Source organism: Antechinus flavipes, chromosome 3, assembly GCF_016432865.1.
Source record: "Antechinus flavipes isolate AdamAnt ecotype Samford, QLD, Australia chromosome 3, AdamAnt_v2, whole genome shotgun sequence".
NCBI classification, from domain to species: Eukaryota; Metazoa; Chordata; class Mammalia; order Dasyuromorphia; family Dasyuridae; genus Antechinus; species Antechinus flavipes.
The window spans coordinates 571023316-571093835 of record NC_067400.1 but is presented as its reverse complement, the minus strand read 5'-3'; the positions used below and the strand labels follow the sequence as shown (position 1 = coordinate 571093835).

Genomic DNA, 70520 nt, shown 5'->3' with positions numbered 1-70520 from the left:
CTTTGGAAAGCTCTAATCATTAAGAGTGTTATGTGGCTAAATGAATTATGGGAGGACCTGTTTCCATTAGCTGTCACATTAGTTCATGTACCATGAGTTCCTACGAAACATGCCCAGCCTTTTCTCCTTTTAATTTTTCCCTTTGTCTCCTCTCCCTTCCCTTTCCCCTGTACTCTCTCCTATACTACATTTCATCTTGGTGGGTTTATTTGGGGGCTATGGACCATGAACTCTCAAATCAAGATCTGGGATCTGACAGAATGAACCAATATGGCCAATTTCTCTGATCACTTTCATCACTAGTATCCCCTTCTCAGAGAATGATTATTATTAATTTCTGAGACAGATCCAGCAAATTCTGGGATCTTTCAAACTCATAAATTTCAAAACATTGCAACTGATAATAATCCTAAAATAAAGTTATTGATCTTTGGTGATAGGATACTTGACCCTTGGGGGGCACTAATGTTCAATTCTATAGATGCAAACAGTAGGTAGAATTGCTTCATTTCAGAGAGCACAGTGACCTTACCATTTGGATGACCAAGTTCATCACTTCAAAATGGATAAGAGCCTCAAGTTTTATAAACTATAGGTCCTATACCCTCCAGAAAAGTTGAAGTCTTGTCTCTGTAGTGGGTATCATTAGGGATGGAAGATAGGAAAGGGAAAAAAAGACTGTGAAAGGAGAGAAGAGAAGTTTGGGAAAGGACATACATCTTTTCACTCTTGTCTAAATGGTGGCCAGTGATGACGGTCTTAAAAGTATGGGTCGCCCTGCCCCAAGTCACCATGGGCACCAGAGGAATACACACCCAGGTGCCAGTACTTTCAGTGAAGATTTATGGGATTGCTATGATGAAATATTGTCCTGGAAGCCCCACAGAAAGGATTTGGGGACCCAGCTCTTTTCTTTCTTTAAATAGGGATGATTTGGGACTCTCAGATCCAACTACATCCAGTTTGTGTTAGTTCTTGAGGGAGACTGAGCAGATATTTAGCAAATAAAGGCATTTGTCCTCAAGTAATAATAATAATAATAATAATAACTATAATTGGATACTATTGTTCTATAAGAAATGATGAACAGGCTAGTTTCAGAAAAGCCTAGAAAGATGTATATGAACTGATGGTGAGTGGAGAGAGTAGAACTGGAAGAACATTGTACATTGTACAGCAAGATTATGTGATAATCAACTATGATAGACTTGGTCTCCTCATCTGCAAAACAGGAATAATAATATCTATTGCATGTATCCCAGGATTGTTGAGAGGATCAAATGAGAGATGAATGTAGAACTCTATAAACTTTAAATCTGTATATAATTTATTATCCTCATCATCATTGTCTGCAGTGCTATTTAGAAGCTAAATAAGCTGATGAATTGTCACAGGAAGAGTGTTGTCCAGGACAAGAACAATGACAGTGGGGATATATTTGGCCCTCAGAGGTGACCGTTTTTAGATCTTCATGCTACATTGTAGAAAAGACCTTGATAAACTATTGAGCATCCAGACAACTGGAATGGGGAAGGGGCTTCAAAATCATAGCATGCAAAGATCATTGAAATAATTTGTGTGAGATGGCTCTCTAGGACATGGTTGGGGCAAAATACAAGAGAAAGTTAAGCGATGTAAAAATAAAAGATATCAATAAAAATTCATTTAAACAATGCAAAAAATGACGATGGTTAGCCTTGTAAAGAATAGACTCAGATGGGCTATGATAGATATCTTCCAGTGTCTGAATGATTAGTTGTCCATGGAAGAGAAATTGAATGCTTCTACTTGACTCCTGAGGCTAGAGCTACAGTATATTACCTCAAACAAGCAGTAATTTTTACATGCATATTTTCATTTTGTGACAGCACTGTGTGCTTCTATTAACATTAAACTGACTCAGAACATCTGACTGATTAGGTGAAACTGAATTGAGTTGGTTCTTCTCTTTTAGTTAATTCTCTGCCATCTGAGTAATGTATTTCATGACATATACAGTTTTTTATTGTTCTCCTTTTTGTTGTATTTTTTTTTTTTTGTTCTGTGGTTTTCAAGCGTGACTATTACTCCAAGGAAACAAAAAAGTTGAATCTCTTAAAGATCACACTTCGACATCTGATAGAAACATTGCAATGGCTCTTGGTGTTGAGGAAGTAAACCAAGTCAAGGTTCACATAATGAAATGAGATCAGATCTACCAAAGCAGAAGATGTGATTGAAAATAAAAACCCAGTGCCAAGAATGACCAACTATTTTTGCAAAATAAGCAAATAATCCTCAGAAAAGAATTTTCTGAGGGACTTGACAGCTAGAGAGATTATTGATTATAGTACAATATAGACTTTTTAAAATTGGAAGAACATCAAAAAGACTAATTAAAAAAACCTGTTAACCCTTGCTATGATGAAAAAGCACTACTCCTAGATAAAACAACACAAAGACTGAAATACCAAAAATTGGAAAAGGATAATTTTTACTGCTAAAAACTCACTTTTTTATTCAAGATTCTACCAAAACCATTTCTGTGCTCATATGAGCCTAAAAAACCTAGGTATTTTCATTAGACTGTTAAACATCCAGCAAAAAAGTGTTAGGGGAAATATTTTTTTAAATTTCCAGTAGGCCTAGAATTATTGTCCCCATCATTGAGGAAATGATGAACTCTCATAAGCATATTGAAATACTACAGCAGAATTATTTCATCACTATAGAAATTCCTAAGTGAAAATGAAATATTGAAACATAATAATACACTGTGCCATATATTATGAAATGTTAAGAAATATATCCAAGAGATGGAATTAAACATGTCTCAATAGACATAAAATTAATTTGATTTAAATCCCATTAAAACCAATGGGCCATAATCAAGACTAGTTAGAAAAATAGACTATTTGTCAGAAGTACACTTAAAAACCAATGTTCCTTCAAGTTGAAGAGTTAAAAAATAAATGTCAAAACACTACTACATCATGTAAAATAAGTGACTGAAACAAAATGAGGATAAAGGGAGAATACATTTAATTCTACTTTGGCTCAATTACTTCACATATCTCTGCAGGGAACAATAAATAGTTGTTGGGGGAGGGAAGATTTTTGTTCTGTGTAATTAAAAACTTCTCCAAAATTAGAGTGATTCAAAAGCATAATGGGAATCCTCAAGAGATTTTGAATCATTTCTTACTAGACATCTTCAAACAGAAGCTCAATGACTACTTAACAATTATGCTATAGAAGAGATTTCCAAAGGATATGGGTTGGATTAGATTACTTTTTTTTTTTTTTTGCTGAGGCAATTGGGGTTAAGTGACTTGCCCAGGATCACACAGCTAGAAAGAGTTAAGTGTCTGAAATCAAATTTGAACTCAAATCTTCCTGACTTCAGGACTGGTGCTCTATCCACTTAGCCACCTACCTCTCCCCCCCCCCCCCATTAGATTACTTTTTAACTCTAAGATAATAACTTGTCTTAATCCAAGCCTAAGAAGTATTATTTAAGCAGCAGTGTTAAAGAACAGACAACAGAATATTTCATGAAAAATGACCTTAAATTTCATAGGGGTCCACCATATCATTTAACATAACTCCCAATTCTTTGTTAACAAATAACTTACTTTGTAAAAACTAAATTTATAAATAATATTCAGGGTAGGCATAATCAGCCTCTTTAATTGTTGGTACCCTCCACCCCCTCCCCCAAAAAAGCAGCTTGGCTATACTTATCACTGCTCATGATTGTCACTGAGAGGTTTAAAACATTGAGGGAAAAGGCAGATAAAGAAAGTGAAGGGGGATATCAGAAAAGGTGAGGAAGGAAAAGACAAGAAAAAATGCATCCAGTGGAGAGTGAATTCCCTTCACTAATAAATATCTATGTCATTCCCTTTCAGTGGCTTTTTCAAACTTCTTTTCTCCTCAAATCCTCAATATCTCTTCCATTTCCGCATCTTGTCAGAAGATGCTCTTAAGTCCTACTTTTCTGAGAAAATATAGTTTAATAAATCCTTTCCTTACCATTCTGTTCCTCAAAACTCATAGATATCTTCCCCCATCTTCTTCTCCTTAATTCCTAATTTTTTTTTTTAACATTTTTATTTAAAGTTTTGAGTTCCAAATTCTATTTCTCCCTTTCTCCTCTGTACTCTCCCTGAGATGGTCAGCAATCAGATACAGACTACATAGGTAAAATCATTAAAAACATTTCCATACTGGTCAATTTGTACAAGAAGATATGAGATGTTTATTTATTATATTTAATAAAAGAAAAAATGAAAGAAAAAAGTGAAAAATAGCATGCTTCAATCTGTAATCAATCATTATCAGTTCTTTCTCTAAAGGCAGAGAGTATGCTACATCATCAGTCCTGTGGGATTGTCTTGGATATTAATAAGAATAGCCAAGTCATTCATAGTTCTTCATCAAACAATATTGCTGCTACTGTGTACAACATTCCCCTGGTTCTGTATAGTGGACTATACATCAGTTCATGTAAGTGTTTCCAGATTTTTCTGAGAGCATCTAATTCATTATTTCTTATAGCACAATAGAATTCCATCTCAATTATACACCACAGCTTGTTTAGCTATACCCCAGTTGATGGGCTTCCCTTTGATCTCCAGTTTGATCTACCACAAAAATATTTTTGTACAGCTACATCTTTTTTCTTCTTGGAGGATGCCTTTAAAATATACATCTAGCAGTGGCATTGCTAGTTCAGTGGATATGCACAGTTTTATAGCCCTTGGGACATATCTAATCTTTTTTTTCTGAAGAAAAGGTGACCCTTCTCTTTTCAAAACAAACTCCTCTATTTATATCCTCAATCTTAACCTCCCCCATTTTTTCTAGGAGCTTTCCCCACCAATCATTCCTTCTCTCTTTTCTCTATGTCTCTGTTAGTTTGTCTGTCTTTCCCTCTTCTGTTTCCCCTCTCATCTTTAATCTTTCCCCATCTGCAGAATCCATTACCACTGGCTATGAACTGTGTTCAGTTCTACCCTATACTTTTAAATATTTTTTCAATTTTATTTTATCTTCAGTTTCAAATTCTCTTTCCCTTCCTTTCCCCCTTCTATTCCCTTTCCCTTTCCCTTTCAAAAAGTAAAAAAAAAAAAAAAAAAGCCCATTACAAATATGTATAGTTATATAAAATAAATTCCTGCAGTAGCCCTGTAAAGAGAGAAAGGAAGTAGGAAAGAAATTGAGGGAGGAAAGGAGAAAAGATAAGAGGGAGGATAAGGAAAGTAGGAAAAAAATAGGAAGGAGGGTAAAGAAGTTAGGAAGAAAAGGAGGAGGAAGAGAGAAAAGAAGAAAAAGAACACACACTTCAATCTACACTGAATCCATTTTATCTATTTTAAAAATCTCCAAGATGATGACCCTAATATCACCTCCAGCTCTTGTGTTATATAACTTCTTCCCTTTCACTGCCAAACTCTTAGATAGAATTGTCCATCCTCGCTGGCTTCCCTTCCTTACCAGTATCCATTCACTTTTTAAACAGCCTGAATTCCAATAGCACAAGTCAAAGATAAACCAAATTCACTAGTGATCATTTTTTCCTACTTTAGTTCAGATTTTAAAATAGATTTGTATCGACACTTTTGTTTTTATAACTTCTTTTATATCCTTTCCCCTCTCCCCTTTCATACAGCTATTCATTATGATAAAGACATTTTTTAATGGAATAAGAAAAAATTAAGTAAAATCAATCAACATCTAGAAGAAAATCTGACATTACTCACAACGTTCCACATTCATGATCCTGATGTCTACAAAGAAGTAGGGGAAAATATCTTCTCATATCTCCTTTAGTGATATTTATAATTTCATACCATTCATTTTCAATTTTTTGTAATGATTGTTCTTTCAATCATTGTTGTAATCTACATTGTTGTAATCACTGTATATATTGTTTCTTGGTTCTGTTTAATGTGGTGATCTTCTTCCCAAATGCAGCCAAGTGATAAAAGTTCAGATCGTTTATTATCTCCAATACAGCCCGGTTTGCTTAGAGGTCTATCTCTCTGCTTGGTTCCAAGAGCTCTTTCAGTTTTGTCCTTCAGCCTCTGCCTCTGCTTTCTTCTGCCTCCAGCCAGCACAAAGATGGAATGAATCTCTTGTCTCCTTCACTTGGGGCTCGGCTAGCTTTCTGGTGAGTCTTTCAGACCAGCTTGTCTCAGTGGGGGAAGTGCAGGAGCCCAGCCACCTACCACAGTGGTGTGAGATGAAGATGAATCTGGTTGTCCACTGAACTCTCGACTCGTAGCTTCTTCCTCTGAAAACTCTTCTGCCACCAGCCAGCCAAGTGGAAAATATTCTTTCTTGCCTCAGAGAGAGGGCTTCTGGCGTAATTCCGCTGAAATCTCCCAAAGTGCTCTGTGTCTGCTCCAGAGTGCTCCTCTCCAATCCAGCTGAACTCTCTTCTTCGACCAGCCAGCCAAGTGGAAAATATTCTGGAATAGCTCTCTCTTCACTGGCCTTATATCTGACTCTTCGGAGAGAATGGGATTATGGGTTTTCTCCCATGGTGCTCTCTGGCCCTAAGAGTTTTAAGGGAGGTGTGAATTCACAAAGGTACAAAGTTTACTTTGTGAATCTGGCAAACTTGTGAACTCCAATGAGTAAAGGTGTAAACACAAGCATTGTACTAATTAGTTCTACTTAGTACTTTGTTTCAGGTTCTGGCCCAAAACATCTTCTTATAAGATCAGATCAACTCTAATTAGTTAGCAGTTTGTAAAGATTCCAACAGTTTAACCTCAATTTTCTTTCTTTATTCACCATATTTTTTATTTCTAATAGCATAGTAATAATTTTCCATTATATTCATGGACCCTAATTTGTTAATCATTCATTCTTTTTTTTAGTATAGCGTTTTATTGACAAAACATAAGCATGGGTACTTTTTCAACATTGACCCTTGCAAAAACTTCTGTTCCAACTTTTCCCTTCCTTCCCTCTCCCCTCTCCCCTAGATGGCAGGTAGTCCTGTACATGTTAAATATGTTAAAGTATATGTTAAATACCATATATGTACACATATTTATACAGTTGTTTTACTACACAAGAAAAATCAGAAGAAGGTAAAAATAACCTGGAAAGAAAAACAAAAATGCAAGCAAACAATAACAGAAAGAGTATAAATGCTTTGTTGTGGTCCATACTTATTTCCCAGTGTTCTTTCTCTGGGAGGAGCTGGTTCTGTTCATTACTGATCAATTGGATCCAAATCAGTTCCAAAAATTTTGCTTGGCTTTTAAAGCCTTTTATAACATGGTCTCTATATATCTTTCCAATCTTAATATCTCTCTTTTTAAACCTATATATACCATTTGATCCAATGATACTACCTTCCTTGCTGTTCTAAGACACTCTTTATTTTGGACATTTTCACCATTTTTTTTCTTATGTCTAGAATTCTCTAATCTTTATCTCTGTTTCTTGATTTTCCTGACTTCCTTTAAGTCCTAGCTTTTTTTTATGGTTGTTAACAGCTTGCAATTCTTCTGGGAATTCTTCTTCTGGCTTCCATTGACTACTTAATAGTTAGGAGATGGCTTTACCAAAGAGCTTATAATTCTTGTATCCCATGGTCTGTTCTTCTTCCCTCCAAAAGATTTTCATTTCCACTGCGTATTTGGCCAACCCATCATCTTAGATAATCTTATATCTTATGTCTTCTGTGGCATTGTGCTCTCCAGATTTTTTTTCTTTCTATTAAACCATTTTCTCCTCTCTCTGCATTGCTGGATGCATCTTCTGCACCCTTGGAGTGGGTATTCCCCAAGGTTGTCCTGAGTCTTCTTTTCTCTCAGAGACTGAATCAGCTACCATAAGTCCAGGTATCATGCCTAAGGAGATGACTCCTAAATCTGTATATCCAGAGAGTCCTAAATTTCCTCCTGAACTTCAGTCACAATCACACACTGCCTGCAGAATATTTTCTCCTGGCTATTCTGTAGATACTTCATACTCAGCATGTTCAAAGTAGAACCCATTGTTTTCCCCAATGTCTCCAGAGATTTCTATTTCTGTTAAGGGCACTACCACTCTCTGAGTCTCACAGAACCTGTGAATATAAGTTCACGATCTTGGAGTCATCTTTTACTTTTCTCTCTCCCCCCCCCAACATTTAATTGATTCTATATAACATTTCTATAATCTTTCCATTGAGCTAACACTACAGGATAAGCCCTCATCACCTGAACGATTGCAGTAGCTTTCTATTTGATATCCCTGCTTTTCATTTCTCCCCTCTAATCATTCCCTCACATAGCTGCCAAAATAACCTTCCCAAAGCATAAGTCTATTTTATCTCTGCACCCTCAAAATTCTTTAGGGAGTCCCTATTGTCTTTAGGATAAAATAAAAATTTCTTAGCCTAACATATAAGATTTTCTGCAGTCTTTCACTTATCTTTCAAGCATTATTTCACCCCACGCCCCTTCACAGACTCTAAGTCCCAGTCAAATTGGATCAATAGTTGTTGCTCTCAGTAAATCAGTATTCACATGAGGTATTCCCCAAACTCAGAATGCATTCCTTTCTCATCTCAAACTCTCAAAATCCTTGTTCTCTCCTAATCAGCTCTCCTTACCCCTCCCAGCTGTCAGTCCTCTCTTCTATCTCAATCCTCCTGGTAGTATGGTAATTTTTGTCACATGTTATATATATTCTCCCCTCCTCAGTAGATTGCAAACTTCTTGAGAAGAAGAACTATTTTATTTTTGTGTTATATCAGCAGCATAGTGCCTTTCCCAGAGAAGACACTTCAAGAACTTTTGTTGAATTTAACTGAAGTAGTTGAAGAGCTTCAGTTGAAAGAGGGATACTTATTTCACTCAATCCAAGAAGACAGAATTAGGAAAATTGAACAGAAGTTACAAAAAGACAAATATTACCTCAATTGAAGGAAAATGTCCTAAGAATCAGAGCTGTCAAAAATTGGAGTGGGTTGTCTCAGGGGGTCTCCATCACCTACATATTTAAGAAAAAGTTGCCTGATCTCTTGTCAATGATGCTCACAAGTGATTATTGCTTAGGTATTTGGGAATGGGCTATATGACTCTAACCATCTCTTCTAATGCTGAGATTCTAAGATTTAATATAGCAAATATGGCATATTAATATGAGTAGATTTTGCTAATATACATATAGATTTGAATTTTCATTTTATAAGAGTAATGTTTAACTAAATTAAGGAAACTTAAAAGCCGTTTTCTCTTCCCCTCACTCTTTATCCCTATCTCTAAATCCTTCAATCTATCAGCCACTGGCTTCCTCTCAGTTCTGGGATTACAAAAAATCCTTGGGCAATCAGCTCCAGGATTGCCAAGTGATCTTTCAGGTAATTTATTTTTTTAAAAATTCTAAACCAAAGGAAAAATTACAGTAGACTATTTCAGGTAATGAAGGATTGAAGGGGGAAGGTAGAGAGGGAGATATTCATGAATGAAGGTGATATAAAAACAAAAAAATACTAATAAAATTAATTTTTTTAAAATTCCCTTTAAAACTTTTAAAGTTGAACCTCAGTATCAACAGTCACCATATCAGGCAAAGCTAGACAATGAGAACTCTATTTAGAGTCTCTTTATACTTCATATTAGGCTATATTCTCAGCTGTCCTCTTTTATGCTTCATGATTAGAACTACCATATACCCCACATTTCTCAGGACCATCCTGATTTAAAAAAAAAAAATAAGGTTTACTTTTAATGAGACTTGGTCAAAGGAATATCCACAGTCAGCCACATCAGATGACTGTAGCATGCAAAATAAAGAGATATCTCCATTCTCCCTTGAAATTAGAGAGGCGTGATGATATCTTTTTCAGACTCAAGGATTTAATTATTCCAAATTGGAAGCAAGTTGAAGAATAAAGAGAAAATTCATCTCAGACTCAATGGGAAAAGAAAAGAGGCTCACTCACCTTAATCAGGAGATCCACTAGATTTTTTCTACAGTAGTAGAACAGGGACTCCTATTTTTTTTCTCAGCCCATCCAAAGATTATTGCTGTAGTATCAGGGAAACAGAAGGTACATCCATAAAATGTGTATTTTTATCCTAGGGCATAAGCCCCTAAAATGGAAGCTCTGTCTGCCCAGGAGACTCTCCATCACTAACAGTCCCCATAAAAACAAACCACACCCTGCCTGTCTGTTGCTGATAGAGCAATAGGGCAGGGTTTTGAGTGCCAAATAAGGCCTGTGAAATAATTTGTATAATCAACGGAAGGTAATGAAGAGCTGAAAGGTAAGTAGAAACTAGGTAGAACAACCTTTGACTGCGTGAGTTGTATAAGCTGATAATTTAGATATATAAATGGCTCTTCACAGAACAAAAGGTTCCCCATCCCTGAAATAGGGCTAAGAAGCTCCCTATATAATAAGGGAATTTTCAGAATAACTCTAAGGGAGGGAACTATAATCAAAGAACCCCTTGATTAAAATAGTCCCACATTTTCAAATGGTAATTATACATTCATTCTTCATTATACCACATCCCTTGTGCAGCATCTGCAAATTGTTGCTAATTCCTTTTCAATTCAAAACTAATGATCGACTTTCCTGGCAGTCACCAATGGTCAAATCTATTAACTAAATGACCCTCACCTCTATCTACATGTTGGTTATTGCTCTCTGCCAAACAAACCTGTTTACACTCTTGAAAAACACATTTCTACTCCCAAACCATATACATGCTAGTCATTCTATCTGTGATGGTCTCTCTTTTCTACTCTGATAAATATATCCTTCCCTTTTCTCTTTCCACATTTATTAAAATCTTGCTGCATGCTTCAGCTCCATCTTGGGCCCTTTGGGATTTCTTCCAAGAACCTTTCTTCCAAGAACCTTTTCCAGGTTCTCTTAATACCAGTATATTCCTTCAGAGATTATCTCCAACTTATTCCATCTATAGTTTATTTGTACATAATTGTTGATAGGTTGTGTCCCCCATTAGACTGTGAACTCCTTGAGAGCAAGGACTGTGTTTTGCCTTAGTTTGTATCTCCTAGCATCAATAGCTGGTACATGATAGATGGTTAATGAATGCTTGTTAATGTGATATAAAATAAATGAAATGAAGGACAATTACAGACAACATATGAAGAATGCAAAAACCATTTGGTTTTCGTTGGTTTGTTATTTCTCAGATCAACTTTGTATTTCATTAACATGGAGAGGAGCAGACTTGGTAGGCTAGCCACTTCAGACAAAATTTCATGGAGTATTCATTGATAGGTTTATAGAATCATAGGATTTAGAACTGAAAGGAAACTTATAGCCATTGAATCCAATTTATGTTTTATGTATGAAGACCTTGAAAAATTAAACACTTACCTAAAATCACAGAAGTAGAAGATAAGTAACAGTGAACAAAGTCATTTGATTCCGTATCCCATGCTCTATCCATTATATGATGCTGCTTCTCCTTATGATCTTTAGTCAATCAACTAGCATTTAGTAAGCACCTATTATGTGTTGTGTTATGTTACAAGCACTGCAGATACAAAAGAAAGGTAAAACAGTCTCTATCTTCCAGGATCTCACAGGCTAAAGCTTTGGAAGTTTAATAGAATTAAAACTTCTTTGAATGCAGGGTCCATTTTTATTTTATCTTTGGATTTTTAATCCCAGCAACAACAACGGTGACTGTTACTGAGTAGGTCCCTTACTTGAACAAAACTAAATTCAGAAAATTAATTTTATCAACTTGTGCAGGTATGATTTTTTTTAATCTTATTTTTCCAGTGTGCCAGGCTGTGTGTCAGTCTGATTTTATTTGTTGGTAAGCTATTTTGTTTTGTTGGATTCTAGTGTCATGTTCCTTAGTATGAATTTCTAGGCTTCCTGTAATCACTATTCCCTTTCAATTTTTCTCTAAAATTTTCCAAAGTTTGCTTCACTTTTCAGTGCTAAAATGGATTTTTCTTTCCTACCAAACCACCACATGGTACTGAGATTGCCACTCCAGAATATTGATTTAGAAATCCTTCTGGCTAAATATAAGTTCCTATTCTTTACTAAGGCCAAATTCAGGCTATTTTCCAAGTGGATCCCCAAATTCCCCCTTCTAGAAAGTAGGCATTTTTCCAAACAAAAAACTTTACCTGTCTTTTTATTTCATTTTAGCTCAGTGCCTAAGACAGGATACAATATGCCTTTGTAAATCATTAAGCCTAGAGAGGCATTCTGCCAGCCTGTATTTGGATTGGGTCTCCACCTAGCCAAATTCTCCAATCTTATTCAAAATCAAGAGATCAGTATTGCAATAGCTTTGCAGGCTTGACTGATAGAACTCATGCTATCATAATGTATTAAAACTACTTTATTCTGAGCAATGGAAATATATCAAGGGCTTATAATATGCATGACACTTGGGATACAAAGAAAAGCAAAAACAGTGCCTGCTCTAGAGAAACTTACAATTTAGTGGGAAAAACAACATGCAAATAACAAACAAGATATACAGACAGGATAAATTGCAATAATCTCAGAGGGAAGGCACTAGGATGCAAATCAGGAAAGGTTTCTTGATGGGATTTTGTCAGGGACTTGAAGGAAACCAGGAAAGCTAGGAGGTAGACATATGAAAGAAAAGAATGCTAGGCATGGTGAACAAATCAATGGAAGCAATAAGGGAAGCTGTTGATAAGTGTTAATCCAATTTCTATCTTTCCTTCAGCTCCATGAAGCTTTCTACTTCAGCACACATACTTCAGCATCTTTTCCTTCTTCAGCTAAATAACAATTCAAGAGATTTTGGTTCATGTTATAGAAGTTTCGCTCCATTTTATAAATTGATGCTATGTTAGTGAAATATGAGCTTTAGTGGTCTCTACTAACCTGAAAAGGCTTTAAATCTGGCTCAATTTTGTGCTTGTCCTATAAAGAACAGGTTAGCCAACTTGAGCTAGGCTCATTTCCCAATATTACAATCAAAGGATTACTCCTTTTTTCCCCCACTCATTATGACATCCAATAAAACTATTTGTAAAGTTATTATACACTAATAGCTGTGGTCTGCATTGTTGAATTAAAATGTCCACATCTGTGAAATCACATTTTTCACTGTTAATGACTCCTGCATTCCAGTTGTTTTTTAAATTGCTCTCCAGTTCACTTCTTTAGAAAATGAGAATAATCTTGGTATCTTGGTAAATGGAAGTGTGGAGACAGAAGCAAGACAGGGAAATTTTTTGTTTTTTGTTTTGTTTTTTGAGTATGTCCAAATGGGGAGAAAGGCTCATTATCAAAAGCTAAGGGTAGATTGAATTTCAGCTAGGGGCCAAAAAAGGAGCAGTAAGCAAAAAAGGAGTAAGTAATAAGAGTGGGCTGAGCCAAATTTGGATTTGTGGGTATAGTGGGGAGTAATTCCTTGAATAGAGAGACCCTTTCAAGTAAGCCAGGACTGGTAGTGTGCACAAAAGTAGCATCAGAAGTATTGAAAGACAGGCCAGTTCCAATGACCTTATGATGATGAGAGCCATCTACACTCAGAGAGAGAACTGTGGGAACTGAGGGTGGATTACAACACAAAATTTTCTCTTTTTTTGTTGTGGTTTGCTTGAATTTTTTCTTTCTTTCTTTTTCCTTTTTTATCTGATTTTTCTTGTGCAGCAAGATAATTGTATAAATATGTGTGCCTCTATTGATTTAGCATATTTTTTTTTTACCATGTTTAACATATATTGGATTACTTGCTCTCTAGGGGAGGCGGGGAGGGGGAAAATTGGAACACAAGGTTTTGCAAGGGTCAGCGTTGAAAAATTATCCATGCTTATGTTCTGAAATTTTTAAAAAATCAATTAAAAAATGCAAAAAAAAAGTATTAAAAAGAAATATCCAGTTCCTCTCTTAGAGAAGGGAGGAGGAAGGGAAGATAGAGAAGAGTGTGGGGGGGAGGGGGAAGAACCCAGCTTTGAATTGGGATGAGTACATGGAATCGTTTCAAGAAGAAGGAAACTGCAGTTTTAAAGATCTGGGCTAAGGTTGTTTGGTGACCAGGATGAGGAAAAACCTGAAAATTATAGGATTGACTGAAGGAACAGGAAACGTTTGGCATTTAGCCTGGAGAAATTAAAACACGATAGCTGCCTTCTGATGCTGAATTGCTTGGATGGGGAAGAGATGATCTGCTGCTTTCCCAATAGTACATCGAGGTCCTCGAGGGGCAGGACGTTGTATCCCTAGTCTATGGCTCGTAGGAAGTATTCTTACCGAATTGCTTGGGCCCAGAAAGCAGAAAAAGAAGCAATGGATTAAAAAAAAAAAGTCTCAGAAAGGTGGATTTGGTCTCTAAAAAAAGAGTTCCTAACGATGAAGAGTTTTCCCAAAGCGGAATGAAGGGGCTTCACAGGGAGGATTGGAGATTTAGAGCTGGAAGGGACCCATACATCTTTAAACAAAACTGGACAAGGGCTTGTCCGACACAAGGCTAGGCTTCCTGGGCAGGGAGAGCCGAGGGTGGAAGACCCGGGGGTGGGGGGTGGGGAGGAGGAGGAGGGAAGAGGGAGAGAGAAAGAGGGAAAGAGGAGTCTTTTCCGGCTCCGAGTCTGGGATTATTGGCTTGATTCTTCCCCTCCTCCAGGTGGCCCTCAAGTACTGCTCCCTCTCCCAGGGTTTCCTCCAAGGCTTCCACAAGAGCCTTTCAAAGACTGCCCCGCGATCCTCCCCTCAATAGCTCAGGGCGCATGCTTCTCTCCTTCCGCGCGGCCGTGCGCGCGCGCTCCCGGCCCCTCCCCCCGCCAGCTCCCGGACCGCGCGTGCAAGCTTCTTCCCCTCCCCCACACCCCTTGTTCGCTTCTTTCTTCTCTAGGCGAGGGGAAGGAATCGAATTCCGAATTCGCGATCGGATCAGGTGCCCCGCCCCTCTCCTCAACATTTTGCCCAGGGAGGGAGGTAGGAGTTGCCCCGGGGGCGGCCTGGGTAAGGAAGGGCGGGGAGAGCTTGTGACCCTGGATTGTAGTGGAGGGGGAGAGCCCTGCGGCGGGAGCTGGAGTCGGGATGGAAGGCATAGTTTTCGCCCAGCGGTGTGGCCATAGCCGAAACCCGCTAGACCTGGACAAAGAGCTGGAGGACCGTGGTCCCTAGCCCTGTCTGGAGGCCGGGGAGATTGGGGGGTCGGGGGAGGGAAGATGTACCCGCGGGGAGAGGGAGGGAAGAGAGAACAGCCGTAGCAGCGGGGGGCGGGGAGTGGAAAGAGAGAATAGCCGCGGGGGGAGGGAGGATTGGTTGAAAGAACTGCCACTCGTGGTGGGGGGAAGGGGCTGGGGATATTACTGCGGGAGGTGGGGATAGAATTGGGAGCAGAGCCGCCCTCGGGGGAGGGGAGAAAGAAGAGAACAGCTGGAAGGGAGGAGGAGGGCGCGCGTGGGCGGAGGTGGGCTGTGGGATAACGTGGGGGGAGAAGAGGACAGCTGGGGCGGGGGTGATTGAACCCCAGGAGAGGTGCCAGGGATGTGGGTGCCTCGGAGTAGAAGCCGGCAGGTGTGGCCTGAACCTGCCTCGGAGACGAGCGCGGAGGAGATGCCGGATTTGAATCGGGAGGATCGGGCTCGGAAATGCGGGGTGTGCTCTTTATCTGAGAGACCCAGAGCAGCCCCTCCCGAGTTGTCTGTCAGATGCGGACTGGCTGATGTCCCCAGTGGCCTTTCTAGTTCCCAGTCTCTGGATAATTTGCCAGGTTCGGGGGGGATGGGGTCGGGGGTCTGCCGCAGAGGCTCCCCACCCCCCAATAAAAAGCTCTGCCTGGATCAGCTCTGTGCTTGAATTGCAGAAAAGATAAGGCATGGAGTCCTCTGGTCGGAAAGAAAAACCCAAAGTGAAGGAGACTGTGAACCGAATAGAGAAAGCCAGGCAGAGATCAGCTCAGCAGGAACTGAAGCAGAGACAGAGGGCCGAGGTGAGCCGCCACTATTCTTGGGTGGTTGCGCTGCCCCATCCGGGCCTTTTCGCTCGGCCGTTTGGTTCTCAGCTCCTTTTACAGATGAGGAGACTGAGGCAAACAGGGTGAAGTGACCAGCCCAGGAGCTTTTGAACTCCCGAAGAAGAGTCGGAGACTGGAGACGCCGCGCTCTCCTCCCGTCGCCTGTTCTGGCGACTCCTCCTTGGTTTCCCTGCCACACGCTTCTCTTTAGCACACCTTCCACGCTGTGGCCCAAAGGCTTTTCCTGAAGAGCAGGCCTCAGTTTTACTCCCCTGCTCAGTAAATTTCTGGGGCTCCCAGCTTGTTAGCTCTAGGGTCAACCCTCAAGCCTTTGGTGACTTTTCTAGCCCTTTTACATATAATTCCCTTTCATGAATTCTAGAGTCCTGCAAACTCCTCCATCTCATACTGGAAGGCTCCCTTTCCTTTTAAAATCCCTGATTGCTTTCTCCATTTCTCTTTTTTCCCCACCCCCTTCCTTTTTGTTCTGCCTACTATCACTCTAGTCTTACCCAGAGACTGCCCCATGGAAGCAGTTTAGGAAGATGAGTGTCCCAACTCCAAGCTCTAATTCAGCTTCTGGCTATGGAAGCCCCCTCCCTGGGGGAGCCCACTGCCCTGGAGAATAGGTCCTCCACTGAGTTACTATAGACACACCATATAGATTCCACTATCAACAAGCTCTTCATTATTTTTTATCCTGGACCCAGGAAGGAAAGGCTTCCAGCCCTGCTCCGTGCAGATCAGATGCTGGGTCAGAGACTGTGTCTACTTCAGCCCTCTATTTCCACCTAAGGGCCCAGGCTGAAGCCATTAGCAGGAACTTGGGCTTCTGCCCACACATTTCTTCCCTTTTCCATTTTTGATGCTGGGAGGTTAGCACTCCAACCACAGCCCTCAAAGATGGGACTTTTCAGTGACTCCAGAGCCTGCCACTACACCAACAATGCAGCCCTTCCTTAGTACTCATAACCCAGACACTGGAATGGGAAGGTTCCTCTCCTCTGGAATAGCCATGGGTTTGGCTAGATTACCTAGAGCAGGGGCCACCATCAGTCCTTACAGTAAGAACTTCATAAAGGTTTGTAAAAATAGTTAATGTTGAATCAATACATGGATCCTTCATGTACCTTTATCACAGTCTGCTTTATATCAGAGATATTTTGTGAACTTGTCACCCCTCTACTGGAATGACCAGTGATTGTGTGGCATGGATTGGACTGCAGAGATCTTTTTGTTTGGTTTTTATTGCTGAAACAATTGGGATTAAGTGACTTGCCCGGGGTCATACAACTAGAGAGTGTTAAATGTCTGAGATCTGATTTGAACTCGGGTCCTCCTGACTTCAGGGATGGTGCTCTATCCACTGCCCCACATAGTGGTCCCATGCTGAGATCTTTTAAAGTTGTTTTTCTTTAGAATAATTTTATACATTGTTCTTGTTCTACTCACTTCACCAAGCATCAGTTCACACAAATCTAATTAGGTTTCTCTGAAATTAGCCCTTTTGTTATTTTGGGCAACAAAATAATATTCCATTACATTTGTAAAATATGATTTCTTCACCTGTTCACAAATTGTTGGCCTTTTAAAGTCACTGACTTTTGTTGGACATAAACACTTTGCCTTTTGGGAATCACCTCTGGCCAGTGACCATATGACCTATAACCAGAAATTTGATGTTCTGGGAACTAATAGGATTAACAAATATTAGAGACATACCAGGAGGTTACCAAATTTAGGTCATAGGAGAAAGAGAAATCTAGATGCGTAACAGCTTTTTGTTATTATTGTACATCAAAGTATTTTTAAAATAATTTTCATAAACAACCTTAAAGAATGATCTGCAAACTCTTAACACAAGTTTGCTTCAAAGGAAAAGAGATACTTTAATAATATCAAATAGCATTTTATTTGTTCAGTTTCTCCATCTATTTTTATCTATACTGATCAGATTTTCTTGCTGTTATTTTTATATAGTTATAGTTGCTGTGAGCCAATTTTGCTTTCTTTTTATTAATAATCCTATGGTTCAGCGAGCATGTTGTATCAGGCTAGTTTATTCAGCCTTTCCCCAGGAATCATATATTTCCAGTTTTCACTCTTATTATAAATACAACTGTTTTGAATGTGTTTGCATAAATAGTCTTTTTTTCCTTTAAATAACATCTTTAGACTATGATCCTAATGGTTCCACTGCAATTGTTGGGTCATAAGATAGAATCAGTTTTATAAATCTTCGTATGTTGCCAGATTCTCTCAAAATATAACAGTTCTGCCTTTTGCCCTTGTCCTCCCCTCCTCCCTCCACATTCAATTATGTTATTTTTAACCACTGTTGCCAGTTTTGGTACAAGGTCAGCCTTCACTTTCTGCATGTTCTTTTCCAGTGTAATTGCTGATCCTTTCTTTATCTCCTTGCCTGTGATTCCTACCTATAGAATCTCTGACCTGTACTGAACAGTGGGAACCTCCTTGTTCCAAGCCTTAGGCTCTTCATGTGTAAATCGAGAATATCATCAGTAGCCCCTACCTTACAAATGTCCATCTGCACTGTGTTCTCACCTAAAAAGTGATTTCACCTTTTTCCCTTTTGTCACAGCTGGGAAGTTTTTATCTTCCAGGCTTATTTGTAAAGAGGCCATTTCACAAAGCCCTTCCCGATATCACACTGATTACCTTACTTTTTCTCTGCCATCTTTCTCTTCCCTTCAGATTTATGCTCTCAACAGAGTAATGACGGAGCTGGAGCAGCAGCAATTTGATGAGTTCTGTAAGCAGATGCAGCCTCCAAGAGAATGAGCTCTCCCCATCATTAAGACCAGGTGGGGCCCCTGAGGCTTGGGTCATTACCTTTGTAACCAGTTCTTCCGAGGTGGCTCACTTTGGGCCATACAAATGTAAAGACAAAGATTTATGTACTTTTTAAAGTTGGATAAATCTGAATTTGCTACTTTCTATGACTGCTTCTTCACCTATCTCTGTCTTCCTCAGGTTAGCATCATTTTTCTGAACTTTTTTTTCCTCCCAATTTCAATTGTTTGAACTGGGAGTGGGGAGTGGGGAAGAAAGTCAGAATTTGTCGTGGGACTTTTTTTTTCTTTTCCAAGAAAATAAACTACAAATTCAAGGCCTGCTTGTCTAAGCCTTAGCTTGGATGGCCAAATCATCGAGGCTGAAGTTTCAGTGGGTAAAAAATATTGACATGAGCAAAGAAAACCTAGAGTATTCAGTATCCTAGAAAGAACATAATCTGTTGATGAAACTTTCCTCTTGCCTCCAGCCCTATCCATTGCTACTATTGTTGTTCATTATCTGCAGCTATTTCCAGCTGTTAGGTTTTTGGGGGTGATGAGAATGCTGCTGAATGAATTTAAATATCTGGGTCATTGGCCCAGATTTGTGTGAATCCTGATTGTAAACCTCAAAGCCAGATTTCTTCTTTTACCCTCACAAATGGACACCTAACAGATTGGCCACAAAAGGAGTGTGGGTTTTTAAAAATGCCATTTGGGAGCAGTGGCAGCAGCCCTAGAAATTAAACAGTGAGGGGAGGATCCTGATTGGCCTCTCAAGAATCAGCTAGCCACCTATCCAAAGTTTTTGGGACAGTCAGTTTAATCTCTCCTACTCTCATTTGTTTCTAACAAGTGTAACAGAAATTATTTCTACCTACACCTTTCTAGGTTTATTACCTCAGGTTTATCTATTTTCTGATATTGGGGTCCTTTTTCAAGATGTCGGAACAAGGGCTAGTCTGTTATAGAAATGGTTTGTGAGAATTTAGATAAGAAAAAAAGTCACCCTGAGATAAACAGGATGGAAATGTGTGGAAGATTCTAGTGTCCTCCAAGGAGTCCAGACTAACAAGGCTCAACTTCTCAATAAAATCACTAGAACATGTTTTGGGATGTCCTGTTACCTATTACCTACTTCCTCTATGCCCCAGTCTTACCTTTGCAGCTCTGAGAGAAGGTGGCAAGGAATAATGGGAAAGTCTCAGCTCCATTCCTTTCTGCCAAGGTTGTGCCCGGAGGAGATGTGATCTAGCATTTGCAAATTGGAACTTGGAATAAATTTTCCACATAGAAATAATGTTATAAATGATAGCTTCTGTTATATTTTATAATTCAGATTATTATAGATGGAATAGGCTTTTATAGGATCTCTTAGGAATGCAACATTACTTTTATGGGGAATGTGCCAAGTTGTGAAAAGCCGACTTGTTGAACCATGAAGCAAAATCCATTGGTAAGTTGGAGATTATCTTTGTTAGCATCTCTTCCATGGCCTGGCTTGTACCCGTGATGAGCTGGGAACTAGTGCATCTTTTTGCTGTTAGAAGTTGCTGCTCTAAAACAGAAAGAGTTAGACCTCTGCATGTGGGGCAGAACCTTCTCTACTCATCCAGGGACTCCTTCTTCCGGGGTACCGAGCAGTGAGTCATGTGGCAATTATCTTGTTTAATGTCCCTGAGATTTGGCATTTTTAAATAACATGAATGAAGCCTTCTAAACACTAACGTAGTGGCAGGCTCATAAGCCATTCAACTATTTCTGGACTGACCATGTCTTTTTTACCTCTCTTCTCTACATGGCAACCAGGAAGAAGCACCAAATAAGACAGAATCACAGCTGTAATGATTGTGGTGGGAGAGGAAGTGGGACTTTAAAACAACTGGCTTGTCATACCTTTCCAAGGCATTTAAATCACCAGTGTTCATTTTCCAGTATAGCCCTCTCACATAAGTAAAGGAAATTATTAAAATCCAGATTAGTATTTCTCTAAAGTGGTAAGGGAGAATTAGAGAATCCTGACAAATGGCAAAAATCTTAAAAGTCCTTTACTCTGATTTGTGATCCCATATTCAGGCTCACCTAAATCATTTGAAAAAGTTTTATTGAAGATTGGGTGCAGCATGATGGAACACATTGGCTTCTTCACTGAAAGCAAAGGAAGTGTTTGGTAAACAAGTTTTTGGTGCTGGGGAAGTTACACTGCCCCATGTAGTAGTTGGAAAGAAGCTATAAGAGGTAGCTCAAACCAAGTGGTAGAAAGGAGTCAGAGAGAGTGAACACCAGAACACCTGAAAGAAAAAAACGCAAGCCTACAGGGACTAAGACTCACCTGGCTACCACTTCCACAGTCTACTACCCCCTACCTCCCCAGCTTTTTCATTTTAATTTCCTAAAAGGTTCAAAATTACTTAAGGATTGAATTATGAACTATACTCTCCATGAAATCCCAACAAACCTGGAAGGAAAGGGCTAGGAGGGAGGAGTGGCTGGGAAGACCAGCACCAAGGCCCATGAATACACGAACTCCTGTGATTGACCACCAGGTCTGCTCTACTATTTAGGAGTCTAAAGATTAAGTAAAGAGAGTTTTATGATGGTAAGCTTAGACCTTTAATCTAAAGCTCACTGTCTAGTCCATAATGAATGGGGAAGGCAAATGGGAGCTCTTGGCAGCATAGACAGGAGGGAGATCCTGGTGGGAGTAATGGAATTTTCGTGTAAGGGGCGCTGCCTTCTCAACTCTGGACACACAGGAGCCAGCAATAAGAATGAGCACGTGATTGCCAATGCCAGCATAGGAGTGGTAAAATGGGAAAGAATGGATGGGAAGGATGGGATTGGACTGCAAGGTCCTGGGACCAAGAGAAGAGCTGTCATGGACAGTGATGGTGCAGAGAAGGTAAGTTGCCTTGCTTCTACTGCCTAATTCAGTGAGATCTTGGTATTAGTCACTCTTGGCCCAGAGTGGATTTCAGTCTCACAGTGCAATAGCTTCATTTTATTTAAACTGTAGATTTTCACTCACCCAAGATAAAAATCACCTTAAAAACCTGGACTCTAGAATTTTATTCTGAGGATGGAAGTGTTGTTCTAGGGAAAGTCCATTGTCAGGACAGGCTGTGAAGGAGTAGTTTGTGGCCTATGGGTAGTTCCTGGTACATGAAAAGGATCCCTATGATACGATTATCATATAGGATTATCTGCCCAAAAGCATACTTTTCTCTCCCCTAAAACCAATGTCCCCTCTAGGACAGGCAATAACCCTTGGAGAGCTAGGTCTCAGGAGTTAAAGAATTTGCCTCAGGAAGGAGGTTGCCCCCATCATGTTTTGAATGAAGTTTGTAGCATTGGGGATGGGCTTGCTTTTAGTCGAAACTTTGCTGGTTGGCCAGGGTTAGGGTCCCTGTCAGAAAAGCAGAATTGATGTCCCCAGCTCTGTGCCCTCATAAACCAGGCCAGTGGGAGAGAAATTGGATAGCACCACATTCCCTGGGGAAGCTTGGAGATGGGGCTATAAGCAAGAGGGAACATGTGCAACTATCTTTTCTTGGACATTTACCACTGGGCCCTTTGCCTTCTACACAGAGCTCTAAAACAAACGATATACCCTGCTACAGAGATGTTTTCCCTCAGAGAAGGCCCAGGGAGACATCACATCTCAATACTTTAGGTGAACTAGGTAGCCACGTGTTCCGTAAAGCCTGAAAAGTGCTGGGAAAGCCTGTCTGCCTGCAAATCTCCTGTCTGTTTTCTGTGGATATCTGAAGTATAGACGTGTTTTATTTAAGTGTCCCAGGAAGCATTACACATTAGAATTAGCAACTTTTAGCATCAATAATGTGAATTGGTTTGTGCAGAGCCTGTAGAATCCATCTAGTACCTAGAATTAGGTTCTTCTTCTGTCATGGATTCTAGGGCACCATTTGATGAAACCAGGGTCTCCTCAGAATAAGGTAAAGTACATAGGATCACAAAGGAAACCAATTATATTGTAATGTAGTAATCAAAATATTTTAAAAATGAGTTCAGAGACCCTGATCTTAAGAACCTTAAGCTTAAGAATCCCCTAATCTAAGAACATCCTTACTTCTAGAAGTCACATCACAGCGAGGTCTAGATCTGTCCAGCCTGGAAAATGTTTAAACTATCTCTATATTAAAGTTTGGCTACGAGGTATGGTAGATAGAGCTTCTAAAGTCAGGAAGACATCTTCCCGAGTTTAAATCTGGCCTCAGACATTAGCTGTGTGACTTTGGGCTGGTCACTTAATGCAGTTGAGTTTTCTCATTGGTAAAATAAGCTGGAGAGGGAAATGGCAAACCACTCCAGTATCTCTGTCAAGAAAACCTCAGTGGGTTCACAGAGTGAGACACAACTGGAATGATAACCTGCACCTAGAGCAACGTTAAGCTATCAGTCTTAACCTCTGAGCCATATCAAGCCCCATATTCTGCCTGCATCTCACCATCTAACATGATCCTTATTCTTTGTCAAGTATTCTGGCTCTGAATCCTGCTCCTGCCCCTTCCCTTTTGCCAACCCAGCACACAAATAAGGTGTGTGTGGGGGGGTAGTTTGTTCTTGCTACTGAGCAGATCTATAGCATTTCACCAGTCAGGAATAGGCCTTAGCAGGTCTGAGAAGATTTAGAGAATGAAGTCCAGTCAGGTCCTGACTCTGAAATAGTTTGTGGGCCAGAAGAAGGCATCCTTGCAGCTCCTAGAACAACTCAAGGATCAGAAAGGGTACTCAGGGATCATCCTAGAGATCATTGTGAAGGATCCATAAAGGTCCAACAGCTCAAAGTGTCTTAATCTGTGAATGTGAATCTAGAACTTTTTCTTTTCACTTTTCTAAGAGACAGTGCTCTTTGATGGTGGGGATGTGGGTTCTGTTCTCAAGATCAAAGACCCTTCCAGGGAATAGGAAGCCCTTTGGAAGACAGAGCTGGAAATGGCATGTCATTGACCCCCATTCCTTCACCATTTTATTGATGGAAAAAGTGAAGCCCAGAATGAGAAAGAGCTAGAATTTGAAACTAGGTTATCTGGCTTTCAATCCATTCTGAACCATAATGAAAGTGTGAAGTCAGTGGACACTTCTATTCATCTATCCCTTGCCCACATAGACACTCGTGTATATATATTCTGACCTGAAGACCAGTTTGCTCTGGTTGTGTCCAGGCTTCAGTAATTTCCAGGGCAGAAATGATATGACAAAACAATATGAAGATGATGTTTTACTATCAAATAAACATTCTAAAGAACAGACGTCTAGTTGTTCATTAGGGGATTGGGTCATCTTTGTCCACATTAATCCTTGCTTTATTCTTTCATCTCTATTCCCTAATATAGACTGGATCAGACTGACTCCCTCACAGGAAAGTAGGGCTTGGGGATAAGATAGCCATTCCCTAGGAGATTGACATGAAAATGGATACCTGACATTTCTTATGAAAAAGGGATCAGAGGGTCAACTTTGCCCTCCCCCTTCCCTGCTCTTCCAGACACATGCACAAGACTATTTCCCCTACTGCCTGTTACATCTTCAGTTCCACTATCAGAGATGCTTTTCTTTTGACTCCTCAATGTTCACTTCTTGAAAGGTGTCAACTCTTGGAGAGGCAGCATATTAACTGCCACTAACATTGATACATAGGGTGGGAGGACTAGGCCTTATGCAACTTGTTTGGACACAGAATAGATGCTGGGAATGGGAAGGGAGAGGGATCTTTAGAGAAGAGGTATCTAAGACAAACTCCTGGAGATTTCACAGTTTTACTGAGTAAGGCTCCCTTTGACAAGTTCTGTTGTGTCATTTCCCACCTCTGGGCAGACCCTAGACTCTTCCCATCTCTTAGAACTCTTGGAGATTCTAGTTCAATATGACCTGAAGAAGAATCCTTAACAAGTCATGTAGTCATTCCTGCACTGGTCAAAGATCTCTAGTATCAGGGCACTTTAAATCTCAAGAAGCAGACCACTCCAATTTTATCTTGTAATTTTTAGAGAAGTGGGAGGTAGGATAAGTCACCGAATCCTGTGTATCTCAGTTTCATCATCTGTAAAAGAAGCTAGAAAACTAAATGGAAAACCACTCTAATGTCTTTGCCAAGAAAACCTAAATGAGGTCACAGAAAGTTGGATATGACTGAATAAAAAAAAATCAACAAAGAAAAGTTTAATTCCTTTTCCCTGTGACAGCACTTGAAATACTTGGAGACAATTCTCTTAAGTCCTCTTCTCAAGGCTAATGTCCTCAGTTTCTTCCATTAAACATTATAGGGCATATTTTAAAGTCTCCCCTTCACTCATCCTGTTCACCCTTCTCTGCACCCTCTTTAGCTTGTCTCTAAAATATCTTGACCAGAATTAAAAAATACTCCAGATATGATCTAGTTAGGGCAAAGGCCAGGAAGACTGTCATGTCTTCTTCTAGACACCATACTTCTCAATACAGCTTAAACTTATGTTCATTTTTAAAATTTCTTATCATACTCTTGACTTACTGAATTCATTATTCTTTAAGGATCCACAACAAGTTTTCTCCACAAACTGTAGTTTCCCCACCCTGAGTGTGTGAAGTTAGATTTTTTTTTTTTTTTTGGCGCTTTAAAATTTTTTCTGCTTATACATGTACATTTATTTTTTTTTCTTTAACTCATTTCCCTATGAATAATGTTGAGAGAGAAAAATATCAAAGGGGAAAATCACAAGAGAAAAAAATAACTGAAAAAAGTGAACATAGCATGTGTTGACTTAAATTCAGTATCCATAGTTTTCTCTCTGGATGCAGATGGCATTTTCTATCCAAAATTTTTGAGATTCCCTTGGCTCACTGAACAACTGAGAAGAATGAAGTCTTTTATGATTGATCATTGCATAATCTTGCTATTATTATGTACGATGTATTCTTGGTTCTGATTGTTTTTCTCAGTATCAGTTCATGTAAATCTTTCCAGACCTTTCTAAAATCAGCTTGTTCATAATTTTCCAATTGATGGGCATCCACTCAGTTTCCAATTCTTTCCCAACAACAACAAAAGAACTGCTACAAACATTTTTGTGCATGTGGGTCCTTTTCGCTCTTTTATGATTTCCTTAGGATACAGACCCAGTAGTACATGCCCTACTTTATCAAAAGGTATGCACAGTTTAATAGCCTTTTCAGCATAATTCATGTGAAGTTAATTTTTAAACTCAACTTCAAAACCTAACATTTTCCTTACCAAAGCATATTGTCAGATTTGGACCATCCTAACTTCTTGACAACTGTTTGGGCTCTAATTTATGGGACTTGAAGTACTAAGACTCCTTGTTGTCTTGCTTAGCTTTCTGGTTCCCCTTGACCATGTTTACTAGTTGAATGGAAACACAAGTGGAGGAAGACAGCCAGCATAAACGAGGAGGCAAGCACTCCACTCAGGAGCCCAACCACCGTCAAAAGCAGGGCAGTGTTGAGGCCAAAAAAGAAGTCAGCCAAACCATCTAACTTGGCCCCTGCTCAGCAGGATGAGAGTCAGGCTCCTTGGGAGAAGGGCAATGGGGAGATAAGGTATGGCAACAGATGATGCCAGTGACAAAGGGGCATGCTGAAGAGAAAGGGCAAATAAAGAGACATAAACTGTTTTTGGCTGCACAGGATTTCTCCAAGGACTAGGCTCCACAGGACCAAGATGATCTCCAATCTTATTCCCTTTTAAGAAACAGTTAACTCCCCATTCCCAATTCCCAGATTATTGCCATACGTGCTCTCCTTTGGGCAGAGGATGAGAAAGACAAGGACGACCAAACCTGGAATCAAACCTTGACTTCCGGCCTAATATTAACATTACCAACCACTTGCCTTCAGTTTTTTTTTTTTTTTTAAGTTCTTAGATTTTATTTTATTATTTTTTTAAATAACTTTTTATTGACGAACCCATGCCTGGGTAATTTTTTACAGCATTGTCCCTTGCATTCACTTCTGTTCCGATTTTTCCCCTCCCTCCCTCCACCCTCTCCCCCAGATAGCAAGCAGTCCTTTACATGTTGAATAGGTTACAGTATATCCTAGATACAATATATGTGTGCAGAACTGAACAGTTCTCTTGTTGCACAGGGAGAATTGGATTCAGAAGGTATAAATAATCCAGGAAGAAAAACAAAAATGCAAGCAGTTTATATTCATTTCCCAGTGTTCTTTCTTTGGGTGTAGCTGCTTCTGTCCATCCTTGATCAATTGAAACTGAATTAGCTCTCTTTATCGAAGAGATCCACTTCCATCAGAATACATCCTCAAACAGTATCATTGTTGAGGTATATAATGATCTCCTGGTTCTGCTCATTTCACTCAACATCAGTTCATGTAAGTCTCCCCAGTCCTCTCTGTATCCATCCTGCTGGTCATTCCTTACAGAACAATAATATTCCATAACATTCATATACCACAATTTACTCAACCATTCTCCAATTGATGGGCATCCATTCATTTTCCAGCTTCTAGCCACTACAAACATTGCCTTCAGTTTTGTAAAGAGTCAGCAAAGGCTCAGGTCTTCCAGGGGAATGAGGAGCTGAAATCAGACAGATATCTCCCAAAGGCAGTGTCTTCTAGGAGCAAGCCATCTGGCTCTTTCTCATTAGCACAGAGTTTCTTATGGAATAACATCAACTTTGTAACATAAGTTTGAATCTGGGTTCAGAGTGATAGTCCTTTGGGGAAGTCACTCAGTCATTCTGAAATGTTTCCTTATTCATAAAATAGGGATTATGAAAGTTGTACTTTCTTCTTCATGATGTAGTTGTATATCCTTCATTCCTGAAGATGAGATGACATCAGGGAGGTGATGCCATGACATGCAAGTGAATTGGATTGGAGGGAGGGAGGGCTGGGCAAGGTCACCTGCCCCACTTTCCCCTCCAGAATCCTCTGGGTCTAGTGGCCAGACATAGATCAGACGACTGGATGCAATGGGAGACCTTGGCTTTTTTAAGCTAAGCTCTTTAATAGGCCCCAGTTTGACTGAGGCAACACCCATTCAGTGATCAGGGCTAGGTAAGAAACCTTATAGAGTTAAAGGGAACAGAAAATGTATGTAAAATATACAAAACAATTTTGTAAACCATAAGTGCAATTTAATTGTCCCTTATTTTTGGTTTCAGAGAGAGATATTTGGGTCTGATGGTAGGCATTTCTAAGGCAGGTAGGAGAATGGAACAGCAAAAAAAAAATTACATGATAATTGTATTATACATTTAAAAGGAAAAAAAAATTATATATAATGGATTTGCAATTTCATGTCATTCTCCCCTTATAAAATTCTATTTTGCTACAGAAATACTTGTTTTATTTCTTAAGTTTGTAATTTTAAAAAGTTTTCTATTATTATGTACTTACTGTTCTACTGAGCTGTTAAGTCTTAAGGTGGGATCTTTCTCTCTTCTCTGTTCCTAACAGTGAGTGCTCCAGGACAAGACCCTCTATAAAGCAGAGGTCAGCAATGCTTGTGAGTTAATGAATGAATATAGAAGTGGTTGGGGATAAGAGAGAAAGAGAAGGCAACTTTGAAAGTAAGAAGTTCTGACTTCAAGTCCCACTGTTGACCTTATTTGAGGCAGCTAGTTAATACAGTAATGGCATCGTGGGCTTAGAGTCAGGAAGGCCTGAATTCAGACTGCTTCCATCTCTTCGAGGTGACTCTGGGTATATTGTAAAATGAGTGTGTTGGACTTGCTGGCTCTTTTCAAAGGTCCTTTCCAGAACCTTCTGTACATAGTCTATAATGCTGTGACTTAGGGAATAGTAGCATGTCTATTATGGCTATGGGAAATGTGGTGGATTAGAAATATTAAGAGGGCAAGAAGATGAGATGGGGACTGTTCTGAGACATAGGGTGTAAAATCATCACCCAGAGTAGAGCAGATATTCAGTCGTCTGGCCCTTAATCAAAAAGCTGCTGAAAAGGAACCAAAAGGCACATTGGGATTTTCGGGGGGGGGGGGGGCGGGAGGGAGAAAGCAGGAAAATGAAGAACTATAGAGTTACAAGAAATCATAGAGATAATTTGCTCCAACCCATTTTACAGTTATCAAACTGAGGACCAGAGAAAGAAAGTGATCTACTTAAGATCACCTATGAAGTATGGGGCAAGACCAGACATAGAATACAGGTCTCCTGACTGAACCCCGTGCCCTAGCTTATGTTGGACAAGGCTATGTGTCCACCCTGTGGCCCCTGACCTCAGCCCCATAGCCACCGTAGTCCTGGGATCATTGCCCATACATGGAAACAATGGAGATAAAAAACAATCCCATAGTCATGTTGAGAAGGACAGAATATTTTCAGCATTCTTCAGGAATGCTTTCTACTCTTTGAAGGGCTTGATGTAGTCAGAGAAATCTAGGATCAAGAAGGGAATCAACATGAAAAGTGTCCCCAAGGCTTTGACCTCTGGACCTTCAGACCTTCCCACCTCCTGGGGAACTTGTCTTCCTAAAATTCCTAAAATGAATGTCTTCCTTAGAGCAGCTTCTCTGTGGGATCTTTATCTTAAGCTATGTCTCTGTCCATCAGATAGTGGGTAACATAACTGGTATGGGGCAAAGAATAATGGCAGGCATGGAGATAGAAAGTGGAGGCAGTTATGCTGATAGAGGATGGGATCAGATGTGGGGATAAATTATGGAAGGAGTGGGCATGGAGAATGAAATTAATTATGAGAATGGAGGCTAGAGGCTGATATACTGAAGATTAGAGAACAGAAGTAGAAGGCAGGGCAGAGATTGGAGTAAGAAGAAGACCAAGGTTTGCATTTGGTTTAGTGTCTTTGGGCACACTGACTTCAGAGTTCTGCCTCAATCAGAATCAGGAGTTTTTACTCAGACCTTCACTGAACCCCTCTAGTGATCTCTCATCCCATCTTTGTATTCCTTTCCCATGCATATTCACTCCTCCGTAGAACAAGAGGACATCATCGAAATATATATATAAAAACCTCATTTATAAGGCAAGATTAAGAAATGTTTTCCTCATAGTAATTCTATCATCATACCCATTTTACAAAAGAATAAAATGAGTCTCAGGATGGCTGGCCCCTCAAATTCTTGAAAACAATTCTCTTCTTCAGACTAAACATCCTTAACTCCTCCAACTGGTGCTGATATAGCATGTTAGGTGCTTTCTCCAGTCTCCTCTTCTTCAGGCTAAGCCACCAGTCCCTCTTTAGTCAATGTGGCTATGCCTATTGTCCTGCAGCCCAAAATTGCAACCCTTTGGCTACCATGTCATACTGTTGACTCCTAGTGAGCCTACAGTCAATGTGACTCTATTGAACTTACAATCAATGTGACCCTATTGAGCTTATAGTCAATGAAAAGTCCAAGTTCTTTTTCAGATGAGCTGCTAACTTTGCCTCTTCTGAAGTTGACTTTTTATACTACGTAAATATTTTTATGCTTGTTCAGTTTCAACTCAGTGCTCTAGCTTGTCAAGATTTCAAATCTTGACTTTGTTATCTAAAATATTAACTAAACCTTTAAAAATTAAATGAGTCCTCTCTTCTCTCTTCCCATTGCCATCACCTTACAACAAGCTCTTATTATATAATCTACCAGGACTATGTAACATCTGGACAGGTCCTCTGGTACAGTCCATATAATCTTTCTATTCTGTAGATATAGACATATTAACCCATAGTTGAAAACATTTCAACTGATTCCTATTGCCTAATGAGTAAAGTTCAAACCTTAGTGCTTAACGTTGAAGGAATTCCACCTCTTTTCCAGTCTGTTATCTCCCTTCACAATATCTATGTCAGCCAATATGGGTATTCTTTGCCACTTTCCTGTTGGTATTTTTGTCTTTCTTTATATCCCTGTAGTACATAAGTATTTAGTGATAATATCTGGCACATGGGAGATACACAAATACCTGTTGACAACATAAATCTGTGAAATAAAGGGGTATACTAAATAATCTCCAAGTCCCTTTCAGCTCTAAATATTATAATCCTATGAACACAACCCATGATTTTCCACTTTTGTTTATGCTAATTTCCTCTTTCTTCATCTGTATTCCAATCCCATTCTTTAAAACCAATTCAAATAGCACCACTTTTCACAAAACCATACTGCATCCCTGCCCCACTAAAGGCTTTTTCTAGTACTAAACACAGCATTTCATAATGTTTTAATGTATTTATCATGTGATGCTATGTATTATAGTTACCTGTTTGTGTCTTTTCTGCTGTGGGCCCCCAAAGATAAGGAATATATTGTCTTTAAATTTTATCTCTCCCTTGCCCTCAGAGTCTGACAGAGGTTTTTTGCATAGAGCTGGTACTTTAATTCTGACAAATATTTACTGTTTCTTCAACACTTCAAAGTTCAGTGACTTTACTGGGAAGGCGGTTTTCTCCACTTCTACAGTTCTTACCCCTCTGTGGCATAGTGGTTTATGTGAGCTTCTTCAGCCACCAAAAACATTTTTTTTTAATTAAAAAAAATGATCACTGGTCCAGCCAACTCCATCACAATGACCATCTTTTCAATTAGGCTGATTCTTGGGCCAATGCCAGACAGCCTGCAGCTGGGGCAATCTTCCAAATCTTTCCAGAGCTTGTGCTCCATCAGTTCAGCCTTTTTGGAGAAGCTATAGTCACCTCTAAGCCAAGGTGAGGCATCAGAGGTGGTGGACTTGTCAGTGAAAAAATAAATACCGAGTAGAGTGAGTGGGATTACAAACATTGGTCAAGGTCATAAGAATTCAATCTGGGAAGGATCATGTTAACAGACAAGTCCAAGCCCCTCATTTTTCAGAGAATCAAACAGGAAACACAGAAGGGAATTGACTTGTCCAAGGTCATACAAGGACAAATAACAGCTGAGATTCCCAGATCCTTTGACTCCAAATCCAGAGCTTTCTCCCTCATCCCTTTTTCCCCCTTCACCTTTTCTTCCCTCACCACCCCTTCCCTACTGGCTTTCAAGAGTGGCTTAAAGAGAAACACCTATAATGTAATTATTGAACCTACAAACTGTCAACTCTGGTGAGAACATTAGAAATTGCCTAATTCAGTCTTCCACATGGAGTAAAGTGCAGTAAGGGAACTAAGTTTCAAAGCATGGAGGAGGCTGGCTTTCCTAATGGCACAACCATAATCACAGGAAATTAAATTTTTATATAAGGGCAAAGCTGATGTAAAAACTATATAGAGAAAATCTATTGGCAATTCACTCCTTAGATCCCGCTGGTCCATTTTCCTCCCTCCCACCCTCGCCCTTCTCTCCCCTTTTCCTTCACCTAGAACTTAGGATCAACCTGCTCCCGATCTATCATTTACTCGAGTTTTGGGTTTGACTTAGAATACTTTGGGGAGGATCCCCAACGGCCCTTATCCTGCGGCTTAAAAGACTTCCCTTTTAGAACAACTCCAACTATTTCCTCTACTTGGGTTCTAAGATTCTCACGCCCAGGCCACTGTAGTGTCTACAGTCAGATCTGATCCCTTCTATTTGACGACCCCCGGGAAGTCTCCCAGCCACTAGCTTTGGAGGAGCAAAGGTTTTAAATGTGGAAAGCAGGGTTTTGAAACCCCCTTTTTTTGTTTTCAGGAGGCTTTAGGGAAGCTGCTCCACTTGGATTACGTTTTACCCCGGGGCCAGGGTATTCCGAGGGGATAACTATACTAGTCGAAGGTGGGGTAGGGAGTATCCTTGGCTTGGACACTGGTCTCCTTATCCTTTCTCATATCCCTCTGAGCTCACAATCCCGGAGGGCGGAGGAGTCTTGGGGATGGGGGTCGCAGAGAGGCAGCTATTAACTCCGGGACGAACCAGCACTTAGACGCATTTTTCCTTCCTTCTTTCCTTCCCTCTGCTTTCCATATTATTTCCTTCCTTCTCTTGTCTTCCTTCTTTTTTCCTCTCTCTCTGTCTCTCTCTCTTCTCTTTCTTTCTTTCTTTCCTTCCGAGAGTCAGGCAAGACGATCGTCTTTGAGAAGGTTTCGTGAATTCTATCGGTTTCAGAGACTCACAAACCGAGACTTGTGTGGGTCGCCCTTCCCATTTCACATATTCCTCTCAGCCCAGAGAGAATCCTATAGACTTCTTGCAGAGTTCCAAGTGGACACATAGAAATGGGGCAGCAACTGAAATTGAGACAAGGAAGTTCCCCAGATTTACCCCTGCCTCCAAGATCCGGGAAAACAGCAATCTGAGGTGGAAATGAGCCCACAGAGAAGTACCAGGTAGGGTGTAACCAGTTTTGGGGAAAGAAGAAAGAAACCTAGTATTCTAAGTTGTAAGGGGAGGGACAGCTAGGTAGCGCAGTGGATAGGGCAGGGGGTGGTTAGGAAGATCTGAGTTCAAATGCGACCTCAGACACTTAACACTTCCTAGCTTTGTGACCCTGGGCAAGTCACTTAATTCCAATCCCCTCAGCAAATAAAATAAAATACAATTGTAAGGAGAGGATCCTTTCAGCTAGGCGAAATAAACGTCTAGGCTGAGCTTTGAAAATGTGTCTGAGGCTCATAGCAGCAGCCTCATCTCATGGCAGGAGATGGAATACTGGAGTATAAAGTGAAGTAAAAAAACGAACTGTAATTTAGCTGGAACTTGAATATGTAAAGTGTAATCATTTGGATCAAGGCTTGGAAAACATGACTAGGAAAGTGTCATCCTAGAAGCAATTGATTCTATCCTAAAAACTTATCAGCACAGAGTGATCAGGTATGTATGTTAGAAATATTTCAGTAGCCCTATAAAAAGAGAGATTGGAGACAGGGAGGTAACTTTCTAAAATTATAATTTTATTTTGTCAATCAACAAAAATCTACCCCTCTCCCTCCCACCTGCTCTAAGCTCCTACCCCAAGAATAAACAATGAAGGAAAAACTGCCAAACATGTACAGTCAAACAAAACTAATTAGGAGGATATTGCACTATAACAGTTTTGACAATTGGGACTGGAGGTTTGAACATAGTGACTCTATGAATGGGGAAAAGGAAATGAGATGTGAATTTAGCATTTATCAGACTATTGTCTGGTTAGATATTAGAGAGATTGTATCAACAGAAACAGGAAAGTGGGGAGAAAGTACGGAAGTGTGGATGGCGAAGTGAAGAAATCATAGGATACTTTTGTTTTTATCCTTACTTACCTGCTTTTGCTTCCATTTCCAAAATGTCTTTTAAAAATTCAGAATTAAGTTTCCTGTTCAGCCACATTTTTCTCTTTAAGAACTCTCTTTCTTCCCATCATATTTCCTTACTGGAATCATCTCTTCAAAATGTCTTTCTGGAGTGTTTTCTGTCATTCTTCAGATAACTTCCTGGAGTGGAATTTTCTTTTTTTACCCTTTTCATTTTGAAGATCTCATGGTCACAAAAATTCAAGCAAAGATATTAGCCTCTTTTAGATGGTGCTCTGTACTCTATATCAAAGCTTCTTAAATTTAAGGGTATAAATTTCATATGGAGTCTTGTAACAATGTGGGAATTATCAGTATTTGATTTATATATCTATATAGCTAAGCTTGTGTAAAAAGTCAGGCAAAAAGGGGTTGTGAGTGGTAAAAGTTTAAGAAGCTGTGCTCTGTACCTTCCATCTATTGTGTACATATCTTTATGTACTTAGTTTTTGATATGTACTTTCCTCTTGGATTGTGAGCTTTTTATGGGCAAAATTGTCTTTTTGTCTTTCTTTGCATCCCCAGTATCAGCACTTACTTCGGCTGCCTGGCTAAATTCCTTCACTGTGTCCAAACATTAAAATATAATTTTCTTAACCAGTTGTTCACCTTTCCTACGTGGAATTTTTCCTTACTTTTCTATTAGTATTTTGTTACCTATTCTCTCACAGTCTAGAGTCCATGACAGATTTTGCTTAGTTCATAAATTCCATAATGATTATTTGCTCCTCAGATGCCCATCATTTCTATTTAAATAATCTGTTCCTTCTTATTGAGAAGAATTAAGTCTAGAATGCCAATTCCCTTTTGGCTTCCTACTCCTTTTAAAGAATGAAAACAAGAAGACAAGCCAAGATTGTCAATTCTTTCAGCAGAAAAAGTACTCCAGCAAACATCTGCATGATCAAAGTGCTTTCCATCCAGGTTTGTAACCTGCTAATTCATGAGAAAGCCATCTGTACTAGTTGCCTCCACTTCCTCTTTTCTAAACTCTTGCAGTATGGCATTTGACCTCATCAATCAAATGACGACAGCAATTGTCTGCTCCTAAGGTACCCATGATCTGCCAAATATAATGGCCCTTTTCCCAAATCTTCACCTTTACTTTTCTTCACTGCTAATGACTTTTCCCTATTGAATATTCTCTCTTCTCTGAATTTTCATGTTCTTTCCTAATCATCCATCTATCTGATCATTCTTTAATATCCTTTGCTAGTTCTTCATCCATGTCATGTTCCTCCTCCTCAATCCCCCAAATCATGACCATCGACTAATGTTCTGTACTAGGCCTTGTCTGAGTAAGCTCATCAGCTCCTTAAGTTCAATTATCATCTATCTGTAAGATAATTCCCAAATGATATATTCAGCCCTAGTCTCTTTCCTGGACTAGTCATTTATCAAAACTCTCTTAAATAACATGAATTGGTTATTTACAAACATAAATGGTCTAAACAAAACATCTTCCCCTTCCCTCCCACAAAGTTCCCTATTATTGTCAAGGGTACTCCCAGTCACTCAGCTAGATGGCATAATGGATATTGGTGCACATGGACTGGAGAGATTGAAAATTCTACCTCAAAAACATAATAGCTGCATAGCTCTGAACAAGTGGCTTTCTGCCTGTTTCACCTATAAAATGAGAATACTAGCACCTGCCCCTAGGTTCATTGTGAGGATAAAATGCAGCATTTTCTAAGCTTTGCAAACCTTCAAGTGCTATATAAATACTATTCATTGCTCAGGTTCACAACCTTGGTGTCATTTTTAACTTCTCACCCATATCTCACTTATCCAATCCATTGCTGAATCTTTTTATCTTTACAATCTCCTATAGATTCCTTTCTCTCCACTTTCAGAGGCATTATGATAGGTTAGAGCATTATGATAGGTTAGACATTCATTACTCCTTTCGACTATTGCCAATAATCTTCTGGTTGGGCACCCTGCCTAAATTTTTCCTACTCCAAACCATCTTTTACCCCCTCCAGGATCATACATAAAGTTCTTCACAACCTAGCCCTTTCCTACCAGGGCAGTTTTCTTCCATTTTATTTCCTTCCTTGGACTCTTATGATCCACTTACATTGGCCTGGAGGCAGTCAAGTGCCTTGATAGAGGGCCACATTTGGAATCAGGAAGACACAAGTTCAAATCCAGCATCAGATATTGATCATGTGACTCTGTTTCCTTAGCTATAATAAATTATAAAGATAGGGATGTTGTGACAAATGAAATATTTGCAATAAAATGGGACAGGACCTGACACATAGTAAGGACTTTCCATTGCTCATCTCTACATTTGCACTGGCTTTCTCTTATACTTGGAATCCTCCTCCCCTCTACCCCCACTTCCTGATTTCCCTTCCTCCTTCTCTTCAGATTAACTTCCATTTACTTTTCTTTTAGGTACCTTGTCAATTATATTTTTTGCCCCCATCAGAATGTGAACATTTTTTTTTTTTTTGGTCTTCTCAGCATTTAACATGTTTCAGGGACATCGGAAGCACTTAATGCCTATTGATAGTCAAACTCATCTTTTGTCTAGTGTCTATATTGCATTTTTTAGCCTCCACTGACTCTCTAAAATGCTGCCATGTTTTCACGTTTGAGTGCTTAGATTTCCTCATTTACCTTCTTTATATGCAAGGTTACTCCCACTGGAATTCCTTCTGAATAAAGTACACCTTTCTTCCAAAACCAAATTCTAGTCCAGTCTCATCTCACTAAAGCTCAGTGATACCTACATCAAATTTACCTCTTGTATTAAGATCTCTAATTCTCCCTATTAGCTATGGTATATAAAAATGTAGACACCTGAGGCCTAACAGTTTTATAGTTTCTCAGTTTCCTATGGATTATTCTTGTTAGGAGCTTTCTATACCATCGAGCTTATTGGCTAAATGTTGGCAAGTTTTCTTTCCCCTTACAGCCATTTTGATCAGATTCAAGTCTTCAAATAAATTCATTTTAATTAGCTCTTTTTAGATGTATTTCATCTGGCTAAATCATCCCTAAATTTTCTTAGCTCCTTTTTTTTTTTTTCTGAATTCCCTCCCTTCCATCAGTAATAGGAATAAATTTGACTGTAATGTTTATTTTAGCAATGTCTTCTCTTTATAATAAATTCTGAGAGCAAGGCTCCATCTAATCCTTCTATCCCAGAGTCCAGCACAGTGCTCTAGACAATCAGCACTTAATAAACATCAAATTTCTCTGAATGGTTCCATGCTCAAATTCTTGCAGTACATAGAAAGACCCAAGAGGTTAATCAGACAAAGGCATAGCCAGGCAAGGAGATGTTATAATAGAAAGTGCAGATGTTCTAATTTTTCCTGTTACAATGCTCAGAGCAGGGAGATAATGGTCAATGTATACTGTCTGAAAACTTAGTGCATTTCCTTAAGTAAAAACTAGCTCTCCCTTCCTATTATCTGCTTTCACTTTGAGTTCCCAGAAACTGAGCCTGATGAACAGAACTATTTTTTTAAAGTCCTTCCAGCAACAAAAGCAGCTACACCCAAAGAAAGAATACTGGGAAACGAAATGTGAACTATCTGCATTTTTGTTTTTCTTCCCGGGTTATTTATACCTTCTGAATCCAATTCTCCCTGTGCAACAAGAGAACTGTTCGGTTCTGCAAACATATATTGTATCTAGGATATACTGCAACATATCCAACATATAAAGGACTGCTTGCCATCTAGGGGAGGGAGTGGAGGGAGGGGAAAAAAATCGGAACAGAAATGAGGGCAAGGGATAATGTAAAAAAAATTACCCTGGCATGGATTCTGTCAATATAAAGTAATTATTAAATAAAAATTTTAAAAAAATAAAATAAATAAAAATAAAGTCCTTCCAGCAGATTTGATTCTGGACTTAGGTTCAAAGGTAGCCACAGCACTATGCCAGTGCTCTCCCACTTTGGCTCTCTGCCCATGTTTTCATCCTCCCCCATGGTTCCCTCTTCATTACTTCCAGTTCCAACTTTGATTTATATGCCTTAATTTTACAAAAAAATCCAGATGAATTTGTTAGGCTTTGACTAGCCATATGTGATTCATTGGTCAAACCAGCTAAGTGGGAAAGACCCTAAACTCTAAGATGTGTTTTAAGAGTATAGATGCTATTCTCCAAGGAGTTGTGGCAGTTCTGTAGTTAAAATACAGCTTAATCTCTTCACAGCAAACTATATCACACATGATGATACTGAAGTTTATCTGTTGTTATACTCTTTGTAGGCACTTAACAGTTACTGAATGAATACGAATTGAAAGTAGACTGATGGGAACTTTTAGCTAGGGATAAATCTAGGAGGATCCTATTTACAAAACAGGTTTTTTTTTGTTTTGTTTTGTTTTGTTTTCCTGAGGAAAAAGAAAACAACTAATTAGAACAATTAACTGGGTAATTCACAGAAAAAAAATCCTAGCTCAACACTAGGTTTGTGCATACTTCAGTTTCTCTAAATTACTCATATAATTGTTCTGTGCCTTACATAAGTGAAGGCAATTGGCAATTTGCTCCCAACTTCAGGAATTTCCCTTGCTGTTTACTATCACTACTATAAGAGAAAACTTGGTATAACATCAAATGTACTGGACTGGAAATCAGAGGACTTGGGTTGGAAACCTGGCCTTGTTATCTATGTGATATTGATCACCTTGGAATTATCAATCTTAGTTTTCTTATGTCCATAAACAAATAAGGATGGACTAGATGATTTCTTAGGTCCTTAAATCTTTCAGTCTGATGTGTCCATGATACAGAAGATCAGGAGGCTAGATACTCTGAATTCTATTGAAAAAAGGAAAATAAATTCTATGCAAACAACTTCAAAGTCCTCATATTTCCATTCCCTTGTTTCAACTCTTCCTTTCATGATATTTGGAATTGAAACGGACTCAAGCTATCACTCTCATGGTTTAGCCTGGATCTTTTCCCCAAAGCAAGCTACCATGAACTTAACTATCTTCATCCATAAGGCAGTATGGCTTCATGGGGGAAATAGGTTCAACTACTGCCTCAGAGCCTGAGTAAGTCATTTAACATCTCATTCTCCACCTAAAAGAAGGGGGATGGATTCAATGGTTTCTGAAAGTCACTTCTGGCTCTAAATCTATGATCCTAAAACACTGATTAGGAGCTGAGGGCTCTTGTCTCAATTTCCTACCCAAATGAGAAGGCCACAGGAGCTAGAGAAAATGCAGAACAGACATCCCCTTTAAGGAAATTAGAATCACTTCTCTGATTAGCCCCGTTATTCTATCTGCCATTCTGCATAACACATATTCCCAAGACCTTGGATAATGACTGAGCCTAAAATTCTCTGGAACAGGGAAGCATCACTTATAGAAACAGAAAAGCAAGCCTTTTGCTTGACTTTAGTCCCATCTGTAAATTTCCTGAGTTAAAAGAAATGGCAAAACAGATTCCCTTGTGTATAAACAGTAGTCTACAAACTTTTAAAGGAAGTGACATTTCCTCTCTTTCCTATAAAGTCTCTTGTACAGCTACAGTGATGGATTTTGTCTATCTGGATGAGTTGTGATGTGTTATAATGTTTACTGGCCCATGTTTAGTTGGGGATTCTCTGAAGGTAGGGAGTGTGAAACCCAAAATGGAGTTGATAAATATACTTCAATTCACACAGGGAGTCTTCATCCAAGATACTCATATGTGTGTACATCACATCTCACTTCTCACAACTCCTACAAAGTAGGATGTAGGGAAGCTAAGAAGACGAGCATAGCCAGGCCCACATTCTATTTGGCATTGTCCATGGTCACTAGGTGAGGCCCTGGAAATTGGGCTCTGTACATTCGGGCAGGGCCATCTGCTGGCTCAAAATTTTGTCCATGATGCCGAGTTCAGCATCTTGCTGCCCAATGTTGTCAAATGGAGTCCAGGAGAGGTCATGTTGAAGCTTGTAGGCACCAAGAAAATCATGTGGACAACTTGCCCCCCATTCCTAGAGAAGGCAAAAAAGCCATATAAATATACCATACATTTCTATTTTTAAAAATCCTACTATATTCTCATGATATGATTTCTACAGGGTAAAAGTCAGTTACTTGGGGAATTCTCCAAATCTGATAATTATATGCTAAGGTATGAGAATTTTCATTTAATTCTTGAAAGTAGAAAGACTAGAATTCAAGAATCCTCCAGGATTGGTCAGACATGGTTTGTTAAATAGGGAATGAACTAAATTAATAACAATTAAGTTATAACATTGAAATTATCTTGCATACATATAAATATGTACATACATATACACATACATGTACATATATAAAACTAAACTCCAAACCTTCTCCTATTAGTTTCATGCTATTCTTGAGATGATACAGTCATTCACTATCTCCTATAATCCTCAATAAAAATTTTCAAATAAATTTGTGTTCTAGATTACTGTTGTTCTTGGCTAACATACCTGCCTGGCAAAATCAAAGGTTTACTGGGTACAGTGGTTTCTAGGTTTCTATTGGTCTGTTAATGACAACTGATTTACATTAGCTAAATTTTCTTAGGAAATGGTGATAGTTTCTATTACTGTCTGGTCTTTTATCTGTTTCCCTTGTTTTATCATAATTAGACTGTCTAAAAAGGTCAGACTGAAATTGCTGCAACTGCACCAAATCCCTACTTACTTTTATTCTTCTAATTTGCTGTTGATTTTTGACCTTGTCTCTTAACAAGTCAACAGTCTGATACAGACAGCTGCACAGGAATTCTCTTCCTAGTTATTTCCCATCTGTTAAAATGTAATCAATTCCATTTTCTATGCTTCCAATTCCATTTGCCATGATTGGCATGGCATATTCTGTGCTCCCTGATTCTCCTCTTAAACAAAATATTCAAGATCTAGGCATGAGTCTACATGTCTTTGATGTCCTTCCTTTTTTTACTCCTGAGCCATATATTTTCCAACATGTTTTTAATCATCTTCCCTTACTGCCCACTTTCCCATAGAAGTTATTGAATGAGGAGGGGAGGCTCATTGAGTTCTCAGCCTTCTCATTCTTTGTAACAAATGTTGGCACATAAGTACAATTCCCTTTGTAATGTTCTTTTTACAAATATTTATGAATATTTCAACAGATGCCCAAACATCCTAGGAAATTATGCTTTTTATTGCCTATGAATGAACCAAAAACCAATTATGCCAATGCCTTATCTGTCTAGGGAGGTCTTGTGAACTGGAAAGAGCTTCACCTCCATTGTTTATTATTTATTCTCCCTGGGTTGTAAAGGGAGTTGGATTAAATAGCTTCTGTGGTCCCTTCCAGTTATGATCATTCCATTTAGCTGCCACTTCTGGCTGTCCCCTAGTTTTATTTTAAAAAAAAGTAAAAATCGATGTGACTTATCTTCCTCCAGTACCAGGTCCATTTGTCAGTCATTAGACATCAATGCTCAATATTTATAAATGGTCTAAAAACTATGTTCTTTTAGTATCCTTTGCTCCTTCATTCCCCACCCTTCTACTTCCCCCAACTCTGCCACCATTACTGCAAAGATAGAAAAGGGCCCCATATCAGGAATTTTTTTTTCTTTTTTGGGGGGTGAGCTAATGAATTAATCACTTTGTGAAAAGCCTACTTGTTAGTTAGCTAGATGATCATTGGAAAGCAAAGTCTGTTGCCAGGCCTATACCTAGGCTCATTCTTTCCCTTAAAAAAAAAAAAAAAACACACACACACAAAAGAGCTACAGCGTTTTTTGCCATTGGCAACTATATAAATGTATTCTTATGGATTTCACAAAGAGATTTCTTAAAGGGTAAATTTGCTCAGGTGTATCCTGTCTCACACTGACAAAGAATGCAATCCTCCTACCTTTGGTGAAAGGATGGAAAAGTATTGCTGTCCATTATCCCTTTTATAGAGGTAGTAAATATTTCCAGGTTTTTTCACCATATTACAAGCTGCATGGTGCAGTTCAGCATCTCTTTGAGCATCTTCCAATACCTGAGTACCATCAAAAACAACAACAAATGAAACAATGGACAGAATCCATATTGTCATCCAGCTAAAATTCTACATATTTTTCTGTCTGAAGGTAGCTTTGGTTTTCTGGCTTTATCCACAATAGTGAAAATAAAAATGAAATATTTAAGCAATTTTGAAGAAATATAAACTAACCTATTTTTAACACAGTACCTATTTTTTTTTCTTGATCCCTTAGCTTCCACTAGTCTTGTTTTTCATTATCCATGCCTTTGTGTTTGTATACATTATCTGGTCCAAATAATTCTCTCTGCACCACAAGATGAAGTTTACCTTGTCTTAGAGAGATGAGCTATGACCAATCTGTTTATACTCTGACTTGTTTGCAAAGATATAAAATGCAAAAACATATTCTACCCTAATATAGAGTTATGCAACAGTTGCCCATAATTAAAAGAACACTTTGTAACATTTAAGATTTTACTTTGTAATGTGGAGAACTGAAATTTGGGGGAGGGGGGGAGGGGGAAAGGATTAGGTTACTAGAAACTGTATCAAAATCTGAACCCTTTGTATTTTTTCTTTTTCCTAAGAGTTTCCTAATATGTATTGAGGACAGAGAAGAATGTCCTATTGAACTGGACTCTGGCCTGAACTGCTGAACCATCTATTCCATAACTGCTCCCCCTATTGATCTGACAGACCTACATGGTTAATACTTTGTTCAAACAGACTAGTAGCAGTTACATAGTAAAAAAAAATAATAATAATAGTAATTAACTTAGGCCTGAAAAATAAATACAAAGTAAGAAGCCTGCATCCAAACCATGGGAAAATAGCAATATTTTCCTTACCTTCCTGGCCTGTGTTTGCAAATGCCGGATTTGCTCAGCTATAACTATCAGCTTGTTTGTAGCATTTGCTCTGATGAATTCATCAGCCTATGAAAGAAAAGAAAACTCAATGAAAGCTAGAAAAGGATGTCTTTTTATGAGCTAAAAATTCAGAGAACTCTTTAGTAAGCATAAATTTTCAGTCAAGCAGGCAGTTAACAAGCATTTGTTCACTGTATTAGGCACTGTACTAAAAAGGAAGAATACAAAGAATAGTCAAAAAACACACAAACAACAATTTTAAAAACCCTGTTTCAACTTCAAACTATGGTCTCTGCCTTAGAAGAGTTCACATTCTAATGGGAGAGTTAACATGAAAATAATTTTTTTTTTTTGAACATGTAGTACACAGTAAATGGAAGATAATATAGGGAACACAGGTGGGGAGAGGGAAGAGTACAGGTTTGGTAAGGAGAAAGCGGAATGGATCCCTAGGAAAGGCTTCCTGGAGAAGGTGGTATCTAAACTGTCTTGAATCAAGGGGGGAGGCAGGGTAGAGAGGGAGAGCATTTTAAGAATGGTACATTATCAGTGAAAAGGCATGAAGCTAGGAGATTAAGTGCTATGATCACAGAAGAACCAGTATGTGAAGGGAAGAAAAGTGTAAGAAGTATAAGAAGTTATAAAAAGTATAAGAAGACTTGGAAATATAGGAAGAAGCCAGGTTATGAATAGCCTGAAAATAAAACATCAGATTTTATATCTGATCCTGGTGATAACAAAGAGCCACTAAATTTTACTGAGTTAGAGAGCAATATGGTCTGAAAGTATACTTTTAGGGAAATTATTTCGTGTAGTGACTGGAGAATGGACTGGAACAGGGAGATCCGAGGCAGGAAGACTAACCAGAAGGTTATTGAAATAGTTCAAGGATAAGATGATAAGGACTTGCAGGGGTGATGTGAACTACAGCTGTGAGAGTGGCAAAAAGGAGGAGGGGACATTATAGATAGGGAAGTTGGGGAAGAATACTGTTAGACACTGAGAAATATAGAAAAATAAATACAATTCATACCTTCAAGGTTTTTACAACTTAGAAGTTATCCTAACAATTCACTAGTGGAAAGAATAGCCAAATGAATCTGATGTTCTATAATCTTGACTATGCCACTTAACAGTCAGTCAATAAACATTACATTATTTATTAAGTGCCAGAATGGTGCTAAGGGTGCTTTACAAATATTATTTCATTTGATTCTCACAACACTCCTGAGAAATAGGTGTACCCTATAATGCTGAAAAAAATCAAGGCAGAGGTTAAGTCACTTGCCCAAGGAGAGAACAGGGTTTTCCTAACTCCAAATGTTTGATCTGTTCACTGTTCAGTTTGATCTAGCTGCCAGAGGAATAACATTTTCTGTTATGGGCCACAACTTAACAAGGTGCTAAGTGGAATTGATAGAGGCAATGGTTATTTAGCATGATGCTTAACACTTCTCTAGTTCAGTACATGTACTTAGTATTTACTATAGTTTTATAAGATTCACACCTTTGATAAGAGAGCATATATAAGCTAGGAGCCTCAGCCAGGATTCAGTCGGGGAGATTCAGAAGCCAGAGAAGGCAGGCAGGAGCTCAAGCTCTCAGAACCAAGGCCAGACTGAAAGGATCTCCAGAAAGCTTCCCAGCTCCAGTAAGGAGATAATAAAGGATCTTGACTATAAGAAAGCTAACTGGACCACAGGAAAGGAGAAAACACTTGGAAAGGGACAATAAAGGATTTGGACTTTAATCCCTGGCTGCACTTGTGGTGAGTACTGAACTGAAAGGAAGGCTTCTTCCAGAGATCCCCCAAAGAAAAAGAAACAGAGAATATTACATTTTAGAGAGAATATTATAATATTTCTTCCAAACTCCCTGCTCCAATTTTTTTTATATGATAAAATAGATGTGTAATGAAAAGGGCTGGACATAGCAAAGAGCAATATCTTAAAAGATCTCCTAACAAACTTTATATAGCTACTGGTAGAAACTCCAGTAGGTCCAGATCCCTTGCCACTCTATACACATTCAAAGTAAGCAGGAAGAAGAAAGAACTCTGAAGCCTTCCCATGTAACTCCAATTACCCAAATAAAATTATCCAGTACTGTGCTTTCTCATCAGTTATGTTTCTAAGTCATGTAATTAAATTCTTTATCACTTCATCACCACATACAAAGTACTTTGCTAGGAGCTAGGGAAAGCAGAAAAATAAAAATATTAGCATTTGCTTACAATCTAATAGGATCCATTTGATGTGCTTGAGACCTCTCTCTAAAGTAAAGATGTAAATGGTACAGTATGTTAAATGTGAATGTAAAGATCTCCTGGGTACTAGTGGGTTACTCAAACTGTTATCTTCCCCTCATTTCTGCCATATAAATAGCCTACTCCCTTTCTGATGGTACATTTCTTATAATGACTTCTGGTATATAGGTCATTATTGATATAAAATGAAAATATCACAAATGAGAATATAAGCATAACAAGAATATGAAGTGCTCTTTTAACTTGTGCATTTGATACACACACATACAGACAATATATACACACACACATATATATCCACGTACACATACATTGTAAACTACTCAATGTTAGCTAATTGTTTCTTGCATATTTCTTGTATATGCTTTCTCAACTTACCTAGCTCCAAAAAGACCAAATCTTATTCCCACCAATAGCATCCAAGACAATTCTATAAATATAGGAGACACTCAGTAATTGCCTTCCCTGTCCATGGAGTATTTACAAAATCAGCATGTAAGCTTAGAAGAATTAAAAATTGTGCCTCCAATATTCTATACTAATTTTCCTCACAATAGTCTGATAATATACCACTTATCTACCTGTGTAAATTAGCATCTTTTGACCCATAGTTTTTCCCCCATTCTAAAAAGGAGAAGATAAAAGTCACAGAAAGTCATAAAAATCTGAATTTTCCTTTACTGGAAAATGGGACCAAGAAATCTATCAAAGGTGCAGTTGAGAAAATGGTTACCTTTATTTATCATCATCAAGGGCACTCTAAGGCAGTGGGAACAATGGGAACATTTTTCATTACTATCATCAAATATCACAATGTTTCTAAAACACAAGTAATCTTTTAGAGGCAAAGTGCAGAAGTAACATTGTATGAGAAGAAACTTCCACTGGAAATGAAAACTATGTGAGATTGAAAACTGAGATAATTTGGGAAAATCATCTACTATACTGTTATTTGTTGGTATGGATAGCTTTGTATTGCACATGACAGAATTTTTGAATGGGATCATCTAGTTCAACCCGTAACTTCTAACCGTGCAACCTTGAGCAAATCACTTAACCTTTCAGTTCCCTTATCTGTAAAAACAAAGGGGTTGGACATGAAGGCTTCTGAGGTCCCTTCCAGCTCCAATCATCATCAAGCATTTATTAAACACCTACTATAGTGTTAAGCCTTAGAGATACAAAGAAAAGCAAAAGTAGTCCCTCTGCTCTCAAAGAATTTACTGCCTACTGGGGGCACCACAAACAAGCATAAACAAGATATGTGTGTATACATATATGTATGGACATACAAATACACATGTGTTGTGTACATGTATATATATATATAAATGCCTGCTCTGGCTACCGTCATCAGGTAATATACAAAGGTCTCTCCAACCTTCCAAGGACAAAGTCTCCTTAATCTTGCCACAAGCTAGGAATCTTCTTCCATCCTTCTTTCTCCTCAAAAAAAATAAAAATAAATAAAAAGGCTAAGACTTTTCCCTATCCTCACAAAGCTCAAGTACTGCCTTCCATATTCCCCACAAGAGCCAAGTCTTTCTACCACTTCCACACCAAACTCTACGATCCTCACCCAGATCTGGTCCTTCCCTCATCCACTCACTCCCAGGTATTTTTTCTTCCCCTCCCTCCCATCACCTCACCTCTATATTCTTTTCCCTCTTCCTCCATCCCACCAGAACCCCGGCATCCTCCCCTCTCGCCCCCACCATATTCTCTCTCCCCACCCCTCCCTTCTCTCGGCTCTCTCTCCTCTCCCCCTGTCCCAGGCTCTCTCTGCTCCCTTCTCGTCTCTCTCCCCTCACCTTCTGGACCTGCTGAGCGAGCTCCACGAGGTCCTCAGGGTTCCCTATGCGGCGGGTGTGGTAAGGGGTCACCAGGAACTGGTCGGACGAGACCGTGGAGACGGCGTTGTTGCAGTTGGCGGGATCCTGGTGAGTCTCCATAGTGGTCTCTACGAGTGAAACATGAGCCCTGAGCATGTAGTCGGCGGACACTAAGCATCTGCCTCAACCCCGCCGCCCCCAGCCCTCTTACCTGGCTGAGGGTCCGTCCCCCCGCCCGCCTCAGTTCCCACCACGTCGTCTTCACAGACCGACGCCTCAGGAGCCGCCATGTTCCCGACTCTGGAGAAGCCCGACAGGTGACGCATGCGCTGTGAGGAAGAGGCGGGCTAATGGAAGGGCTACGTCAGGGGGCGTGGCTTTAAAATAAGGTCGCGCCTCCTGGAGAGGGGCTGACGGGACTAAGCTCGCTGCCTCCTGGTTGGGAAGCGGGGCTTCGTTGTAGGGACGGGTCACTAAAAATGGGGCTCTGTTCTTTGCTAAGAGCTAGGGAAAGCAGAAAAATAAAAATATTAGCATTTGCTTACAATCTAGTAGGATCCATTTGATGTGCTTGAGACCTCTCTCTAAAGTAAAGATGTAAATGTAGAGTATGTTAAATATGAATGTAAAGATGATCTGGGTACCATTGGGTTACTCAAACTGTTATCTGGGCTCTGTTCTGAAGATGCCGCCTCCCTTCTGAGGAGCGGAGATAGTCTTTCTATCTAGGCCAAGGATGGCATTCTATTGTGGGCGGGGCTACACTCTGAGGGCTCTGGCCTAAAGACTTACCAGAGAGGCGGGGGCGGGGACACGGTTATGATTTAAGTCTTTTGTCCTGGGAAGACTTCTACCTGTGAGGCTCAAGTCTAAGATTCACCTCCTTCCTGACGGACGGAAAAGAGGAAAAAGGAACCTAGGGGTGGTGAATCAGTCTAGAGGAAGGCATGGTATATGTGTGACGTGTTGCATCCCTTGGCCCCCAAACGTGTATTGGTCTAGGGGTGGGGCTTCACACTGTGGGGCGGGCATAGGTCTAGAAAGTGGGGCTCACTTTTTTTTTGGAGGTCTAAGGGCAAAACGTCCAGTAGAAAAGGTGCATTGGCCTAAAGGCGGGGCTTTATTCTTTGGAGGAGGTGCATAGGTTTAGAGGCGGAGCTTGTTCTCTGAGGCGGTCTAAAGGCAGGGCTTTATCCTTCGAGGGTGGTGCATAGGTCTAAGGGTAGGTCTCATTCTGGGATGCAGTCTAAGGCCGAGGTTTCACCCTAGTCGGGTCAGGCCGCCTAGGGGCGGGGCTCAGCCTTTAGGGCGGGGTTGGCTTCTGGGGCGGAGCTCCAGGCGGGTTGTGAGTGGCTGCCCGCCGGGTCCGTTAGGTGTGCACGGTCGGCTATGGCCTGGCTAGCTCTGTGGCTGTGGGTGTCCGTGGCCTGGGCTGGGGCTGAGGCCTGGCTCTGGACTGCCGCGGACCCGGGGACGGCGTCTGTGGCAGCGGGGCTGGAGTCGATCGAGGCCCCGGACGGACTGTTCGCGGCGGGTGCCGCGGCCTACGCCCGCGGGGACTGGGCGGCGGTGGTGCTGCACATGGAACGGGCGCTGCGCTCCCGGGCCTCGCTCCGAGCCTTGCGTCTGCGCTGCCGCTCGGAGTGCGCCGCCCAGCACCCCTGGGAGCCTGAGCCGGGGCTCGAGGCCGAGACGAGCCGGGCCGCAACTGCCCTGCAAGACCTGCGCTTCTTCGGGAGCCTGCTGCATCGTGCCGCCTGCCTCCGCGCCTGCCTGGGCCCGCCCGCCGCTCACACCCTCAGCGAGGAGCTGGAGCTGGAGTTCCGCAAGCGGAGCCCCTACAACTACCTACAAGTGGCCTACTTTAAGGTGCGGCGGCGGCTGGGGGCCTAGTGGGGGACACGGGCAGGCCCCGAGTGAGCAGGATCTGCTCCAAAATGAATACACCAGCCTGATAGGTAGTGAGCTCCCCCTCACTGGAGATGCTGCTGCATAACCCATTGAGCACATAATAGAACGGACCTTTGTTCAGATTCAGGATGGAGAGAGTGTCCGGGTTCTCTCCACTCTGAGGTTCTGTGGGCTTAGCTGATGGCATCCCCCATTCCCTCCAGGATGCTCCAGGGAGCTGGCCGTGTCCGAGTCAGACCGAGAAGGGATTTTGAAGATGAAATGCAGGTGTGACCCAGGCTTAAGTCTCTAGAACTTGGAGAGATATCTTTCCTTCCAGGTCTTGCCCCAACCCCCGGGATACCGGCTGAGCTGGGAGCTCTCCACCCCCTGACCCTACAGCTAGTTTAGAGACAAAGTTGCAATGCCTGGTTGTAGGCAAAGTTGCAATGCTTGGTTGTGAACAAAGTTGCAGGGCTTTTTTTTCCACCAGTGCTTTCCCTTGTTTCTTAGCCCCATCTCTTTTCAAGCTTAGAAAAGGTTTCTTGATTACTCTTCCTTTTCTAGCGACTCCAGCGCCTTCCGTTTCAGGCCCTGGAATGCCACGTAGCAGGCAGGGGCCCAGGCTCCTCCCTGCCGGGGACCCTCTCAAGTTTCTGAGTTAAGTTAAAACACAGAAATTACATACTACTTTGTCCCGTTTCTCGGTTGGCGGTATTCTTTATTTCTTTTCCTATTGGCTATTTGACTTCACTAGTCTAGCCCTTAAGGGTTAATTCACTAGTGCCAGCCCTTCAGTTCTGCAGAATGTTAAGAGCAGTTCTGAGGACAGAACAAAAACCAAGGTTTTTGGCTCCAGACAAGAGCTGGCTGGCAAAACTGCTTATGTTTTTTTCAAAATGCATCTTTAAAGAAAAGACCTTTAACAGCCCACAGATAAGCCACAAAGAATATGGACTCAAACGCCCATCTCCAGGAAACAGTTACTCTGAAAAAAATACCTTTCCTTCCCCCCCCCCCAATCTTCTAGATAAGAGAATATAAAATTCTGCAAGATATATATAATTCTTCCCCAAACTCATATGCCCTTAAAAACTGAATGATGTAATAGCATAATTGTAGGAGAGGAGGACAGCGGTTACTTAATGGAAGGGATATTTCATTGCACAAAGAGAGAAAATGGAAGAAAATCAAGCAAAAATTCATATCTGGAAGGCTTCATCACTTCTAACAATAAAAATTAATCTAGTCCTGGAAAGAGAAACCTGAGAGGTTTCTAGTCCATTTATGTAGTCCAATTATCTATTCCAATTACTTCATTTGACATATTGGGAAACTGAGGCCTATAAGAATTTTGTGTTTTTTCAAGATCCTGCAGCTTGTTACTGTTGGAGCAGGAACTAGAATTCTCCAGAATGGATTTTGGGGTAGGAATCAAATGAACCAATTAAGCATCTACTGTGTCCCAGGTATTGTGCTAGAAGTATAAAAGAGATACAAAGATAAAAGTGAAATGATAGCTTATATGTGCATAAGACTTTAAGCTTTACAAAGTGCTTTACTATTCTCGTTTTGCCCTGAACAAGTCTATTATGCTTATACAGCTGAGGAAACTGGCAGATTGTGGTTAAGTAACTTGGCCAATTGTCACAGAGTTAGTGTCTGAGGCTTGATTTAATCTCAGGTCTTCTCACTCCAGACAAACACTCTATTCCACTGTGCCACCAGCTCCCCATAATTTTGTGAAGAGTTTAGGATTTGCCAATAATGTAGCCTGTTTCTGAATATGCCTGGATAATTTAATCCACCTCCCCGAATTTGTCTTTCAAAGTACTTATTGAGCCCAGTGTCATTCTTTAAGACCCTATATCCATCCTTAGTCCCTTTGATGTTTCTGTTTTTGGTTATCTCAGTTCCTGATCAGAATCCTGGAATTAGAAGATTGAATAGTTATAAGTGTAACCTTTATTTTAAAAAATTGAAAATAAGCACTACTGAGTGAAGCATTGTACGTTGTTTTAACAGCTATATCCCCAGGCCTGATCAGAGAAACACTCATTTACTCTTCAGCATCTGCTGTGTTAAGTTTATCCCAGAGAAATTGTTGTTCTTCCTAGTTCCTTTCAACCAGAGGCACGTAGAACAGGACTAACAAAAGGCAGTTCATCCTCTTAAAAGGAAAGATCTGGGCTTAGTTGGCTGGAAAGGGTTTGAGGATTCCTGCTCACCAAAGGCTGACTTCTTGGGGCATAGTTGTATATCATGCTTTTCTAATTCTGTGTCCCTAATGTGCCAATCAGCTGGTCAATAAAGATTTAATAAGAGTACTTTGTACTCAGGTAAATTCAAAGATAGAAAGAAAGTAGAGACATGGTCCCTGCTTTCTAGGAACTTGTGTTATAATGAGGGAGTCAACACAAACTACTAGACACATACAAACTATATGCAATAGAACTGGGAGTAATTTTAAAGAGGACCAAGAAAGGTCTCTTGAAGAAAAGGGGTTTTGAGTTCAGTCTTGAGGGAAACATGGGAAGCCAAGAGGAATGAGGTGGTGAGGAGAATGTCGCAGGTTTGGGCAATGATCAAAGCTAGGGACAAATTGTGCTATACATGGACAGGGTCATGGTGTTGGATTGTAGAATGGTTCAGGGAGGAATGGCAGACTTGGAAGATGCCATAAAAAGAACTGCAGAAAAGTGCTATGAAGGGCTGAGTTGTAAAGAACTTCTAATGTGGAACACAGCAGTATATGTTGTTGGGCTATGGTGTCTTAGGGAGTTGCTAGCATTTGAGCAAGAGATGGCATGGTCAGGCCTGCCCTCGATGACAACCAGAGGGAGCCTGGAGGCAGGGAGTCTCTTCAGAAGGGAGGCTATCTGCTTGGTGTAGACTGGGGAACTACTTCATTTTGCTTCACTTCCAGATTAACAAGTTGGAGAAGGCTGTTGCAGCTGCACACACCTTCTTTGTGGGGAACCCAGAGCACCTGGAGATGCGGCAGAACTTGGACTATTATCAAACAATGTCAGGGGTCAAGGAGGAGGACTTCAAGGATCTCGAGGCAAAACCTCACATGGTGAATCAGGATCTCCAGCCTTCCTTTCTTTCTATCCTACCCCCTCTGCCAGCAGAGAAGGTCCTCCATTTCTAAAAAGGGAAGAGCAACCTTCTGAAAGTCTTTGTACACTTCTAAACTAAAAAATCTTTGCTTTTAATTACATTAGAAACTCCCTGCAAACGGCATATCAAAGCCAGTATATTTGACTTTGGTCCAGGTGGAACATAAATTTGATATGCACAGGACAGTGAATTCTGATTTCAGATCCTGTGGTTTAGGGGAAAGGCCTCCCTTGGTTAGTGGCATCTTAGAGTAGCAGTGAGAAGAAAATTCATTATTTCTTACAAAGTGTAAGTTATTTCTCTCAAAGTAGCAGCCTAAATTATGAAATCTGAAGATTGAAAAGTTCTAAGGCTGCACAGGGACTTTCTGAATATCCCTCTCCATTTTGTAAAGTGGAACATGGCTTTAGGCTAATTGATGGACCTCCCTGAGCCTCAATTTCATCATCTGTAAAATGTGGCTAATGATGCCTGAGTGCTTTATTATTGTGTAAAAGGCTCTTGTGAGAGCCTTTTGTAATTATCAATCAACAAATCTATTTTTCCTATTAATTTTCCTGCCAGGCACACTTCATTCATTCCTTGAGCTTTTGTTAGGACTGACTTATAGACACAGGAATTTGTGAATCTCATAGCAGTGGGCAGAAGGGAAGGGATGGGCCTTGCTTAATTCATGACCTGGCAGGCTGAATCCCCTATCCTCCTTCAAGCACGAGTTCCGGCTGGGTGTGCGGCTCTACTCAGAGGAGCAGCCCCATGAAGCTGTGCCCCATTTGGAGGCAGCCCTGCAAGAGTATTTTGTGGCAGATGAGGAATGCCGTGCCCTCTGTGAGGGCCCCTATGACTATGATGGTTACAACTACCTCGAATACAATGCTGACCTCTTCCAGTCCATCACAGGTGTGTGCTGCTCTGCTCTTCTCTGCTCTGCTCAATGGGACCTTTTCCTCATCTTTTTCTCTAGGAAAGATCTGATTGCTATCTAAGTAGGTTTTGTATTCTGGAATGAAGTCAGTGCAGTCTGGAAGAGGATGAGGCTCTGGGCTCAGCCCCAGCCTGGGAAATATGCAGGGCTTCCGCTGCTTCTGCTCCATGTATCAGAAATCTACATTGTAGCTCTTTTATTGTTCTCTGATTCCAACTCTGTCTCAATGTCTGTTGGCTTGCATCCTTTTAGGCATCTAACCAACAATTACCTTTGCTTGATTTTGTTTATCTGGTCTGCAGCTTTAAATGTCCCAGACTGATCCATTGTTCATTCCTCTCTCTGATTCCCTTCAGATCATTACATCCAGGTGCTGAGTTGTAAACAGAGTTGTGTTACCGAGCTTGCCTCTCATCCCAGCCGAGAGAAGCCCTTTGAAGATTTCCTCCCATCGCACTATAATTATCTTCAGTTTGCCTACTACAACAGTAAGAGCCATTTTCCTCCTCTTCTGCCTCTTTCTGCTCTCTTTATCAAAACAATAGAAAAAAGAACTGTTACCTCTTCATTAATATATTTGATTTCTCATTAGTACATTAGTACATGGGATGCTCAGGAATGCTCTTTATAGTATGTAGATTACATGGTTCCTACATATAATCTTACAAATTTCACAGAATCTCAGATTTTTATAACTAGAAAACACCCCATTTTACAGATAAGAGAAACTGAGGCCCAGAGAAGTAATTGCCCAAGTTCATACAAGTAGGAAGTTGAGTAATGAGGAATTAAAGCTAGATGTTCTTGATCTGATCCCAAGGTTTTCTTTGACATATCAAGTACCTGGCCTCAGAAGCCAGTACCAGCACCTCCTAAAGCCCTGGAAGGGGAAGGGGCTGGGCCCCAAGCACTATTCTGCAGTTCTTTTTATGACATCTTCTAATTAGAGCTTGCACTGAAACTAAAATAAAACAAAGCAACTCATAAGGGCCCTGTGTCTTCTTATTCAGCCCATGAAACAGACACTAGATCTGCCCATTGTCATAATGCCAGGGTTTTTGATGACTACAATGTGGATAGGGAAAGATCTGTGAACTACACAAGTCAGTTGACAACCCAGGGAGTGGATGTGTTTTGTCAATCAGAAAGTACTGTGGACATGTAAGTAATGGCAACAATTATTATTGTTGGGCAACCTGGATTCTAGTCCCAGACTCTGCTGTACTAATAATGAGTTCTGTGATCCTAGACAAATACCTTTACCCCTCTGGCCCCTAATCTTATTTGTAAATAAGAAAATGGGCTCTTGCAGCTTTAAAAAAATAGAAATCAGCTTGCAATTAATTTCTAAACAAGATGGCATACTCTATAAATATAAAAGGAGACTAGAGACAAGATAAGGAAAGACTGGAAAAATCAGGAAGGCTTTCTAGAAAAAATAAGATGAGTCATATTCAGGATCAGGAAAGATGATGGTGCCAGAAAGATTGGGAGCTGTCCACATAGAGGGGTAAGAAGAAAGGGGAGCCATAAAGAAGATGAAGAGGGAATTGAGAAGGAAACCCAAAAGGAGTTAATAGGGAGGAAGGGAGCCAAGATTAGAACAGTCATTCAATCAACACGTGTTTATTAAGCACTTACTGTATGACAGGCACTGTGTTCAATATTCAGAGAATTCAAAAACCTGCCCTCAAGAACTTACCTTCTAAAGAGAGAAGATAATACATAAGAAGAAGCTGAAGGGGGACAGGGAGGTTTTCAATTTGAGGACATGATAGAGAAAATCTGAAGTGATGCCTTGAGAGGAATGAAGACATTCCTGGCCTGAGTCCAGTGTCACGAAACCAAGAGAGAAGATGCAGAGAAAGTTGGAGGTGGGTTGGGATAGGATGGACAGGAGGATAACGATAGGAAGTCCTGTGAATTATTGGACAATGAGAAGGGTCATCATTGGCCTTGGAGAGGTTTCAGATTGTGCTAGGAGTATTTGCGCTTTCTCAAAGACTGAAGAACTGTGTTGATGGAAAAGAATTAGAGGCGACCAGTAGATTTTTTTGGTCAAGAAACAAACAAGAAGTTTGACCATAAGGGAAAAAATGATAATTGCTTGAGAAGGTAGCAGGGTCAAGAGAAGGCTTTTCTTCTTTTAGACTAGAGGAGGCTAAAACATTTTTGATGACAGGACTTTAAAGAGGAAATTGAAAATACCAGAGAGTGGGAATGACCAGTGAGACAGGTTCTGGAGATAGGAAGAGAGAATGGAATCAAGGAATTAGCATGCTGGACTTGGATACAAGAAGGCCTGGATTCAAATCCTGCCTTTAATATTTACTGTTGTGTGATCTTGAACAAAGAATCTTAACTTTTCTTTGCCTCACTTTCATTTGTAAACTGAGGGGGATTGGATTAGATAAGCAACAGAATCCCTTCCAACTCTTCTCAATTCTGTGATTGGGGAAAGAAGGAAGAGAGGCTAAGAGTGAGAGAAATTTAAAGAAGTAGAGGAGCAACAGGTTGATTGCCTTTGGTCTTCTTAGTAAAATAGAAAAAGAGAGAAGGTAGTTTGGATGAAGTTGGGAGTTTGAGAGATAAATCTATGAAAGAGCTATTGGGAGGAGCTGTTAGGGTTGTCCCTTGGAAATGATGAATGTTTGGGGTTTGGTATCTATAAATGGGGTCCAGTCAGGATCACTTCCTTCCTTCCTCTAGCAGTGTTCAACCTTTCAGGAAGAGGGAACAGAGGAGGCTAATAGAACTTCAGGATTAACAGAGGTAGAATGGAATGGCAGAAGAACCAGGTGTCCGGAGTGGAGGAGAGTGCATCACTGAAATAGTGAACCACAAGCTTGAGATCATGAAGAGAAGTCTGATGATAGTGGCTTTGAGGCGCAGAGATTTTGGGGAGGTCAGAGAACAGGTTCATTTGGAAGTAAGGAGCCAGTAAGAAAGAAGTATTTCAGTTTCCCACCTCTTAGAGCAGTTGTGAATGCTCCCAAGGTCTAAAAGGGTAGCCAAGGGCCAATGGGGATATTGGTGGTAGGAGCCAAGAGTTTATGAGCCTATTTTTTGAGTAGGTTATCCACCATCAAAGTTACCATCATCACTAAAGATGTCAGAAGGGGATAGAGAGGGAGCAGCAACAAAGTCATCGAGAAAGTGGGAGAGGAAGCACTGTGGAGGGGGGATGGTGCCAACAACAAAGCTGAGAGTCAGAAGTGCAGAAATATGGCACACAGATGAGCTGACTCCTCCCCCACATTGAGAGCTCATTCACTCACACATGAAGAAACCACGTTCTAGATTTCTTCAGAGAGATTTGTCCTTGACCCCTAATAGCAGACTTGGAAAAAGCCAGGGAATTTTAACAAGAGTGGGAGGCAACTTTTGTAGATGGAAGAGGTAGGACCTGGGGAGGGAGAGCTGAGGCAGAGAGGGCAAAGAGGGATAGGCCCAGCCAGGAAATGGTCCTGGCTTAGCTCCATTCTTGGTGCCAGGCACTGTGCTGGGCGATGGGAATGCCAGGTTGACAAGACTGGCCCCTCTGCTCTAGGGGCTTACTTTCTGTGGGATGGCAGGAAATGGGGCCGAGACAACATACAACCATAAGTAAATTAAAACACATGCAAATTGATTTTGGAATGAGAGGGGAAGAATCAGGAAAACCTCTTGGGATAGGCTCATGGGACTTGGGTTTTAAAAGGAGCCAAGACTTCTCAGAAACAGAGAAAAGGGAGAGTGTTCTAGGCATGAGGAACAGGCTGATTTGGAGGGGAAGCTTAGGAATCAAACTTGAGGCACTTGTTACCTTCTTATTGGGAGGCAGGTCATTTCACTTTGGGTGGGAGGAGATCTACTCAACTATGAGCTGATGTATAAGAAAAACACATAGACTTCATCAGCTTCAAATTCCTAATTAGAATTGTTGGGCCTTTTTCAGGCTACTCCTTTTGAGTGCAGTTGGACTTATGGAATAGGTTTGAGGTGTCTCCTTGCCTGGCTGTGCCTATTGTTACAAGGCTTTAGCCAAGAAATACCTTTCTGGTATTTCACTCCCTGGGATACTATTGGTGCCACAAACATGAGAATGTCAAAGGTCTATGAGCAATGGCAGGGGAGGGGGCTTGTCTAACAATGTGTACTGTAGCAAAAAGATGCTTTTCAGTACAGCTGCAGTTATATGGTTAAGGATAAGGCTGGGTTGTGTCACTTAACTTCAATTTCCTCGGGGGGTGGAGGGGAAGGGATAAGGCTGAGATTGTCTTTCCATGATTTAGTCCTTAGTGGCAAAACAGGGGAAAATATTGGTCCTAGAGGTAGCAGCAACAGTGATAGTAGAGGTAGCAGCACAGACATGGCTTCTTGTAAAATTGCCTGGTCTTTGGCCAGCCCAGATTTGAGGCAGGGAAGGGTAGATGGGAGGTCAAGTCAATAAGCAGTCAAGGACCAACTATGGGCCAAGTTTCTTCACACATGAAGAACCACGTTCTAGATTTCTTCACAAAGATTTGTCCCTGACCCCTAATAGTAGACCTGGAAAAAACCAGGGAATTTTAACAGGAGTGGGAGGGTACTGGTAGATAGAAGAGGTAGGACCTGGGGAGGAGAGCTGAGGCAGAGAGAGCAAAGAGGCAGATAATCAGCAGAGGGTATTTAGTGACAAGATGCAATATAGAAATTTCAAGTTCTGGAAACATGTTTTAGGAATCTGTCTTTTGTTGTTTGGTAGGAGCCTCGTGGGATGAGCTTATCAACTGTTAACCCCCCTTCTCTGTTAGGTTAACCCTCCCCTTCCCTCTGCCCAAGAGTGACCAAGTAGGAGAAATAAATGTTTCATCACTATAATGGTACCTGGTATGGGGAGGGTGCTAGATTTGAGACAGGCAAGTGAAAATAAATCCTATCCCTAAACTTTGCTGCCTGTACCCCAAACCTCAATTTCTTTATTTGTAAAATGGAGAAAATCCTTGCTTTTTATCTCCCTTACATTACTGGGGAGAGGGAAGCACTTTGTAGACTAAAATTTTAGAGGAATGCAAACTTTATTCTGTCTTTGCCCTCTCTCCCTGTTTTCTGGATAATCTGTATTTTCTATTAATAAAGCACGAATGCCATTATAACTGATCCTGAAGGCTATTCCCAGTAAAATCAGGTGCAAATTAGTTAGTCAGCTGGCCCAACATGCCTTGCCTTCCTCCTATGAACACTGAACCCAACCTAGCCCCAACTGAGACTGAGATATACCCTGAGGGCCAGGGCACCCTCCTTTGCAGCCGTGTTTCTCTTTGCAGTCGGGAATTATACCCAAGCTATTGAATGTGCCAAGACGTACCTGCTCTTCTTTCCCAATGATGAGGTAATGAACCAGAACCTGGTCTATTACACAGCGATGCTGGGAGAAGAACCGGCAAAGTTCCTGAGCCCCCGGGAGGTGAGTGGCTTCTGTTAGTCATGGTGGTGGCTGGCCAGGTGGATCCAGGCCCAGAGATGGGGCAGCATCTGTTCCCCATTCTTTCTGTGGTTGGTTATCAATTCTTAGTGTAAAAAGGATTTGTCCAAATCAAACCTGAAAAAAATCCCTAGTACAACCTAGTCCCTATATAGTTATCTAGCTTTTGTGCAAAGATCTGCAGAAAGATCCCCTACTTTCCAAGGCAGCCCATTCTACTCTTGGACATCCTATCTTATTACTAAGTTTGCCTCTCTGTGGCTTTCACTCCTTTCCTGATTCTGCTCTTTAGGCCATACAGAACATTTATGACCTTTCAACAAATGGTAGTTTCCATGGCCCATTCAAGTCTTCTCTTCTTCAAGTTTCACACTCTTCCTTTGGCATGAGCTCAGCCCTTTGCCTTCCACCTCACCCTCTGGGATGCTCTCCTGAGATAATGATGATAGGGGCAGCCTTGGGCCCGGCAAAAGAGCAAAGGATTCTGGCTTGAAGATGCTGGAAGGACAGGGTGTGTGGTGGATCTGGTTCTTTGGTATGGGATAGAGTCCATTCCTCACCAGAGACAGACTGGGCATCATTAAGCAGCTGAAACTAATCATTATCATCCTCCTCCAAGACAGCTTACTAGCGGTTTATGCCAACTTTTTCCTTTTCCTCTTCCCCTTCATCTCATTCCGGTTCATCCCTCACTTTTGTGCTTCTTTCCCCATCCAAAAGATATTTCTAGATATTAGTCACACTGGTCTTTGGGTCTGAGTTGTAGAATCCTGAGCCCATCAAGTCTAATCGAGAATTCCTTCTGCAGAGGGTCAGATAGGAAGTCATCCAGCCTCTCCCTTGCTTGTCCATGGCTGTTTGCTTCACTTTTGAAAACTTCCAATTATTAAGACGTTTTTCTTAAATCCAGTTAAATTGGCTTCTTTATACTTCTACCCACTGCTACTAGTAATGTCTTTTGTGGCCAAGGAGGACCACCTTAATTCCTCTTTCACATAACAGCCCTTCAGTATTGAAGATAGCTATCATTTCCTCCTGAGCCTTTCATGGATTAGATTATATGCTCTTGAGGAGAAAGAGAGTGCTCCTAAGAAGAGCTGGTCAGGGGGCATTTGCCTAGTGCACTGGAATTCTGATTATTTAGGCTTTAAAAATGAAAGAGAGAGGAAAAGAACTGCTTTTTATACCCCTCAGTCTAAAGAGTAGACATCACACTATAGGAAAAATAGCAGGCAATGCTAGCTAGAAGTTCAGAGGACCCCAAATCCAGATACATACCTGTGTCCAGAATGTGGCTGTCAAGCCAGAAGGAGACATTGTGATATAATAGAGAGAAAGCTGGCTTCTGGAGGAAGCAAGAAACAAATTCAAATCCTCTGACTCCTCCTAGCCTTATGGTTTGGGTAGATCAGTAAGTCCAAGTGCTCCAAGCACCTCTCATTGCAGAGTAGTTATTGGTCTACATTGTTAGGGAGAATTACTCACAGGGATCTCCCTAAACTGATGAAATCACAGGTCTAGTTTTTTGTTTTTGTTTTTTAAGTTTCTTGAAAGTTTGATGAGTGGAGAGAGATTCATGATTAAAGTAAACATGAAAGGATGTACCATATTCAAAAGAAATAGGATCAGATTAGTGAGGTGCAAAATACCATTGTAAATTAAGATGACATAAGACTATTTAGATGAAAACCAATGGAGGTAGAAACAGGCACATTATTATCATACAAATTGTATGATAGCCCACCTAAACAGAGAGATGGGTGAGGTGCTTGAGTAATAGATTACAAAACTGATAAAGAAATTGGATGTAATAGGGATCAAGGACTTCAGTTATCCAGTCATTTGCTAAAAGCAGAGAAACTAATAATTTCTTAACTTGCCTTAATAATAATTTTATCCTTCAGATGGGAAAAGAATCAATATAAAGGAAATTCTCTATGGAATTTTATTAATACCCAAGAGGAAATAACTGAGGTGGAAATGATGAAACCCTTGGGAAAAAATTTCTCTCAGAATTTGTGATAAAGAAGATAAAGAAACCTACTTATCTACCCTAAATTTCTAGGAGAGCCCAAAAGGATTTAGAGAAAGAATATATATGGAGGAGTCTATAGATGAAAATTATGCAGTAGAAATCAATCTAGGAGGCATGGGAAACCAAAGACAAAGGAACAATTCTGATTAGGAATAAAAGAAGGATTTAAAATTTAATATTAAGGAGCCTGATAGCCATGCACAGGAGCTTGACTCCAATTCTTTTTTTTTTTATTCTCAGAAATACAATAATTTATTCAAAGACAATTTCAAAAAATTTATTATTTAAAATGCTATCCACCTCCAGAAAAAGAACTGATGAAATCTTTTTTTTTTAATTTAATTTTACTTAATAATAACTTTGTATTGACAGAATCCATGCCAGGGTAATTTTTTACAACATTATCCCTTGCACTTGCTTATGTTTCGTTTTTTCCCCTCCCTCCCTCCACCCCCGCCCCCAAGATGGCAAGCAGTCCTATATATGTTAAATATGTTGCAGTATATCCTAGATATAATACATATTTGCAGAACCAAACAGTTCTCCTGTTGCACAGGGAGAATTGGATTCAGAAGGTAAAAATAACTCGGGAAGAAAATCAAAAATGCAAATAGTTCACATTCGTTTCCCAGTGTTCCTTCTTTGGGTGTAGCTGTTTCTGTCCATCATTTATCCATTGAAACTCAGTTAGGTCTCTTTGTCATAGAAATCCACTTCCATCAGAATACATCCTCATACAATATCGTTGTTGAAGTATATAATGATCTTCTGGTTCTGCTCATCTCACTTAGCATCAGTCCATGTAGGTCTCTCCAGTCCTCTCTGTATTCATCCTGCTGGTCATTCCTTACAGAGCAATAATATTCCATAACATTCATATACCACAATTTACCCAGCCATTCTCCAATTGATGGGCATCCATTCATTTTCCAGTTTCTAGCCACTACAAACAGGGCTGCTACAAACATTTTGGCACATACAGGTCCCTTTCCTTTTTTTAGTATCTCTTTGGGGTATAAGCCCAATAGAAACACTGCTGGATCAAAGGGTATGCACAGTTTGATAACTTTTTGGGCATAATTCCAGATTGCTCTCCAGAATGGTTGGATTCGTTCACAACTCCACCAACAATGCATCAGTGTCCCCGTTTTCCCACATCCCCTCCAACATTCATCATTATTTTTTCCTGTCATCTTAGCCAATCTGACAGGTATGTAGTGATATCTCAGAGTTGTCTTAATTTGCATTTCTCTGATCAATAGTGATTTGGAACACTCTTTCATGTGAGTGGTAATAGTTTCAATTTCATCATCTGAAAATTGTCTGTTCATATCCTTTGACCATTTATCAATTGGAGAATGGCTTGGAAATCTTTTTTTTTTTTAATAGCTTTTTATTTACAAATATATGCACAGGTAATTTTTCAGCACTGACAATTGCTCCTTTTGTTCTAACTTTTTCTCTCCTCCCCACCCCTTCCCCCAGATGGCAGGTTGACCAATACATGTTAAATATGTTAAAGTATAAGCTAAATACAATATATGTATACATGTCCAAACAGTCATTTTGCTGTATAAAAAGAGTCGGACTTGAAGTAGTGTACAATTAGCCTGTGAAGGAAATCAAAAATACAGGCAGACAAAAATAGAGGGATCGGGAATTCTATGAAGTAGTTCATAGTCATCTCCCAGAGTTCTTTCTCTGTAGAGGGTGTAGCTGGTTCAGTTTATTCCTGCTCTATTGGAACTGATTTGGTTCATCTCATTGTTGAAGAGGGCCATGTCCATCAGAATTGATCATCATATAGTATTGTTGTTGAAGTAAATAATGATCTTCTGGTCCTGCTCATTTCACTCAGCATCAGTTCATGTAAGTCTCTCCAGACCTTTCTGAAATCATCCTGTTGGTCATTTCTTATAGAACAATAATATTCCATAATATTCATATGTAATGGGCTGAGGCTTGAGTTGATGCACTGAGGTCCCAAGCACATGAGGCTAAATAGTAATTGGACCATACTCTATTAATATATAAGCTTGGAGAAAGAATGGCCCCCGCCCACTCTTTGTGCAAGTCCTGATGTGTTGTATAGGAAATGATGATTTTGGTGGGTGGAGGCAGGGGAGTGGAAAAGGAAGGGGAGAAAGAGACAGCTTGCTTTTGCCATTGTAATGACCTTTCTGTTTGAGATGGTTCGGTGGGTAGAGCACCAGCCCTGAAGTCAGGAAGACCTGAGTTCAAATCCAACCTCAGACACTTAACAATTCCTGGTTGTGTCACCATGGGCAAGTCATTTAACTGCCTCAGCAAAAGCAAAAAGAAGAAGAGAAACAAACAGAAAGGTCGTTGCAGTGGCAAAAGCAAGCAGTCTCTCTTTCCCCTTCCTTTTTCACTCCCCTGCCTCCACCCACCAAAATCATCATTTCCTATACAACACATCAGGACTTGCACAAAGAGTGGGCGGGGGCCATTCTTCCTCCAAGCTTATATATTAATAGAGTGTGGTCCAATTACTATTTAGCCTCATGTGCTTGGGACCTCAGTGCATCAACTCAAGCCTCAGTCCATAACATTCATATACCACAATTTATTCAGCCATTCTCCAATTGATTGGCATCCACTCAGTTTCCAGTTTTCTGGCCACTACAAACAGAGCTGCCACAAACATTCTTGCACATATAGGTCCCTTTCCCTTTTTAAAAATCTCTTTGGGATATAAGCCTAGTAGTAACACTGCTGGATCAAAGGATATGCACAGTTTGATAGCTTTTTGTTGACTCCAATTCTTAAAAAAAATTTTAGAGCAAATTTTAAAGAGATGGTTAATAAGCATCTCCTTAGAAAAAGAGTCAGAGGTCTCAGCTCTCATGGCTTCATCAAGAATATGTATTGACATGTATACATATATTGTATTTGACTTATACTTTAACATATTTTACATGTATTGATCAATCTGCCATCTGAGGGGAGGAGATAGGGGGAAGGAGGGGAAAAATTAGAACAAGAGGTTTTTCAATTATCAATGCTGAAAAATTACCCATGCATATATCTTGTAAATAAAAAGCTATAAAGAAGAATATGTCTTGCCAAAATTGACAAATGCTTTTAAATAATATCTTATCTTGCTCTTGGGGAAAAAATGGAGAAAGGTGGGCTAAAGAAGATATATTTTCAGAACTGGCTGAAAGATGGGACCTCAAGACTGGTCATAGTTGAGCATCATCTTAGGAAAAAGTCTTTGGAGACATGCTCCCATAGACCTATGCTGCTTAATATTGTCATCAGGACCAAGGCATAGTTGGGATGCAAGTGAAACAGGCCTGGGAACTGTGGCTGGCACATCAGCTGATATGAAGTACAGTTAGGCTTTGGAGGCTAAAACACTGGGCTTAATGAAATATAGTGAAATTGGATCTAACTCTGTGATCTCATCATTGTAGGAAACTTCTGGAGAGGAATTCTCTCTGTTAATGCAGAGTGGCGGCATCTCTGCAGCTCACCATCCTAAAGAGATCCCTAAAATGCAGAGAAATTCAGTATTTTGACCAGAATAACAGCTAGGATGTATGATTGGTGGCGCCTGACTAGGCCAGCTATATACCATATTGCCTCTTATAAGGCAACATATATATATATATGGAAATTTAATGCAAATAAAATTCAAGTAAATGTGAGACTTTAATCTAACATGGGTTCAAAAAATAATTTTCCAACTACAAAATGAGACATTTGACTAGGCATCAATTCTGAAAAAGATCTAGGGGTTGATTATTTAACATGAGTATCATGGCAGCAAAAAAGGCTCACACAATCAAAGGCTTCCATATTGAGAAATGTAACGTCCACTTCTGGAGAAATGGTCATCCTACTGGCCTGTGCCACAGTGAGACCATGGCTAGAGTATTTATTCAGTTCTGGGTTCTACACTAAAGAAAGAAACTAGAAAGTATCTAGAGTAGGGCAGTCGAGAGAATGGAGCTCTTGGGTTCATGCCATGTGAAAATCAGTAGAAGGAAGGAACTGGGAGTGTTTCAATTCTCAGTCTTCAGTCAGAAGAAGACGTGCTGGAGGCAGAAGGACTGTCATGTGAAAGAGGGAATAGGCTCTCTCTTAAGATCTCTCACAACTTAGAGATTCATTAACCAAGCTAAATATCCCTTTGCTTACACTCTTCCCTCTACTTGAAATGTCCTTTCTTTGCTCAGACTCTTACACATCTTTTTTTTTTTTAATTGTTTTTTCATGTCAAAATTTTTAACACTTTTTTAAATTTAGGATTTTAAATTTCCTTTCTCCTTTCCTCATTGAGAAAGCAAGCAATTTAATGTAGTTATATATGTATAATCATGCAAAAAATATTTTTATTAATCATATCATGAAAGATAGTCCCCCACAAAAACAACAACATCAACAAAGAAAAATAAAGCCTAAATAAGTATGTTTCGATCTGCATTCAGATTCTATCAGTTCTTTCTCTGGACATGGCTAGCATTTTCCAGAATTATCTTAGATCATTGGATTATTGATAATCGCTTAGTTGATCATTGTATAATATTGCTGTTACTGTATACAGTGTTTTTTCTGCTCATTTTATTTTGGATCAACTCATGTAAGCCTTTCTACATTTTTCTGAGAGCATCCTGCTCACTTCTATAGCCCAATAGAATTCCATCTCAGTCATACCGCAATTTATTCTGCCATTCCCCAATTTATATATATTGCCTCAATTTCTGTTTTTTTGTGTGCCACCATCAAAAAAGTTGATATAAATATGTTTGTACGTATCGGCCCTTTTCCTTTTTTAAAAAAAATCTCTTTGGGATGCAGACCTAGCTGTTGAGTGTATATGTGTTTTTATAGCCCTTTGAGCTTAATTCCAAATTGCTCTCCAGAATAGTTAAAGTAGTTCACAACTGTACCAGCAATGCATCAGTGTCTTAATTTTCCTATATCCTCTCCTATCATATTAATCCTGATAAGTGTGGCTGGTACCTCAGAGTTGTTTTAATTTACATTTTTCTAGTTAGTAGTGATTCAGAGCATTTTTCATTTGACTATAGATAGCTTTTATCATTTGGTTTGAAAACTGCCTGTGCACATCCTCAACTGAGGAATGGCTCTTATTTTTATAAATTTGACTCAGTTCTCTATATATTTGAGAAATGAGGGCTTTATCAGGGAAACTTGCTGTAAATTTTTTTTTCATGGTTAAGATTTCTGTATATTCCCTCTATCCTTTTCTCCCCTTGTTTATCCTACTCATTCTCTTTTCTTACCCTGTGCAACCTTAAAAGCATTTTGCTTCTGACTACTGCCTCCCCCAATCTGCCTTCCCTCCTATCAGCACTCCCCCTCCCTCTTTTATTCCTTTCCTCTCCTACTTTCCTGTAGGATAGAATAGATTTCTATACCCAACTACATTTTTTAGAACTCTGCTTAAATGCCACTTTCTCCAAGAAGCCTTCTCTGTTTCCCCCTTCTCTTCCCTTTCCAGGCATCACATAGCCCTTCACTCTTAAGTATTAGGGTTATTTCTGTCCTACACCTTAACCAAATACATGGTGTGAGCTCCAGGACAAGGACTATCTTATAGAAGATTTTTATCCTCTCCTCCAGAATCGAGTAATGTTTTGCATTCAATAAGTAATTAGTAATTGTTTTTGTTGTCTTTTTTCCCCAGAATGCCCAGAGATACCGACACCGAAGCCTGTTGGAGAAGGAGCTGCTTTTCTTTGCTTACGATGTATTTGGAATTCCCTTTGTGGACCCAGTAAGAAGTAACTTGGGATAGCCTGGGAAGTCTAAAGTTGACATGGTCCTGGGACTGTCTGGAGGGAGTTCAGGAAAAGGTTGGAAGGATGTTGATTGTCAGGAGTGGAGGAGGAGACAGGAATGGAATAGGTCATAGGAGAGCAGAATCAGCTCATTTTCCCCCTGGAATACATCTTAGCCCTATTTTGTAAGCAGAAATATGGACTAAGTGGTTAGCAAGCTTTTCCTAACATTTTCATGCCTGTTTTAGGACACATGGACCCCAGAGGAGGTGATTCCCAAGAGACTGCAAGAAAAGCAGAAGTGAGGACCTTAAGTTGAGCCTTTGATTAGGTTTGGGCCCTTGAATAACTAACTCCTGATGTGTTATCAATCAGGCCTTGCCTGATTTGAATTCTGTTCAGGGATGACAGACGGTCAGAGGGGTGGGCCCAGGATGATGACGTTGGGCCCCTAGGGCTGCTTTTGGAGCGGGGTTCCTCAGAGGACTTGTCCTAACAGGACAGAACGGGAGACAGCTGTACGCATTTCTCAAGAGATTGGAAACCTCATGAAGGAGATCGAAACTCTCGTGGAGGAGAAAACAAAGGAGGCTGTGGACGTGAGCCTGCTAGCTCGGGAAGGTGAGAGGGCCAATGGTGACAGAACAGATGTGGGGGTCAGGCCCTTAGAGTTGATAGCTCCAGTTAGGCCCCAGGGGGCTTTACTGCCTTAGAGTAAAGTAGCATTGGGCCCCAAGCGCCCCTGCCTAGCAGGTGTGGGGCAGGCCCAGGGGGGCTGAGGTAATCCAGGAAAAGGACTAGAGTCTGAGGCTCAGGTCATTCCTGGCTTTTAGAGGAGACTGCTGACACAGGAATTACTTCATGAATGCTGTGCATGGTAATATTCAAACAAGACCCTTGAGAGTCCAATAGCCATTCATTTCAGCAAGGCCTTATTGGCTCTGTGGAAAACCCAGAAGGGAGGAGACGTGGTCCCTCCTCTCCATTATTATCTGCTTGGGAGAATAAGGCAGACCCTCATAATTGGAGGGGGCCTGTCAGGGTCCTTAGGTGGTCAGATGGGAAAAAGCCTCTAGATTCATAGTCAGAAGCCCTGGGTTCAGATTGCGAATTTTCTACTCAGGGGCTGCTTGGCCTTGGGGTCAGTTCATCTCAGTTCCACACTCAGCCAGTGCCCCCATTGAGACCCGGCGTGGAGCACCCTCTCATCTGGGAGAGCCTTGCCTGTTGTGACACGGCAGATGCTTGGGCAGCCCATTTCCTGGGGGCATTGGGAAAGCACCCCTGAGCTGCCAGTGCTTCTTAAATGGCTTGGGTTGTTCCTGTTTGAGACTTTTGGAAACCTTTCTCTGTAGGCTATAGTAGCCCAGGTTGTCGGACGGTCTCTAGGGGCAGAGCCAGGAGCAGGGCCCACCCCTGCCTTCCACAGCTTCCTCCTTCCCTCAAAGCCACACTGCTTCTGGGGGGATGGAAGGGAGACGTCCCCAGTGAGTGGGCACTGCTGGGTGGGCCAGGAGCGGATCCCAGCCGGGTTCCATCCTCGCCCTGCAGGAGGCCCCCTCCTCTATGATGGAATCAGCCTTACCATGAGCTCCAAGGTGCTGAATGGCTCCCAGCGGGTGGTGATGGATGGAGTCATCTCTGATGACGAGTGTCGGCAGCTACAGAGACTCACCAACGTGAGTGGCTTTGCCAGAGGGATCCCAGCTCCGCTCCCCTCCCCTCGGCCGGCGGGCTCTGGGCGGGGACAGTGACTCATCTCTGATCGGGGCTCTGTCCTCCAGGCAGCAGCAACCGCGGGGGATGGGTACCGCGGTCACACGTCCCCCCACACCAAAAGTGAGAGGTTCTACGGGGTCACTGTCTTCAAAGCCCTCAAGGTGAGGAGAGCGACAGACTGGCTGGGAAGGAGGGCGCGCTCAGAAAGCTGCTTTACCCCCTTCCTCTCCTGCTGTCCCTGGAGAGCAGGGTCACCGTGTTTAAGGAGCTTTGTTCCGGGGTCCTGCTGCTGGGCACTGGGTCACGTGCTGTCAGGAAGAGGGAGGACAAGATGGGGAGACCTCAGGATCAGGGGAAGATTGTCTTCTGCGGAGAAACCTCAGGGGCCCCGGGGGAGCACCCAAAAGCCACCCGGAGATTGGGGTAAAGGAGCTTGGTCCTGAGGAAGTTGTGTGTGATGGGAAAGTGAGGGGCTGAGGACCAGAAGCCTCGGGGGCTGCCTGGAAAGGGCCAGGCATTGGCACTAACCCCAGGCCGTGCCCCCGGGCAGCTGGGCCAGGAGGGGAAGGTGCCCCTGCAGAGTGCCCATCTCTACTACAACGTGACCGAGAAGGTGAGGCGCGTCATGGAGTCCTACTTCCGGCTGGACACGCCCCTCTATTTCTCCTACTCCCACCTGGTGTGCCGCACGGCCATCGAAGGTAGGGCCCGCAGGGGGCGCCCCTGCCTCCTGTCTCTCTCGGGGGGGGGGGGGGGCTGGGGCCTCCTGGTAGGGAGGGGGAGTCCTGCCTCATGGCTGACACGCTTGGCTTCCAGAAGCCCAGGAGGACAGGACCGACAGCAGCCATCCGGTGCACGCGGACAACTGCATCCTCAACTCGGAGGCGCTGGTGTGCGTCAAGGAGCCTCCTGCCTACACCTTCCGGGACTACAGGTACCAGGCCCCTGCCCAGGACCTCCCCCTCCCCCCCCATGCCCAGGGCCTCTCCCCCTCCCCCCCTGCCCAGGGCCTCCCCCTCCCCCCCTGCCCAGGGCCTCCCCCTCCCCCCCTGCCCAGGGCCTCCCCCTCCCCCCCTGCCCAGGACCTCCCCCCCTGCCCAGGGCCTCCCCCTCCCCCCCTGCCCAGGGCCTCTCCCTCCCCCCCTGCCCAGGGCCTCCCCCCCCCCCCCCCAGCCTCTCCCTCCCCTCGGGACCTCTCCCTCCCCTCGGGCCAGCTGGCCTGGAGCCTGAGGGAGCCCCCACTCAGCCTCTGCTTGTGTCTCCTCCAGTGCTATTCTCTACCTAAACGGGGACTTTGATGGAGGAAACTTTTATTTCACTGAACTAGACGCCAAGACAGTGACGGTGAGTGGCTGCCGAGGTCCGGCGGGTGTAGGGCACTGCAGTGCCAGGGACGGGGGCACAGGGGCTCCCTGGAGGCAGCCCAAGCGCCGCGGCTGACCCGGTTTCCTTTCCCAGGCAGAAGTGCAGCCCCGGTGTGGCAGGGCGGTGGGCTTCACCTCGGGGGCCGAGAACCCGCACGGGGTGAGGGCTGTCACCAGGGGGCAGCGCTGCGCCATCGCGCTCTGGTTTACCCTGGACCCCCGGCACAGTGAGCGGGTGAGTGCTTCCTTCTCCCCCCCCCCCTCCGTCCTCCTCCTCCCTGACTGCGGTGTGGTGGGAGGAGCGCCCGGCTGGACTTGAGACAGGCGTGGGTCCTGATGATCTCTGACCACTTCAGATAAAGGGGCAGATTGGACGAATGCCTCGGGCCCCTTCACTCTGTTGGGAGCCTGGCTATGTCACCAGACTAGATATCATGACAGTAATTTTAAGTGACTCATTGTCTTCTGCCCCAGAATGCCAAGGGCAGGCAGAACGAGGGGTGAGGTCTTCTCAAGGCCCCTTCCTCCAGAGTTGGAGATGACTGGAGAAAATGGTTTCCCAGCTCACAAGAACCCCTAGCCACTGGGAAAGGTGATAGGGACTTTCCCTACCTTCCCTACCTGCCTCTGTGCCCACAGGACCGAGTGCAGGCAGATGACCTGGTGAAGATGCTCTTCAGCCCCGAAGAATCAGACCTGTCCCAGGAGCAGCCCCATCACGAGTCCCAGGGCTCACCTGTGCCTCCCACGGAGCCTCCCTCAGCAACCAAGTCAGGGAGCAAGGATGAGTTATGACAGTGCCCGGGAGGAAGGGCATTGGCTGCACATGGATTGATGGGGAAGCGGGGTGCCTGCGGTGAGATCGTGCTGGCCCCCTCAAGTGCCTTGGGGCTAGAGAACTGTCGTGACTTCTGTCTGCTGCTTTGCACCAATTTGCAGAGCCAAAGTGACCAGACACGTCCCCCAGGCTTGGTGCTACTACTTGAGTGGCTGGCGGGAAGGGCCGGCCTGCTGCTTCTTCCATGGCCTGGAGGCTCTGGTCTCCCTCTCTGGGGCACTGGGCAGCTGCCAGGAGTCATGGTGCAGGCCGGCTTGCAGAGCCAGCAACACTCCAGTATTTGGGTACCTTCTGTAGACAACCAAAGAATAAAGGTTTTCTTTTCTATATCATGGCTGGCTTTTTGGAGAGTGGAAATCTGCTTCACCTCCCTGCCCCCACCCCAGGAGAGGCCCCATTTGGTAGGGATTATCCTAATCCTGTCCCAGCGTGGGGGAAGCAGCCATCAGTGTCCCTGGCACCGGCTCTCTGATGCCCACCACGTGCTTTCATCCCTGCTGTCAGAGAGCATTGCCAAAGTCCCCTGGAGGTTCCTGGCAATTCCACTCCTCTCGGGGGCAGCAGCTTCCAAAAGAGAAT

At 41.3% G+C, this 70520-nt stretch overlaps 4 protein-coding genes across 10 annotated transcripts in view; 2 read left to right on the top strand and 2 right to left on the bottom strand.

Moving 5' to 3' along the window:
• Positions 1–10109, bottom strand: part of ERMAP (erythroblast membrane associated protein (Scianna blood group)) — a 26397-nt gene extending 16288 nt beyond the window's left edge. For 2 of the 3 annotated variants that reach the window (XM_051987939.1, XM_051987941.1), the window contains exon 1: positions 9935–10109. The gene's annotated coding sequence lies outside the window, so the exon portion shown is untranslated. Of the gene's footprint in view, positions 1–8903; positions 8980–9934 lie in introns of all 3 variants that reach the window. The other variant, XM_051987940.1, reaches the window with a different exon arrangement.
• Positions 10110–14698: 4589 nt separating this feature from the next.
• On the top strand, positions 14699–18895 carry SVBP (small vasohibin binding protein). Of its 5 annotated transcripts, none has more exons than XM_051987937.1 (3): positions 14699–14867; positions 15786–15911; positions 18651–18895. In XM_051987937.1, exons 2-3 carry the CDS (start codon positions 15798–15800, stop codon positions 18735–18737), a joined length of 201 nt encoding a protein of 66 aa, XP_051843897.1. In that variant the 5' UTR covers positions 14699–14867; positions 15786–15797; the 3' UTR covers positions 18738–18895. The 5 variants fall into 5 exon arrangements, with proteins under 5 accessions (XP_051843897.1, XP_051843895.1, XP_051843893.1 ...); XM_051987935.1 differs by having other exon boundaries at positions 14701–14935; XM_051987933.1 differs by having other exon boundaries at positions 14719–14908.
• Positions 18896–39523: 20628 nt separating this feature from the next.
• Positions 39524–47168, bottom strand: C3H1orf50 (chromosome 3 C1orf50 homolog). The gene is made up of 5 exons (XM_051987930.1): positions 47039–47168; positions 46807–46955; positions 42709–42795; positions 41744–41875; positions 39524–39873 (listed from the first exon to the last, which is right to left on the bottom strand). The coding sequence occupies exons 1-5, from the start codon at positions 47151–47153 to the stop codon at positions 39691–39693; spliced, it is 666 nt and encodes a 221-aa protein (XP_051843890.1). The 5' UTR covers positions 47154–47168; the 3' UTR covers positions 39524–39690.
• Positions 47169–48129: 961 nt separating this feature from the next.
• Positions 48130–70268, top strand: P3H1 (prolyl 3-hydroxylase 1). Its single transcript, XM_051987923.1, has 15 exons — positions 48130–48696; positions 51644–51796; positions 52551–52740; positions 53122–53253; positions 58054–58193; positions 65927–66016; positions 66269–66321; positions 66520–66641; positions 67572–67699; positions 67805–67900; positions 68290–68440; positions 68556–68673; positions 69008–69083; positions 69198–69338; positions 69743–70268. Exons 1-15 carry the CDS (start codon positions 48217–48219, stop codon positions 69896–69898), a joined length of 2226 nt encoding a protein of 741 aa, XP_051843883.1. The 5' UTR covers positions 48130–48216; the 3' UTR covers positions 69899–70268.
• Positions 70269–70520: the final 252 nt, after the last annotated feature.

What these genes read in the sequence shown, in the direction of transcription:
- SVBP (XM_051987937.1), top strand. Translation starts at nt 15,798, where the DNA reads ATGGAGTCCTCTGGTCGGAAAGAAAAACCCAAAGTGAAGGAGACTGTG. An exon ending in AGCAGAGACAGAGGGCCGAG is followed by an intron (nt 15,912 to 18,650) that starts GTGAGCCGCCAC and finishes TCTTCCCTTCAG; the next exon opens with ATTTATGCTCTCAACAGAGT.
- C3H1orf50 (XM_051987930.1), bottom strand. Translation starts at nt 47,153, where the DNA reads ATGCGTCACCTGTCGGGCTTCTCCAGAGTCGGGAACATGGCGGCTCCT. An exon ending in TGCAAACACAGGCCAGGAAG is followed by an intron (nt 41,876 to 42,708) that starts GTAAGGAAAATA and finishes GATGGTACTCAG; the next exon opens with GTATTGGAAGATGCTCAAAG. An exon ending in TTTCCATCCTTTCACCAAAG is followed by an intron (nt 39,874 to 41,743) that starts GTAGGAGGATTG and finishes TGCCTTCTCTAG; the next exon opens with GAATGGGGGGCAAGTTGTCC.
- P3H1 (XM_051987923.1), top strand. Translation starts at nt 48,217, where the DNA reads ATGGCCTGGCTAGCTCTGTGGCTGTGGGTGTCCGTGGCCTGGGCTGGG. An exon ending in GAATTCCCTTTGTGGACCCA is followed by an intron (nt 66,017 to 66,268) that starts GTAAGAAGTAAC and finishes TGCCTGTTTTAG; the next exon opens with GACACATGGACCCCAGAGGA. An exon ending in TAGACGCCAAGACAGTGACG is followed by an intron (nt 69,084 to 69,197) that starts GTGAGTGGCTGC and finishes TTCCTTTCCCAG; the next exon opens with GCAGAAGTGCAGCCCCGGTG.